The sequence below is a fragment of the Mesoplodon mirus genome (genome assembly GCF_964341445.2).
Source record: "Mesoplodon mirus genome assembly, chromosome: 19".
Lineage (NCBI taxonomy): Eukaryota > Metazoa > Chordata > Mammalia > Artiodactyla > Ziphiidae > Mesoplodon > Mesoplodon mirus.
In genome coordinates, this window is record NC_138995.1 from 39,311,189 (window position 1) to 39,382,537 (window position 71,349).

Here is a 71,349-nt window from a genome sequence, read left to right on the forward strand (position 1 = left end):
CATTTACCCAAGAAGTACATAAACATGGAAAATTCAGATATACAGGAAAAGGAAAATTAAGTTGATCCATGATGCTACCAATGAATCCCATTCTGTTTGTTTGTATTCAAATTTATTTGTCCCTTCTAAAGACTAGATCATTCCGTTTTTCAGCAATCCTCTTGTTAGTGGCACAGCACTTAGTGGTATGGCATGAACATCCTTTCACGTCATCAGATATTTTCCTACAGTTGTATCTTAAATGCCTGAGCCATAGACCATTGAGACCAGAATACAGTCACCCACCTGCCCTCGTGTCAGTTATTAGGTGGTTTCTCACATTTCACCAGGAAAAACAATGCTGCAGTTAACTCGCTTGCAGTTCACTGCAAGATCTCCGTTAATTTGTACAGATCTGCCTTAATTTCCTTAATTAAAAACCCAGAGTGGAATTGGCTGGGAGAAAGGACTTAAACTTTTCTAAGATTTTGCATTGTGCATTTCTGGATTGCACTTGCAAGTGTGCTGTTGATGTTACTGTCATGAAGTCCTGCCTGTCCAGTCACTCTGTCCTGGAAGCACTCAGACTGTTGCTGTCCCCTCCCTTACGCCCCAAGTGTGGCTTGAAGCTTGGGTGCTGCCCTGGAGGAGTGGCCTGACCAGGGTCCCTTCTCCCCCTCACCTGGTGCTAAGCCTGGTCTTCTCTGCGAGTGAAGCTGCTGAAGTTGGGGTTCTTGGCCAACTCCCTGAGTTGGACTCGGCTGCTGAAGTTGGTGCGAGGGTGGTAGAGTGCTTCCGCCTGGGCTCCGATGTCCCCGGATGTCATAACCTGTGCTTTCTCCCTCTGTCTAGACCTGGGGCTAGGCGTGGCCAAGGTGCCCAAAGAGGCTAACGAAGGAGTCAGGGCCACGTCTGGGAGCACAAGGAAAGGAAAGCGGCAGCACAGGTCCCCTCAGAACCCACTCCTGGACTGCAGCCTCTGCGGGAAGGTGTTCAGCAGCGCCAGTCCTCTCAGCAAGCACTACCTGACCCACAGCCAGGAGAGGAGACACGTGTGCAAAATGTTCAGCAAGGCCTTTAAGCGTCAGGACCACCTGTATGTAGGAGTCTGGTCGGGACGTCTATTCAGGGGGTTGCTGGGGGCTGGGCGTGTTCCTGGTTCTTTTGCATCCCCTCCCATCCACCTGCACCGCCCCCCACCGTCAGGTGTCCCAGGTGTGTGCAACCTGTTCTCCTCCCACGGCCAGTGTTTGTGGGGGGCAGGGCCTACACTGCCCTGGACAGCCCGCCCTCCCCAGCCTCCAGATTCACTCCAGTGAGGAGAATGCTGCTGCGATTTGCAGACAGGACCCTTGTGCTTTAAAAACACACTCCAGAGGCTATTTTGTCATGGAGGGAGTTTGGCTAACTCTGTAGAGAACTTTTCAGAGTCCCTGGTAGGTGTCTGAGCAGAACAGATATGCACTCCATGAGGAATATATGTTGGGATAACACCAGGGCATAAGGGGTTCTGAGATGCCTGTTTCTAGAACATGGCAATGGAGTGTTCACTCTTTTTTTTTCCGTTTTTAATTCCCCCTTTTATTAACTCAGTTTTTGTTTAAACTTGACTTTACAAAGCAGGATCAGTGCAAGAGGAGCAGAATTCCATTTGTTCTTCATGTCTTAGAAATGATAAGCTTTTCTTGCTGCCGAGGGAGGAGAGACAGACTTTCAAACTGAGAGACTGGTACGTGGGAGAGGTCGATCCCTTGCATGTTTACAGCTCGCCCAGCCTTTACTGACGCTTCGATGGATCCCGCTTTCATTGTATCCTCTCCCCTCTCGCCATTAAGGATGGGAAATGATTTACTCCTGTCACAAGCTGGTAACAGGGCTAGAAAGTGGGTCTCCAGATGCCCTCTCTGCTGCTTCCTTCAGATGGAGGCCAAGGGTCCACGTTTGGGAAAGGGTTTCATTATTTACTGGGTCCCATTGATTAGAACCATCCGGAGTAGGATTGTTGGGAACCCAGAGGGTGATTTACCCATTTGTTTATATTTATAATATATTAATGCAGATATAAGTATGATGTAAATATAATACATACTTGCATTCGTTTATGTTTGCAGAAATTATAGGCAAATTTGGCTTTTTCTTTTTCTTTTTTTTTTTTTTTGCTGTGGGGCTCCCAGGTCACTGTCTAGAGGACTCCTGTGGGAAGGCAAAGACTCTTTGTTCAAGGAAGGATCATCCCCAAGTTAGCATTTCCTCAAGTGCGTTCTCAGAACTCTGGTTCTCTGGTTCTCAGGGATGCTAAACGGGTCTATTTAAAAAAATGGTTTTGTGGGCAAATAAGTTTGAGAGACATGGAAAGTTCAACAGATCTCTCCTTATCTGCTCTGTGGCTTTTCAGTTTGCTCCTAGGAACCTCCAAGAAGTAAAGAGTGTTTTTCCCAAACTTATTTGCCAGCTGAGCCCAAGTCCTCAGGGAGCAACTCTGGAGACTGGTGTTCCTTAGGAACCCACTTTGGGGAACTCTGACTTGGCTCCCACTGATTTTTTTAATCTCAGATTAGGGGTTTGCTTAGGGGTGAGGGCAAGAGCTCCCCCTTCCAGAGGGCTTTGGCCGTAGCAGGGGTCTTTCCTCATAGGGTCTGAGCACAGTTTCTGAGTTGCGATGCTACTGCCCCCTGGGGACACACCTGGGTTCCTGCAGTTAGTGACCCTCGCCAAGACACCCACTAACTTTCTCCTCATGTGATTCCAGGACTGGGCACACGCTCACTCACCAGAAGACCAAGCCCTTTGTGTGCATTGAGCAGGGCTGCAGCAAGAGCTACTGCGACTACCGCTCCCTGCACTGGCACTACGAGGTCCAGCACGGCCTGTGCATCCTCAAGGAGCCCCCCCCCCCCGGAGGAGGAGACCTGCGGGAACTCACCCCATACGCACGAGGTGGCAAGCCAGCCCGCACCCGCGAGCCTGTGGTCCCTGGTGTCCCCGGAAACCCCATTCCCCAGCTCCCTCTTGCCCAACCGAGACCTCCTGTCCTGTATCATGAGCAGCATCGTCTGCCAGAAGATCCCTTCTCCCGGGCCAGCCCCGGGAGGGCCTTCAGACAGCGGCGAAGGGAGGAACACGGCCTGTTCCTCCCTGCCCTCGTCAGGGTCCTCCTTCTGGGGCCCAGCCAGCACCCCGGCGGCCCCAGGAGCCCTGGGCACTGAGGTTCCCTAGGAGCCCCGTCCCCCACGGAAGGAGCCGGGCACGGACGTGTTCACAGCCATCCACTCGTGGGCAGCGGAGAACAGCGGCCCAACCCAGCTGAGCCGGAGCTGCCCCTGCTCCAGCCCCCATCATCCCTGGAGAGCTGGCCCGAGGGCGCTCCCCTGCCCGCCTGCCTGCCTCTGTTCCATAGCCAGACTGTCCCCGCCAGTTCCCAGCCATCAAGCCACAGTTTCCAGTGGCTCTGAAACCTGTCGGGCTGCCCTAAGAGCAAAGGAAACAGTATGTTTGTCGTCCACAAGCCCTCGGCAGTGTCGTCCTGGGAGGCCTCCGAGCCTGGCCCCGGGCTCAGCAGCGACTCCCCTGCGGGGGAGCCCTCACCCAGCCGGGGCACCTGTCTGGAGGCCATGCCGCCCTTCCCTCTCACGCTCCTGAAGGCACCAGGGGAGGCCGCCCTTCCCTCTCACGCTCCTGAAGGCACCAGGGGAGGCCTGGGCTTCCAAGAGGCGCAAGTTCGACTGCGACTCCTCGCGGCAGAACCCTGGTGAGCCTGTCCCCCAGGGCAGCCCAAAGTCCAGCGGCCTCCCGTCCGATGCCACTCCGCTCTTCCGGCAGCTGTTCCTGAGGTCTCAGGAGTCTCTGGTGAGCCACGAGCAGATGCAGGTGTTCCAGATGATCACCAAATCCCAGCGGATCTCCTCCCACACCCAGGTGCCGCCGCCTCCTCCCAGCTTCCCACACCCGACGGCAAGCAAATTGCCCTGAAGTCACTGCAGGGGCCGTGGCCACATTAGCCCCCGCCTATGGCGCCCACTGTTGACTTTCTCCATGCTGGCCCCGTGAACCCTGAGCCAGAGGGATCCCTAACCCGCAGTAGAAAATCCAAACCTGCTTTCCCCACAGAAGCCTCCCCCAGCAGCGTGAGCCAGGACACAAAGGGAAGACCAAAAGTGGCTGCTGCTCCACCTGCCCTCACAGTGTCGTCCCTGGACCCTCCTGGGAAGCCAGACATCTCTCTGGCCAAGCAGTTGAGATCCTCGAAAGGGACCTTGGGCCCGTGGGACATCTTCTCCCCCGGGGCCCTGCGTCAGACCCAGTTAGGAGGAGAGGAGCCATCCAGAGCCCACCTCGCAGGGAAGCAGGCCCAGGCTGAGAATTGCATGGCTTCCAGGGCCACAAAAGGTGAAGAGGGCCCGGCCTGCTCCAAGGGCCGAGGATACAGGCTCATCTCTGGCAACTCCAGGGCCCAGCACTTTTCAGGCTTCCGGAAGGAGAAGGTGAAAATGGATATGTGCTGTGCGGCTTCTCCAAGCCAGGTAGCCATGGCCTCATTCTCATCGTCGGCCGGGCCTCCAGCGGATCCTCCCTGGGACTCCAAGTCCAAGCTGACGATATTCAACAGGATCCAGGTACCAGGGCCCTCTCACGGGAGCTGACCATGCGGGAGGCAGAGTCTCGTCCTTACCTGTGTCCGTGTTTCTGACTTGTCCAGGCACTGTATTTAACCTCAGCAAATCCTCAGATGCAGTTTGTTTACAGAGGGGGGAATGAAGGTCCAGAGAAGTGATGGTTCCTCCCATCACCCTCCACCCTGCAACACACACACACAAAACAGAACAAGGCTTTAGAGTTGTCAGAGACACTTTGCATCATGTTTCTTCACTAACCTTTTTCTATTTGCTTTCTTTCTGCCTTTCGCTTCCTTTTGGATTTGCCTCCTTCACTTCTTCAGAGAATGTAAAGGCAGAGCTCCTTTGCCCTTGATATTTGTACGTGAAATGCTGTGTCTATTCTGGTTGTGAATCACAGGTCCATAAGTCCGACTTGGCCCTTGCTGCAGGCCTGGCGCCGGTCCGCCCTTGTGGAGCAGCTTGGGTCCTCCCACATCGTGCCCATGAGGTCCTGGTCGCAGAGAGCTCGGCCACGTCTCTTCGTGATGTTCCGAGGTCCAGCATCCTTCCTGTCGCACCACAGCTACCTCCTCCTCTTTTTTTTTTCACAGCTTTAATATTCACGTGCCATCTAATTCGCCATCTTGAAGTGCACCATCCAGTTTGTTTACGAGGTTGTGCACCCATTGCCACTCTTTGCCAAAACACTTTCATCACCGCAGAAAGAAACCCGACACCCTTGGTTGTCACCCACAATCTCTCCATCCCTCCCAGCCCCTGGTAACCATGCATCTACCTTCTGTCTCCATGGATTTGCCTATTCTGGACACTTCATGTGATTGGAATCATAATGCTGCGTGGCCTTTTGTGTCTTTTGCTTCTTTCACTTCACGTGATGTTCTCAGAGTTCCTCTGTGCTGTAGCATGGGTCAGAACTTCAGTCCTTTTTATCGCTGGTAAGTTGTTCATTGTATGGATACACCGTATTTTATTTATCCATTCATCAGCTGATAGATATGTGGGTTGTTTTCACTTCTTGGCCATTGTGATAACGCTGCTATGAACATTTGTGTACAGATTATTGTTTACACATATGTTTTCATTTCTCTTTGGAAATACCTAGGAGCGGAATTGCTGGGCTCTAGGGTAATTCTATTGGAGGAAGTGCCAGACTTTTCCAAAAAGCTGTGCTGTTTTATATCCCTACCCAGAGTGTATGAGGCCTGCAGTTTCTCTGCATCCTCACCAACACTTGTTATTGTCCAGTTGGTTCTTTTGATTACAGCCACCTTAGTGGGTGGGAAATGATAATCTTATTATGGTTTAATTTGCATTTCCCCGATGGCAAATAATCCTGAGCATCTTTTAATGTGTTTATTGGCCATTTGTATATCCTCTTTGGATAAGTGTCTCTTCAGAGTCTTTGCCCATTTTTAAATTGGGTTGTGATTTTATTTTTGAGCTGTGAGAGTTCATTATGTATCACAGATACAGAAATATACAGTCCCTTATCAGATACATGATTTGCAACTTCTTTCTCTTATTCTGTTCTTTCACTTCTTGATGATGTCCTTTGAAGCACAGAAGTTGTAAGTTTTGATGAACTCCAATACGTTTGTCTTTTGTTTGGTTTTGGAGTCATCCGAGAAACCACTGCTTACTCCAGGGTCACCAAGAATTATACCTGTGTTTTCTTCCAAGTCTTATAGTTTTCACTCTTGCATCTCATTTCTTTTATGTTGGCTCAGATGTATTTTCGTCTTCAGGGCGGAAATATCTACCGGCTCCCGCACCGGATGAAGGAGGAGAACGTGGAGGGTGGCTGGTAAGTTCCGAAGCCCCTCGGGAATCCTCTGGTGGCTTTGTTGTGCTAGCCCTGGGTGAGCGAGCTCTGGATGCTTCACTGCTGAAGGGGCGAGCACCAGGTCACAGAGAATCGGGGGCATCATCTCCATTTCTTTAGGGTTCGTCCAAATCTGTCAGAGGATCAGTGTTTGGGGACAGAGTCCCATTCTCCCTTTCTTCCCCACAGTAACCAGCACAATGGTGTTCCCACAGACTGGGCAGAGCCAAGGAGCATTTACGTCTGCAAGAATTGTAGCCAGATATTTTATACCGAGAAAGGGCTGAGCAGCCACATGTGTTTTCACAGCGACCAGTGGCCGTCACCTCGAGGGAAGCAGGAGCCGCAGGTGAAGGGGCTCGAAGCTGCCATTCATCTCAGGATGGAGCCGTCCTCCTGCGGGGAGCCTGGCTGGGGGCCGGGAGTCAGGGCTGTGCTGCTCTGGAGAGGCCCCTTTCTCCCTACGTACTGTGTCTCTTAAAGGGCTGGCTCTTCTCTGTGTGTAGGTGTGTGGCATGGAGTTTTGCAAGCCACGAAGACAGGTGCTGAGGCCGGAGGGGGACAGGCAGAGTTCCCCGAGAGCCAGGAAGTCCTTGGACAACATGACCGCCGCCCCTTTGGTGGTCCCTGTGTCGGTGCCTGTGGCTCCAGCGAACCATCCCCCGGGGAGCAAGGTGGGTGCACTTCCTTCCAGCTGCTTTCCAGCTGCCAGTGGGAGCTGTGAGAAAAGCCCCCAAATCCTGACTCCATAAGAGCTTGATTTGCGTGTTCATTCATCCATTCAACCTCCAGTGAACTTCTTTTGTGCCTGGCCCTGTGCTGGGCAGGGCTGGGGACACTGCAGCGACCACAACAGGCCTGCCCCCGTCTCCTGGGGCTCCCAGCCCAGCGGGGTAGATAGACCCATCCCCGGACACTGACGACCCAGAACGGGCCGGGCTGGGAGAGGGAGCTGTAGGAGCCCCGAGGGCACCAGAGACCCTGCCTGAGGAAGGGGGTGTTGCAGCTGAGAGCTGGAGGGTGAGGAGGGGTAAGATGGGCAGAGAGGAGGGGAGATTGCGTGGAGGTAAGAGCGAGTGTAGCAAGCTCAAGCCGTCGTCTCTTCAGCCTGTGCTGGAAGACCCCACCTGGAGAAGTCCATGCTGGACTCGGGTACGGGGTGCATGGAGCCCACTGTTTGTCTCCCAGGAGCTGCTGTCATTTTGAGGGCAACAGGTTTTCCTTTTGTCATGCTGTTGCATCCGTCTGGCCCCCACACTTTAAGTGCCAGTCACTTTAACAACGGACATGAGTTTCCAAAATGGTCTGAGTGAGGGCCTCTCCTTGCGGGGTGTGGGTGCCTGAGAAGGCCCCAGCCTCAAACATCGCCCGGCTTAGGGTCTGGAGTCTGGCTCAGGCGTGGTGGCCCTGCCCGGCTTCCTGTGCTGAGGACTCTTTGCACGGCCATGCTGGGTGTGCGTCTGGCTGGTCAGTACCCTTTCCCACTCTCAGGCCATCTTGAGGACTGAGCTGTGGGGCCGGTGGCCTCAGGTGACCCCTGTGGTTCTGAAGTCTCTTCTTCTCCAGGGACAGGAGAAGGACGGGGAAGAGAGAGACAGGAGAGCAGCCAACACAGGAAGCGGAAGAAGCTCCCACGGCCCAAGGCACTGCTCATCCCTCCTCCGCCCTCCATGTCTGGGGAGCCGGGCCCGGGAGGATGCCGCCAGAGCTGCCTGTGCTCACCCGTGTTCCTGGTGGACCGTCTCCTGAAGGGAGTGTCCCAGTGCCCTGCCTACACGCCGCCCCCGATGCTCAGCCCCATCCGGGAGGGCTCTGGGCTGTATTTCAACACTCTGTGTTCCACATCTGCCCGGGCCCGTCCCGACAGGCTCATCAGCGCCATGCTTGGTGAGTGAGCTTGATCACCCCATGATAGGCCTGTGGGGGGCCAGACCCCCGCCCCCTGTAGAATTCGGTCCAGCCATTCCCTCTGGCCTACGCTTGGGTCTGGTCTGGGTGTCCTGTTGCTGTTCAGAACTATCCCAGGACCATCTGGGACCAGCAGCCTTCTAGGTGCTTATAATTTTGTAGCCAGAAAGAAAATAGACGCAATTTAGCCTAACCACCATTCTGCCTGCCCTTTCGAGTAATTGTTTAAACAGCTTTATTGAGGTATAATTCACATGCCATATGAATCACCCATTTAAAGTGTACAGTGATTTTTTAGTGTATTCTTAGGATTGTACACCCATCCCACAATCTAGTTCTAGAGCATTTTCATCACCCCAGAAGATTATATCCACGAGCGGTGACACACAGGCCCTGTAGCCCCCAGCTCCTCTGCCCTGGGCAACCACCAGTCTACCAACCTACTTTTTCTATGGGTCTCCCTATTCTGGACATTTCATATACTTGGGATCATACAATATGTGCCATTCTGTGTCTAGTTTGTTCACTTAGAATAATGTTGTCAAGGTTCATCCATGTTGTACCATGCATCAGTGCTTCATTTCTTTTTATGGATGAATGATATTCCATTCTCTGGAGAGACAACATTTTATTTATCCATTCATCAGTTGAGGGGCATTTGGGTTGTTTTCGTCCTTTGGCTATTGCAAATAGTGCTGTTAAGAACATTTATGTATAAGTTGTTTTTGGACATAAGTCCTCATTTCTCTTGGGTATACAGCTCAGAGTGGAATTGCTGGGTCAAAGGGTAACTATGTCTAACCGTTTAAGGAACTGCCGGACTGTTTTCCAAAATGGCCGGGTCATTTTAAATTTCCACCAGCATTGTATGAAAGTTCCAGTTTCTCCACATCCTTGCTAAACACTTCTTATCTGTCTTTTTCATTATAACCATCCTAGTGGGTGTAAAGTGGTAGCTCGTTGTGGGGTGTTTGTTTATTTGTTTGTTTGTTTGTTTTGCGGTACGTGGGCCTCTCAGTGTTTGTGGCCTCGCCCGTTGTGGAGCACAGGCTCCGGATGCGCAGGCTCAGCGACCATGGCTCTCGGGCCCAGCCGCACCGCAGCAAGCGGGATCCTCCCGGACCGGGGCACGAACCTGCGTCCCCTGCATCGGCAGGCGGACTCTCAACCACTGCGCCACCAGGGAAGCCCCCTCATTGTGGTTTTGATTTACATTTCCCTGATGGCTAACGATGTTGAGCATCTTTCCATGTGCTTATTATCCATTTGTATATCTTCTCGGGAGAAATGTCTGCTCAGATCCTTTGCCCATTTTTTAAATTGAATTCTTATCTTTTTATCATTGAGTTGTCTCAGTTCCTTATATAGTCTGGATGCAAGCCCCTTATCAGATATATGATTTGCAAATTCTCTCCAATTTTGTGGGTTGTCCTTTCATTTTATTTATGATATGGTTTGCAGTACACAAGTTTTTAATTTTGATGAAGTCCAACTTATTCTTAGGCCTGCGATCAATCTTTAGTGAACTTTTATATACTGTATGAGGTAGGAGTCCAAATTTATTCTTTTGCATGTATGTATCAGTTCTTCCAGCACTTGAAAATACTGTTCTTTTCTCATTGAATAGTCTTGGTACTTTGTTTTGTTTTGTTTTCTTTTGCGGTACACGGGCCTCTCACTGTTGTGGCACTCCCGTTGCGGGGCACAGGCTCCGGACGCGCAGGCTCAGTGGCCATGGCTCACGGACCCAGCTGCTCCACGGCACGTGGGATCTTCCCAGACCGGGGCACAAACCCATGTCCCCTGCATCGCCAGGCAGACTCTCAACCACTGCGCCACCAGGGAAGCCCTGTCTTGGTACCTTTGTGGAAAATCAGTTGACCATAAATGATTTGAGATTTTTCTTCTTTTTTAATACAGGCATTTTACAGCTCTAGATTTCCTTCTGAACATTGCTTTAGCTACATTTTGTAAGTTTTAGTATGTTGTGTTTTTATATTCATTCAGCTAAAGTATTTTCTAATTTATCATTCCACTTCTTGTTTAACACACTGACTATTAAAGAGTGTGTTGCTTAATTTTCACATATTTGTGAATTTTCCAAATTGCTGCCTTTTATTGATTTGTAATCTAGTTCTCTTGTGGTCAGAGAACATACTTTGTTTCTTTTTCAATTGAATTTATTAAATTTTTTTTTATTTGTTTGGCTGTGCTGTGTGGTTTGCAGGATCTTAGTTGCCCCACCAGGGATCGAACCCATGCCCCCTGCAGCGGAAGCGTGGAGTCCTAATGACTGGACCGCCAGGGAATTCCCTTAAATTTATTTTAAAATTTAAAATTTATTGAGGGATGTTATATGGGCTAGAATCCGGTCTGTCTTGAAGAATGTTCCATGTGAATTTGAGAAGAATGTATTCTACTGATGTTTGGTGGAATGCTGTATTTTGTCTGTTTTGTCTAGTTAGTTTCAATTTCCTTGTTGATCTTCTGCCTAGCTGCCCTATCCACTGTTGAAAGTATTGAAATCTCCAACTATTATTTTGTAATGGTTTATTTCATCCTTCAGTTCTGTCGTTTGTTGCTTGGTGTATTTTTGGGTTCTGTTTTTAGGTGTGTATATGTTTGTAATTGTCACATCTTCCTCACGGCTTGACCTTTTACCATTATGATGTGATTGTGACTTCATTTGTCATTACTACAATAATTTTATCATTATCTCTGGTAATATTTTTTTGTTTTAAAGTCTAATGTGCCTGACATCAGTATAGTCATTCCATTCTCTTTTTTGGTTGTTGTTTTCTTGGTATATATTTTTCTCTTCTTTTACTTTCAGCCTATTTGTGTCTTTGAAAATAAAGCATGTTACCTCTAGACACCATTAGTTGGATCATGTGTTTTTTTATCCAGTCTTAGAAACTCTGCCTTTTGGCTTGGTTTGTTTAATCCATTCTTGTTTACTGTTATATTGATATGGTTGCATTTACATCTGCCATTTTGCTTTCTATTTTCTATATGTTACATGTCTTTTTCTCCCTCTGTTCCTCCTTTCCTGCTTTCTTTTGTATTAAGAGAGTATTTTCTAGTGTAACATTTTAATTCTGTTAATTTTTCACTTTTTCTTAGTCATTTCTTAGTGGTTGCTCTAGGACTTAAAATATATGTCTTATCAGAATCTGTTAGGATGTGTAATAACTCACTAACAATGAAATATAGAAACACTGCTCCTATCTAGCTCTCTTCCTTCTAACTCTTTTGCTATTATATGTGAGAGACCCAGTAATACCTTACTGGTCATGTTTCTTGCTTTATATACTTTTATTTCGTGTAAAAACACTGAGAGAATAAAGGAAAACAAGCATGATTTATAGAGGTTGTTATATTAACCTTCTTATTGACCATTTCTGATCTCTTCATTTATTCTTGTGGATTTGAGTTACTGTCTGAGGTGATATTCCTTTACTCCAATGCAGCTGTGCTCCTTGTGCAGTTACTGTCACATATATTATATTTCTATATGTTAGAGGCCCACAATACATATTGTTTTATGCAGTTATTTTTTAAGGCACTTAAGAAAAGAAAAGAAATATGTAATCATACTGATTTTTATAGTTACCCATATTTACTAGCGCTTCGCTTTTTTTTTTTTTTTTTGGTTTGGATTCAAGTTACCATCTGATGTCATTTGCTTTCAATCTGAAGGACTTTCTTTACTATTTATTTTTATTAGGCATGTATAATTCACATACCATACAATTCATCCCTTTAAAGTATAGAATTCAATGGTTTTTAGTATATTCACAGAGCTGTGCAACCATCACTACCATCAGTTTTCAGAAATTTTCATCATCCCCAAAAGAAGCCCTGTACTTATTAGCAGTCCCTCCTTTCCATCCTCCCCATCCCCAGCCATGGGTAACGACTAATCTACTTTGTCTCTATCGATGTGGCTATCCTGCATATTTCATATGAGTGGAATCATACAGTATGTGGTCCTTTATGAATGCCTTCTTTTAGTTAGCATGATGTTTTTACGTTTCATCCACGTTGCACTATGTATCAGTACTTTGTTCCATTTTGCGGGCTGAATAATATTTCACCTTTAATATTTCTTGTAAGAGAGGTCTGCCAGCAACAGGTATTCTCAGTTTTTATTTATCTGGGAATGTCTTTATTTTACCTTCATTTTTGCAAGATAATTTGCTGAATATAAGATACTTGGTTGACACTCTTTTACTTTCAGTAATTTGAATATATTATGCCATTGCCTTGTAACCTACATCGTTTCTGTTAAGAAGTTAGCTGTTAATTTTACTGTAGTGCCCTTGTATGTAACAAATTGTTTTTCCCTTTTTGCTTTCAAGATCTTATCTTTATTTTTGCTTTCCAGATTTTGCCTATGTTATGTCTGGATGTAGATCTCTTTGTGTTCATCTTTCTTGGAGTTTATAGAGTTTGCTGGATATACATATTGTTTTTCATCAACTTTGGGAAATTTTCAGCCATTAATACTTTAAATATTCTGTCCCTTTCTCCCCTCTTTCTGGTACTCCCACTACATATATATTGTTGCATGTAATGACATCTCACATTTCTCTGAGGCTCTCTTCACTTTCCTACATTGTTTTTCTCTCTGTTCTTCAGATTTCATAGTCTCCATTGTTCTATCTTCAGGTTTGCTGATCGTTTCTTCTGCCAGCTCAGATGTACTGTTGAGCCTTATTTTGGTTATTGTACTTTTTTAACCCCTGAATTATTTCCATTTGGTTCTTCTTTTTTTTTCTTTTTTGACTACATCACACAGCATGCAGGATCTTAGTTCCTCGACTAGGGATCAAACCCATGCCCCCTGCAGTGGAGGCGCGGAGTCTTAACCACTGGACCCCCAGGGAAGTCCACATTTGTTTCTTTTTAAAAAAATAATTTCCATCTCTTGATAGCATTTTCTCTTTGATGAGAAATTTTTATTTTATCTTACTTTAATTCTTTAAGCATGGGAGCCAGGGGAAGAAGAAGCCCCCATCTCCTTGGCTGCACCTACCTGGGTAGAGCTTCCATTACAAAGAGCTGGGGGCTAGGTGGGTAAGGGAGTGGGCCATGGCTCCAGTGCCACAGACTCTCACTGTTCTTCCCAAGATTTAGTGGATTTTCTTGAATGAGTATTTCTTAAAATGCTGTATGCCTTTAGGACAACTTGCAGAGACTTTGGCTTACTGTTCTTTTATTTTTTTTTAATGATTTTTATCCGTAAATGTGTTGTTTTGCCGAGTTCCTTACTCTACTTTTTCAGAAGTCTTATCCCCCTTCCATGCAATCTCTTTTTTATGCAGATATTTTAACAGCTTTATTGAGATATAACTAGCATACAAGAAACTGTACATCTATAAAGTATAGTATTTTTTTTCTTTATAACAGATTTAATCAGCTATACATATACATATGTTCCCATATCCCCTCCCTTTTGCGTCTCCCTCCCACCCTCCCTATCCCACCCCTCCAGGCGGTCACAAAGCACCGAGCTGATCTCCCTGTGCTATGCGGCTGCTTCCCACTAGCTATCTACCTTACGTTTGGTAGTGTATATATGTCCATGCCGCTCTTTCACTTTGTCACAGCTTACCCTTCCCCCTCCCCATATCCTCAAGTCCATTCTCTGGTAGGTCTGTGTCTTTATTCCTGTCTTACCCCTATGTTCTTCATGACATTTTTTTTCTTAAATTCCATATATATGTGTCAGCATACAGTATTTGTCTTTCTCTTTCTGACTTACTTCACTCTGTATGACAGACTCTAGGTCCATCCACCTCATTACAAATAGCTCAATTTCATTTCTTTTTATGGCTGAGTAATATTCCATTGTATATATGTGCCACATCTTCTTTACCCATTCATCCGATGATGGACACTTAGGTTGTTTCCATCTCCGGGCTATTGTAAATAGGGCTGCTATGAACATTTTGGTACATGTCTCTTTTTGAATTATGGTTTTCTCAGGGTATATGCCCAGTAGTGGGATTGCTGGGTCATATGGTAGTTCTATTTGTAGTTTTTTAAGGAACCTCCATACCGTTCTCCATAGTGGCTGTACCAATTCACATTCCCACCAGCAGTGCAAGAGTGTTCCCTTTTTTCCACACCCTCTCCAGCATTTATTGTTTCTAGATGTTTTGATGATGGCCATTCTGACTGGTGTGAGATGATATCTCATTGTAGTTTTGATTTGCATTTCTCTAATGAGTAAAGATGTTGAGCATCCTTTCATGTGTTTGTTGGCAGTCTGTATATCTTCTGTGGAGAAATGTCTATTTAGGTCTTCTGCCCATTTTTGGATTGGGTTGTTTGTTTTTTTGTTATTGAGCTGCATGAGCTGCTTATAAATTGTGGAGATTAATCCTTTGTCAGTTGCTTCATTTGCAAATATTTTCTCCCATTCTGAGGGTTGTCTGTTGGTCTTGTTTATGGTTTCCTTTGCTGTGCCAAAGCTTTGAAGTTTCATTAGGTCCCATGTGTTTATTTTTGTCTTTATTTCCATTTCTCTAGGAGGTGGGTCAAAAAGGATCTTGCTGTGATTTATGTCATAGAGTGTTCTGCCTATGTTTTCCTCTAAGAGTTTGATAGTGTCTGGCCTTACATTTAGGTCTTTAATCCATTTTGAGCTTATTTTTGTGTATGGTGTTAGGGAGTGATCTAATCTCATACTTTTACATGTCCCTGTCCAGTTTTCCCAGCACCACTTATTGAAGAGACTGTCCTTTCTCCACTGTACATTCCTGGCTCCTTTATCAAAGATAAGGTGACCATATGTCCGTGGGTTTATCTCTGGGCTTTCTATCCTGTCCCATTGATCTATCCTTCTGTTTTTGTGCCAGTACCATACTGTCTTGATTACTGTAGCTTTGTAGTATAGTCTGAAGTCAGGGAGCCTGAGTCCTCCAGCTCCATTTTTCGTTCTCAAGATTGCTTTGGCTATTCGGGGTCTTTTGTGTTTCCATACAAATTGTGAAATTTTTTGTTCTAGTTCTGTGAAAAATGCCAGTGGTAGTTTGATAGGGATTGCATTGAATCTGTAGATTGCTTTGGGTAGTAGAGTCATTTTCACAATGTCGATTCTTCCAATCCAAGAACATGGTACATCTCTCCATCTATTTGTATCATCTTTAATTTCTTTCATCAGTGTCTTATAATTTTCTGCATACAGGTCTTTTGTCTCCTTAGGTAGGTTTATTCCTAGATATTTTATTCTTTTTGTTGCGATGGTAAATGGGAGTGTTTCCTTGATTTCACTTTCAGATTTTTCATCATTAGTATATAGGAATGCCAGAGATTTCTGTGCATTAATTTTGTATCCTGCAACTTTACCAACTTCATTGATGAGCTCTAGTAGTTTTCTGGTAGCATCTTTAGGATTCTCTATGTATAGTATCATGTCATCTGCAAACAGTGACAGCTTTACTTCTTCTTTTCCGATTTGGATTCCTTTTATTTCCTTTTCTTCTCTGATTGCTGTGGCTAAACCTTCCAAAACTATGTTGACTAAGAGTGGTGAGAGTGGGCAACCTTGTCTTGTTCCTGATCTTAGTGGAAATGGTTTCAGTTTTTCACCATTGAGGACGATGCTGGCTGTGGGTTTGTCATATATGGCCTTTATTATGTTGAGGAAAGTTCCCTCTATGCCTACTTTCTGCAGGGTTTTTATCCTAAATGGGTGTTGAATTTTGTCGAAAGCTTTCTCTGCACCTATTGAGATGATCGTATGGTTTTTCTCCTTCAATTTGTTAATATGGTGTATCACGTTGATTGATTTGCGTATATTGAAGAATCCTTGCATTCCTGGAATAAACCCCACTTGATCATGGTGTATGATCCTTTTAATGTGCTGTTGGATTCTGTTTGCTAGTATTTTGTTGAGGATTTTTGCATCTATGTTCATCAGTGATATTGGCCTGTAGTTTTCTTTCTTTGTGACATCCTTGTCTGGTTTTGGTATCAAGGTGATGGTGGCCTCGTAGAATGAGTTTGGGAGTGTTCCTCCCTCTGCTCTATTTTGGAAGAGTTTGAGAAGGATAGGTGTTAGCTCTTCTCTAAATGCTTGATAGAATTCGCCTGTGAAGCCATCTGGTCCTGGGCTTTTTTGTTTGTTGGAAGATTTTTTATCACAGTTTCAATTTCAGTGCTTGTGATTGGTCTGTTCATATTTTCTATTTCTTCCTGATTCAGTCTTGGCAGGTTGTGCATTTCTAAGAGTTTGTCCATTTCTTCCAGGTTGTCCATTTTATTGGCATAGAGTTGCTTATAGTCATCTCTCATGATCTTTTGTATTTCTGCAGTGTCAGTTGTTACTTCTCCTTTTTCATTTCTAATTCTATTGATTTGAGTCTTCTCCCTTTTTTTCTTGATGAGTCTGGCTAATGGTTTATCAATTTTGTTTACCTTCTCAAAGAACCAGCTTTTAGTTTTATTGATCTTTGCTATCGTTTCCTTCATTTCTTTTTCAGTTATTTCTGATCTGATTTCTATGATTTCTCTCCTTCTGCTAACTTTGGGATGTTTTTGTTCTTCTTTCTCTAATTGCTTTAGGTGCAAGGTTAGGTTGTTTATTCGAGATGTTTCCTGTTTCTTAAGGTGGGATTGTATTGCTATAAACTTCCCTCTTAGAACTGCTTTTGCTGCATCCCATAGGTTTTGGGTCGTCGTGTCTCCATTGTCATTTGTTTCTAGGTATTTTTAAATTTCCTCTTTGATTTCTTCAGTGATCACTTCGTTATTAAGTAGTGTATTGTTTAGCCTCCATGTGTTTGTATTTTTTACAGCTCTTTTCCTGTGATTGACATCTAGTCTCATAGCATTGTGGTCGGAAAAGATACTTGATACAATTTCAATTTTCTTAAATGTACCAAGGCTTGATTTGTGACCCAAGATATGATCTATCCTGGAGAATGTTCCATGAGCACTTGAGGAAAATGTGTATTCTGTTGTTTTTGGATGGAATGTGCTATAAATATCAATTAAGTCCATCTTGTTTAATGTATCATTTAAAGCTTGTGTTTCCTTATTTATTTTCATTTTGGATGATCTGTCCATTGGTGAAAGTGGGGTGTTAAAGTCCCCTACTATGAGTGTGTTACTGTCGATGTCTCCTTTTATGGCTGTTAGTATTTGCCTTATGTATTGAAGTGCTCCTATGTTGGGTGCATAAATATTTACAATTGTTATATCTTCTTCTTGGATCGATCCCTTGATCATTATGTAGTGTCCTTCTTTGTCTCTTGTAGTAGTCTTTATTTTAAAGTCTATTTTGTCTGATATGAGAATTGCTACTCCAGCTTTCCTTTGGTTTCCATTTGCATGGAATATCTTTTTCCATCCCCTTACTTTCAGTCTGTATGTGTCTCTAGGTCTGAAGTGGGTCTCTTGTAGACAGCATATATATGGGTCTTGTTTTTGTATCCATTCAGCCAATCTGTGTCTTTTGGTGGGAGCATTTAGTCCATTTACATTTAAGGTAATTATCGATATGTATGTTCCTATTCCCATTTTCTTAATTGTTTTGGGTTCGTTATTGTAGGTCTTTTCCTTCTGTTGTGTTTCTTGCCTAGAGAAGTTCCTTTAGCATTTGTTGTAAAGCTGGTTTGGTGGTGCTGAACTCTCTCAGCTTTTGCTTGTCTGTAACCGTTTTAATTTCTCCATCCAATCTGAATGAGATCCTTGCTGGGTAGGGTAATCTTGGTTGCAGGTTTTTCTCCTTCATCACTTTAATTATGTCCTGCCACTCCCTTCTGGCTTGTAGAGTTTCTGCTGAGAGATCAGCTGTTATCCTGATGGGGATTCCCTTGTGTGTTATTTGTTGTTTTTGCCTTGCTGCTTTTCATATGATTTCTTTGTGTTTAATTTTTGACAGTTTGATTAATATGTGTCTTGGCGTATTTCTCCTTGGATTTATTCTGTATGGGACTCTCTGTGCCTCCTGGACTTGATTAACTATTTCCTTTCCCGTATTAGGGAAGTTTTCAACTAGAATCTCTTCAAATATTTTCTCAGTCCCTTTCTTTTTCTCTTCTTCTTCTGGAACCCCTATAATTCGAATGTTGGTGCGTTTAATGTTGTCCCAGAGGTCTCTGAGACTGTCCTCTGTTCTTTTCATTCTTTTTTCTGTATTTTGCTCTGCAGCAGTTATTTCTACTATTTTATCTTCCACCTCACTTATCCGTTCTTCTGCCTCAGTTATTCTGCTATTGATCCCATCTAGAGTATTTTTCATTTCACTTATTGTGTTTTTAATCGATGCTTGATTCATCTTTAGTTCTTCTAGGTCCTTGTTAACTGTTTCTTGCATTTTGTCTATTCTATTTCCAAGATTTTGGATCTTGGAAATAGAATCTTGGATCATCTTTACCATCATTATTGTGAATTCTTTTTCAGGTAGACTGCCTATTACCTCTTCATTTGTTAGGTCTGGTGGGTTTTTATGTTGCTCCTTCTCCTGCTGTGTGTTTTTCTGTCTTCTCATTTTGCTTATGTTACTGTGTTTGGGGTCTCCTTTTTGCAGGCTGCAGGTTTGTAGTTCCCGTTGTTTTTGGTGTCTGTCCCCAGTGGCTAAGGTTGGTTTAATGGGTTGTGTAGGCTTCCTGGTGGAGGGGACTAGTGCCTGTGTTCTGGTGGATGAGGCTGGATCTTGTCTTTCTGGTGGGCAGGTCCAGGTCTGGTGGTGTGTTTTGGGGTGTCTGCGGACGTTTTATGATTTTAGGCCACCTCTCTGCTAATGGGTGGCGTTGTGTTCCTGTGTTGCTAGTTGTTTGGCATAGGGTGTCCAGCACTGTAGCTTGCTGGTCGTTGAGTGAAGCTGGGTGCTGGTGTTGAGATGGAGAGAGATCTCTGGAAGATTTTCGCCGTTTGATATTATGTGGAGCTGGGAGGTCTCTTGTGGACCAGTGTCCTGAAGTTGGCTCTCCCACCTCAGAGGCACAGCAGTGACTCCTGGCTCCTCAATCTGGGATGATTTGTTGTCTATTCATGTATTCCACAGATGCAGGGTACATCAAGTTGATTGTGGAGCTTTAATCTGCTGCTTCTGAGGCTGCTGGGAGAGGTTTCCCTTTCTCTTCTTTGTTCTCACAGCTCCTGGGTCTCAGCTTTGGATTTGGCCCCGCCTCTGCGTGTAGGTCGCCGGAGGGCGTCTGTTCTTCGCTCAGACAGGACAGGGTTAAAGGAGCAGCCTCCTCGGGGACTGTGGCTCACTCAGGCCGGGCGGGAGGGAGGGGCACGGAGTGCGGGGCGAGCCTGCAGCGGCAGAGGCCGGCGTGACGTTGCACCAGCCCGAGGCGTGCCGTGCGGTCTCCCAGGGAAGCCGCCCCTGGATCCCGGGACCCCGGTAGTGGCGGGCTGCACAGGCTCCCGGAAGGGCGGTGTGGACAGTGACCTGCGCTCGCACACAGGCCTCTTGGCGGCGGCAGCAGCGGCCCCAGCGTCCCACGCCCGTCACTGGGCTCCGCGCTTTCAGCCGTCTGTGGAGCTCCTTTAAGCAGCGCTCTTAATCCCCTCCCCTCGCGCACCAGGAAACCAAGAGGGAAGAAAAAGTCTCTTGCCTCTTCGGCAGCTCCAGAGTTTTCCCGGACTCCCTCTCGGCTAGCTGTGGCACATTAGCCCCCTTCAGGCTGAGTTCTCGCCGCCAGCCCCAGTCCTCTCCCTGCGCTCTGCCCGAAGCCCGAGCCTCAGCTTCCAGCGCCGCCCGCCCCAGCGGGCGAGCAGACAAGCCTCTCGGGCTGGAGAGTGCCGCTCGGCACCGATCCTCTGTGCGGGAATCTCTCCGCTTTGCCCTACCCAGGTATGTGGGGAGTTTCTTGCCTTTTGGGAGGTCTGGGATCTTCTGCCAGCGTTCAGTAGGTGTTCTGTAGGAGTTGTTCCACGTGTAGCTGTATTTCTGGTGTATCCGTCAGAAGTTGTAAGTTTTGATGAAGTCCAACATGTCTGTCTTTTGTTTGGTTTTGGAGTCATCCAAGAAACCACTGCTTACTCCCGGGTCACCAAGAATTATACCTGTGTTTTCTTCCAAGTCTTATAGTTTTCACTCTTGCATCTCATTTCTGATATGTTGGCTCAGATGTATTTTCGTCTTCAGGGTGGAAATATCTACCGGGTCCCCCACCCGATGAAGGAGGAGAACATGGCGTGTGGCTGGTAAGTTCCGAAGCCCCTCGGGAATCCTCTGGTGGCTTTGATGTGCTGGGCCTGGGTGAGCGAGCTCTGGATGCTTCACTCCTGAAGGGGTGAGCACCAGGCCACGGGGAATCGGGGGCATCATCTCCATTTCTTTAGGGTTCGTCCAAAGCTGTCAGAGGATCAGTGTTTGGGGACAGAGTCCCATTCTCCCTTTCTTCCCCACAGTAACCAGCACAATGGTGGTCCCACAGACTGGGCAGAGCCAAGGAGCACTTACGTCTGCAAGAATTGCAGCCAGATGTTATATACAGAGAGAGGGCTGAGCAGCCACGTGTGTTTTCACAGCGACCAGTGGCCGTCACCTCGAGGGAAGCAGGAGCCGCAGGTGAAGGGGCTCGAAGCTGCCATTCATCTCAGGATGGAGCCGTCCTCCTGCGGGGAGCCTGGCTGGGGGCCGGGAGTCAGGGCTGTGCTGCTCTGGAGAGGCCCCTTTCTCCCTACGTACTGTGTCTCTTAAAGGGCTGGCTCTTCTCTGTGTGTAGGTGTGTGGCATGGAGTTTTGCAAGCCACAAAGACAGGTGCTGAGGCCGGAGGGGGACAGGCAGAGTTCCCCGAGAGCCAGGAAGTCCTTGGACAACATGACCGCCGCCCCTTTGGTGGTCCCTGTGTCAGTGCCTGTGGCTCCAGCGAACCATCCCCCGGGGAGCAAGGTGGGTGCACTTCCTTCCAGCTGCTTTCCAGCTGACAGTGGGAGCTGTGAGAAAAGCCCCCAAATCCTGACTCCATAAGAGCTTGATTTGCGTGTTCATTCATCCATTCAACCTCCAGTGAACTTCTTTTGTGTCTGGGCAGGGCTGGGGACACTGCAGCGACCACAACAGGCCTGCCCCCGTCTCCTGGGGCTCCCAGCCCAGCGGAGTAGATAGACCCATCCCCGGACACTGACGACCCAGAACGGGCTGGGCTGGGAGAGGGAGCTGTAGGAGCCCCGAGGGCACCAGAGACCCTGCCTGAGGAAGGGGGTGTTGCAGCTGAGAGCTGGAGGGTGAGGAGGGGTAAGATGGGCAGAGAGGAGGGGAGATTGCGTGGAGGTAAGAGCGAGTGTAGCAAGGTCAAGCCGTCGTCTCTTCAGCCTGTGCTGGAAGACCCCACCTGGAGACGTTCATGCTGGACTCGGGTACGGGGTGCATGGAGCCCACTGTTTGTCTCCCAGGAGCTGCTGTCATTTTGAGGGCAACAGGTTTTCCTTTTGTCATGCTGTTGCATCCGTATGGCCCCCACTCTTTAAGTGCCAGTCACTTTAACAACGGACATGAGTTTCCAAAATGGTCTGAGTGAGGGCCTCTCCTTGGGGGGTGTGGGTGCCTGAGAAGGCCCCAGCCTCAAACATCGCCCGGCTTAGGGTCTGGAGTCTGGCTCAGGCGTGGTGGCCCTGCCCGGCTTCCTGTGCTGAGGACTCTTTGCACGGCCATGCTGGGTGTGCGTCTGGCTGGTCAGTACCCTTTCCCACTCTCAGGCCATCTTGAGGACTGAGCTGTGGGGCCGGTGGCCTCAGGTGACCCCTATGGTTCTGAAGTCTCTTCTTCTCCAGGGACAGGAGAAGGACGGGGAAGAGAGAGACAGCAAGGAGAGCAGCCAACACAGGAAGCGGAAGAAGCTCCCACGGCCCAAGGCACTGCTCATCCCTCCTCCGCCCTCCATGTCTGGGGAGCCGGGCCCGGGAGGATGCCGCCAGAGCTGCCTGTGCTCGCCCGTGTTCCTGGTGGACCGTCTCCTGAAGGGACTGTCCCAGTGCCCTGCCTACACGCCGCCCCCGATGCTCAGCCCCATCCGGGAGGGCTCTGGGCTGTATTTCAACACTCTGTGTTCCACATCTGCCCGGGCCCGTCCCGACAGGCTCATCAGCGCCATGCTTGGTGAGTGAGCTTGATCACCCCATGATAGGCCTGTGGGGGGCCAGACCCCCGCCCCCTGTAGAATTCGGTCCAGCCATTCCCTCTGGCCTACGCTTGGGTCTGGTCTGGGGGTCCTGTTGCTGTTCAGAACTATCCCAGGACCATCTGGGACCAGCAGCCTTCTAGGTGCTTATAACTTTGTAGCCAGAAAGAAAATAGACGCAATTTAGCCTAACCACCATTCTGCCTGCCCTTTCGAGTAATTGTTTAAACAGCTTTATTGAGGTATAATTCACATGCCATATGAATCACCCATTTAAAGTGTACAGTGATTTTTTAGTGTATTCTTAGGATTGTACACCCATCCCACAATCTAATTCTAGAGCATTTTCATCACCCCAGAAGATTATATCCACGAGCGGTGACACACAGGCCCTGTAGCCCCCAGCTCCTCTGCCCTGGGCAACCACCAGTCTACCAACCTACTTTTTCTATGGGTCTCCCTATTCTGGACATTTCATATACTTGGGGTCATACAATATGTGACATTCTGTGTCTAGTTTGTTCACTTAGAATAATGTTGTCAAGGTTCATCCATGTTGTACTATGCCTCAGTGCTTCATTTCTTTTTATGGGTGAATGATATTCCATTCTCTGGAGAGACAACATTTTATTTATCCATTCATCAGTTGAGGGGCATTTGGGTTGTTTTCGTCCTTTGGCTATTGCAAATAGTGGTGTTAAGAACATTTATGTATAAGTTGTTTTTGGACATAAGTCCTCATTTCTCTTGGGTATACAGCTCAGAGTGGAATTGCTGGGTCAAAGGGTAACTATGTCTAACCGTTTAAGGAACTGCCGGACTGTTTTCCAAAATGGCCGGGTCATTTTAAATTTCCACCAGCATTGTATGAAAGTTCCAGTTTCTCCACATCCTTGCTAAACACTTCTTATCTGTCTTTTTCATTATAACCATCCTAGTGGGTGTAAAGTGGTAGCTCGTTGTGGGGTGTTTGTTTATTTGTTTGTTTGTTTGTTTTGCGGTACGTGGGCCTCTCAGTGTTTGTGGCCTCGCCCGTTGTGGAGCACAGGCTCCGGATGCGCAGGCTCAGCGACCATGGCTCTCGGGCCCAGCCGCACCGCAGCAAGCGGGATCCTCCCGGACCGGGGCACGAACCTGCGTCCCCTGCATCGGCAGGCGGACTCTCAACCACTGCGCCACCAGGGAAGCCCCCTCATTGTGGTTTTGATTTACATTTCCCTGATGACTAACGATGTTGAGCATCTTTCCACGTGCTTATTATCCATTTGTATATCTTCTCGGGAGAAATGTCTGTTCAGATCCTTTGCCCATTTTTTAAATTGAATTCTTATCTTTTTATCATTGAGTTGTCTCAGTTCCTTATATAGTCTGGATGCAAGCCCCTTATCAGATATATGATTTGCAAATTCTCTCCAATTTTGTGGGTTGTCCTTTCATTTTATTTATGATATGGTTTGCGGTACACAAGTTTTTAATTTTGATGAAGTCCAACTTATTCTTAGGCCTGCGATCAATCTTTAGTGAACTTTTATATACTGTATGAGGTAGGAGTCCAAATTTATTCTTTTGCATGTATGTATCAGTTCTTCCAGCACTTGAAAATACCGTTCTTTTCTCATTGAATAGTCTTGGTACTTTGTTTTGTTTTGTTTTCTTTTGCGGTACACGGGCCTCTCACTGTTGTGGCCTCTCCCTTTGTGGGGCACAGGCTCCGGACGCGCAGGCTCAGTGGCCATGGCTCACGGACCCAGCTGCTCCGCGGCACGTGGGATCTTCCCAGACCGGGGCACAAACCCATGTCCCCTGCATCGCCAGGCAGACTCTCAACCACTGCGCCACCAGGGAAGCCCTGCCTTGGTACCTTTGTGGAAAATCAGTTGACCATAAATGATTTGAGATTTTTCTTCTTTTTTAATACAGGCATTTTACAGCTCTAGATTTCCTTCTGAACATTGCTTTAGCTACATTTTGTAAGTTTTAGTATGTTGTGTTTTTATATTCATTCAGCTAAAGTGTTTTGTAATTTATCATTCCACTTCTTGTTTAATACACTGAGTATTAAAGAGTGTGTTGCTTGATTTTCACATATTTGTGAATTTTCCAAATTGCTGCCTTTTATTGATTTGTAATCTAATTCTCTTGTGGTCAGAGAACATACTTTGTTTCTTTTTCAATTGAATTTATTTAATTTTTTTTTATTTGTTTGGCTGTGCTGTGTGGTTTGCAGGATCTTAGTTGCCCCACCAGGGATCGAACCCATGCCCCCTGCAGCGGAAGCGTGGAGTCCTAATGACTGGACCGCCAGGGAATTCCCTTAAATTTATTTTAAAATTTAAAATTTATTGAGGCATGTTATATGGGCTAGAATCCGGTCTGTCTTGAAGAATGTTCCATGTGAATTTGAGAAGAATGTATTCTACTGATGTTTGGTGGAATGCTGTATTTTGTCTGTTTTGTCTAGTTAGTTTCAATTTCCTTGTTGATCTTCTGCCTAGCTGCCCTATCCACTGTTGAAAGTATTGAAATCTCCAACTATTATTTTGTAATGGTTTATTTCATCCTTCAGTTCTGTCGTTTGTTGCTTGGTGTATTTTTGGGTTCTGTTTTTAGGTGTGTATATGTTTGTAATTGTCACATCTTCCTCACGGCTTGACCTTTTACCATTATGATGTGATTGTGACTTCATTTGTCATTACTACAATAATTTTATCATTATCTCTGGTAATATTTTTTTGTTTTAAAGTCTAATGTGCCTGACATCAGTATAGTCATTCCATTCTCTTTTTTGGTTGTTGTTTTCTTGGTATATATTTTTCTCTTCTTTTACTTTCAGCCTATTTGTGTCTTTGAAAATAAAGCATGTTACCTCTAGACACCATTAGTTGGATCATGTGTTTTTTTATCCAGTCTTAGAAACTCTGCCTTTTGGCTTGGTTTGTTTAATCCATTCTTGTTTACTGTTATATTGATATGGTTGCATTTACATCTGCCATTTTGCTTTCTATTTTCTATATGTTACATGTCTTTTTCTCCCTCTGTTCCTCCTTTCCTGCTTTCTTTTGTATTGTGTAACATTTTAATTCTGTTAATTTTTCACTTTTTCTTAGTCATTTCTTAGTGGTTGCTCTAGGACTTAAAATATATGTCTTATCAGAATCTGTTAGGATGTGTAATAACTCACTAACAATGAAATATAGAAACACTGCTCCTATCTAGCTCTCTTCCTTCTAACTCTTTTGCTATTATATGTGAGAGACCCAGTAATACCTTACTGGTCATGTTTCTTGCTTTATGTACTTTTATTTCGTGTAAAAACACTGAGAGAATAAAGGAAAACAAGGATGATTTATAGAGGTTGTTATATTAACCTTCTTATTGACCATTTCTGATCTCTTCATTTATTCTTGTGGATTTGAGTTACTGTCTGAGGTGATATTCCTTTACTCCAATGCAGCTGTGCTCCTTGTGCAGTTACTGTCACATATATTATATTTCTATATGTTAGAGGCCCACAATACATATTGTTTTATGCAGTTATTTTTTAAGGCACTTAAGAAAAGAAAAGAAATATGTAATCATACTGATTTTTATAGTTACCCATATTTACTAGCGCTTCACTTTTTTTTTTTTTTTTTTTTGGTTTGGATTCAAGTTACCATCTGATGTCATTTGCTTTCAATCTGAAGGACTTTCTTTACTATTTATTTTTATTAGGCATGTATAATTCACATACCATACAATTCATCCCTTTAAAGTATAGAATTCAATGGTTTTTAGTATATTCACAGAGCTGTGCAACCATCACTACCATCAGTTTTCAGAAATTTTCATCATCCCCAAAAGAAGCCCTGTACTTATTAGCAGTCCCTCCTTTCCATCCTCCCCATCCCCAGCCATGGGTAACGACTAATCTACTTTGTCTCTATCGATGTGGCTATCCTGCATATTTCATATGAGTGGAATCATACAGTATGTGGTCCTTTATGAATGCCTTCTTTTAGTTAGCATGATGTTTTTACGTTTCATCCACGTTGCACTATGTATCAGTACTTTGTTCCATTTTGCGGGCTGAATAATATTTCACCTTTAATATTTCTTGTAAGAGAGGTCTGCCAGCAACAGGTATTCTCAGTTTTTATTTATCTGGGAATGTCTTTATTTTACCTTCATTTTTGCAAGATAATTTGCTGAATATAAGATACTTGGTTGACACTCTTTTACTTTCAGTAATTTGAATATATTATGCCATTGCCTTGTAACCTACATCGTTTCTGTTAAGAAGTTAGCTGTTAATTTTACTGTAGTGCCCTTGTATGTAACAAATTGTTTTTCCCTTTTTGCTTTCAAGATCTTATCTTTATTTTTGCTTTCCAGATTTTGCCTATGTTATGTCTGGATGTAGATCTCTTTGTGTTCATCTTTCTTGGAGTTTATAGAGTTTGCTGGATATACATATTGTTTTTCATCAACCTTGGGAAATTTTCAGCCATTAATACTTTAAATATTCTGTCCCTTTCTCCCCTCTTTCTGGTACTCCCACTACATATATATTGTTGCATGTAATGACATCTCACATTTCTCTGAGGCTCTCTTCACTTTCCTACATTGTTTTTCTCTCTGTTCTTCAGATTTCATAGTCTCCATTGTTCTATCTTCAGGTTTGCTGATCGTTTCTTCTGCCAGCTCAGATGTACTGTTGAGCCTTATTTTGGTTATTGTACTTTTTTAACCCCTGAATTATTTCCATTTGGTTCTTCTTTTTTTTTCTTTTTTGACTACATCACACAGCATGCAGGATCTTAGTTCCTCGACTAGGGATCAAACCCATGCCCCCTGCAGTGGAGGCGCGGAGTCTTAACCACTGGACCCCCAGGGAAGTCCACATTTGTTTCTTTTTAAAAAAATAATTTCCATCTCTTGATGGCATTTTCTCTTTGATGAGAAAATTTTATTTTATCTTACTTTAATTCTTTAAGCATGGGAGCCATGGGAAGAAGAAGCCCCCATCTCCTTGGCTGCACCTACCTGGGTAGAGCTTCCATTACAAAGAGCTGGGGGCTAGGTGGGTAAGGGAGTGGGCCATGGCTCCAGTGCCACAGACTCTCACTGTTCTTCCCAAGATTTAGTGGATTTTCTTGAATGAGTATTTCTTAAAATGCTGTATGCCTTTAGGACAACTTGCAGAGACTTTGGCTTACTGTCCTTTTTTTTTTTTAATGATTTTTATCAGTAAATGTGTTGTTTTGCCGAGTTCCTTACTGTACTTTTTCAGAAGTCTTATCCCCCTTCCATGCAATCTCTTTTTTATGCAGATATTTTAACAGCTTTATTGAGATATAACTAGCGTACAAGAAACTGCACATCTATAAAGTATAGTATTTTTTTTCTTTACAACAAATTTAATCAGCTATACATATACATATGTTCCCATATCCCCTCCCTTTTGCGTCTCCCTCCCACCCTCCCTATCCCACCCCTCCAGGCGGTCACAAAGCACCGAGCTGATCTCCCTGTGCTATGCGGCTGCTTCCCACTAGCTATCTACCTTACGTTTGGTAGTGTATATATGTCCATGCCGCTCTTTCACTTTGTCACAGCTTACCCTTCCCCCTCCCCATATCCTCAAGTCCATTCTCTAGTAGGTCTGTGTCTTTATTCCTGTCTTACCCCTATGTTCTTCATGACATTTTTTTTTCTTAAACTCCATATATATGTGTCAGCATACAGTATTTGTCTTTCTCTTTCTGACTTACTTCACTCTGTATGACAGACTCTAGGTCCATCCACCTCATTACAAATAGCTCAATTTCATTTCTTTTTATGGCTGAGTAATATTCCATTGTATATATGTGCCACATCTTCTTTACCCATTCATCCGATGATGGACACTTAGGTTGTTTCCATCTCCGGGCTATTGTAAATAGGGCTGCTATGAACATTTTGGTACATGTCTCTTTTTGAATTATGGTTTTCTCAGGGTATATGCCCAGTAGTGGGATTGCTGGGTCGTATGGTAGTTCTATTTGTAGTTTTTTAAGGAACCTCCATACCGTTCTCCATAGTGGCTGTACCAATTCACATTCCCACCAGCAGTGCAAGAGTGTTCCCTTTTTTCCACACCCTCTCCAGCATTTATTGTTTCTAGATGTTTTGATGATGGCCATTCTGACTGGTGTGAGATGATATCTCATTGTAGTTTTGATTTGCATTTCTCTAATGAGTAAAGATGTTGAGCATCCTTTCATGTGTTTGTTGGCAGTCTGTATATCTTCTGTGGAGAAATGTCTATTTAGGTCTTCTGCCCATTTTTGGATTGGGTTGTTTGTTTTTTTGTTATTGAGCTGCATGAGCTGCTTATAAATTGTGGAGATTAATCCTTTGTCAGTTGCTTCATTTGCAAATATTTTCTCCCATTCTGAGGGTTGTCTTTTGGTCTTGTTTATGGTTTCCTTTGCTGTGCCAAAGCTTTGAAGTTTCATTAGGTCCCATGTGTTTATTTTTGTCTTTATTTCCATTTCTCTAGGAGGTGGGTCAAAAAGGATCTTGCTGTGATTTATGTCATAGAGTGTTCTGCCTATGTTTTCCTCTAAGAGTTTGATAGTGTCTGGCCTTACATTTAGGTCTTTAATCCATTCTGAGCTTATTTTTGTGTATGGTGTTAGGGAGTGATCTAATCTCATACTTTTACATGTCCCTGTCCAGTTTTCCCAGCACCACTTATTGAAGAGACTGTCCTTTCTCCACTGTACATTCCTGGCTCCTTTATCAAAGATAAGGTGACCATATGTCCGTGGGTTTATCTCTGGGCTTTCTATCCTGTCCCATTGATCTATCCTTCTGTTTTTGTGCCAGTACCATACTGTCTTGATTACTGTAGCTTTGTAGTATAGTCTGAAGTCAGGGAGCCTGAGTCCTCCAGCTCCATTTTTCGTTCTCAAGATTGCTTTGGCTATTCGGGGTCTTTTGTGTTTCCATACAAATTGTGAAATTTTTTGTTCTAGTTCTGTGAAAAATGCCAGTGGTAGTTTGATAGGGATTGCATTGAATCTGTAGATTGCTTTGGGTAGTAGAGTCATTTTCACAATGTCGATTCTTCCAATCCAAGAACATGGTACATCTCTCCATCTATTTGTATCATCTTTAATTTCTTTCATCAGTGTCTTATAATTTTCTGCATACAGGTCTTTTGTCTCCTTAGGTAGGTTTATTCCTAGATATTTTATTCTTTTTGTTGCGATGGTAAATGGGAGTGTTTCCTTGATTTCACTTTCAGATTTTTCATCATTAGTATATAGGAATGCCAGAGATTTCTGTGCATTAATTTTGTATCCTGCAACTTTACCAACTTCATTGATGAGCTCTAGTAGTTTTCTGGTAGCATCTTTAGGATTCTCTATGTATAGTATCATGTCATCTGCAAACAGTGACAGCTTTACTTCTTCTTTTCCGATTTGGATTCCTTTTATTTCCTTTTCTTCTCTGATTGCTGTGGCTAAACCTTCCAAAACTATGTTGACTAAGAGTGGTGAGAGTGGGCAAGCTTGTCTTGTTCCTGATCTTAGTGGAAATGGTTTCAGTTTTTCACCATTGAGGACGATGCTGGCTGTGGGTTTGTCATATATGGCCTTTATTATGTTGAGGAAAGTTCCCTCTATGCCTACTTTCTGCAGGGTTTTTATCCTAAATGGGTGTTGAATTTTGTCGAAAGCTTTCTCTGCACCTATTGAGATGATCGTATGGTTTTTCTCCTTCAATTTGTTAATATGGTGTATCACGTTGATTGATTTGCGTATATTGAAGAATCCTTGCATTCCTGGAATAAACCCCACTTGATCATGGTGTATGATCCTTTTAATGTGCTGTTGGATTCTGTTTGCTAGTATTTTGTTGAGGATTTTTGCATCTATGTTCATCAGTGATATTGGCCTGTAGTTTTCTTTCTTTGTGACATCCTTGTCTGGTTTTGGTATCAAGGTGATGGTGGCCTCGTAGAATGAGTTTGGGAGTGTTCCTCCCTCTGCTCTATTTTGGAAGAGTTTGAGAAGGATAGGTGTTAGCTCTTCTCTAAATGCTTGATAGAATTCGCCTGTGAAGCCATCTGGTCCTGGGCTTTTTTGTTTGTTGGAAGATTTTTTATCACAGTTTCAATTTCAGTGCTTGTGATTGGTCTGTTCATATTTTCTATTTCTTCCTGATTCAGTCTTGGCAGGTTGTGCATTTCTAAGAGTTTGTCCATTTCTTCCAGGTTGTCCATTTTATTGGCATAGAGTTGCTTATAGTCATCTCTCATGATCTTTTTTGTATTTCTGCAGTGTCAGTTGTTACTTCTCCTTTTTCATTTCTAATTCTATTGATTTGAGTCTTCTCCCTTTTTTTCTTGATGAGTCTGGCTAATGGTTTATCAATTTTGTTTACCTTCTCAAAGAACCAGCTTTTAGTTTTATTGATCTTTGCTATCGTTTCCTTCATTTCTTTTTCAGTTATTTCTGATCTGATTTCTATGATTTCTCTCCTTCTGCTAACTTTGGGATGTTTTTGTTCTTCTTTCTCTAATTGCTTTAGGTGCAAGGTTAGGTTGTTTATTCGAGATGTTTCCTGTTTCTTAAGGTGGGATTGTATTGCTATAAACTTCCCTCTTAGAACTGCTTTTGCTGCATCCCATAGGTTTTGGGTCGTCGTGTCTCCATTGTCATTTGTTTCTAGGTATTTTTAAATTTCCTCTTTGATTTCTTCAGTGATCACTTCGTTATTAAGTAGTGTATTGTTTAGCCTCCATGTGTTTGTATTTTTTACAGCTCTTTTCCTGTGATTGACATCTAGTCTCATAGCATTGTGGTCGGAAAAGATACTTGATACAATTTCAATTTTCTTAAATGTACCAAGGCTTGATTTGTGACCCAAGATATGATCTATCCTGGAGAATGTTCCATGAGCACTTGAGGAAAATGTGTATTCTGTTGTTTTTGGATGGAATGTGCTATAAATATCAATTAAGTCCATCTTGTTTAATGTATCATTTAAAGCTTGTGTTTCCTTATTTATTTTCATTTTGGATGATCTGTCCATTGGTGAAAGTGGGGTGTTAAAGTCCTCTACTATGAGTGTGTTACTGTCGATGTCTCCTTTTATGGCTGTTAGTATTTGCCTTATGTATTGAGGTGCTCCTATGTTGGGTGCATAAATATTTACAATTGTTATATCTTCTTCTTGGATCGATCCCTTGATCATTATGTAGTGTCCTTCTTTGTCTCTTGTAGTAGTCTTTATTTTAAAGTCTATTTTGTCTGATATGAGAATTGCTACTCCAGCTTTCCTTTGGTTTCCATTTGCATGGAATATCTTTTTCCATCCCCTTACTTTCAGTCTGTATGTGTCTCTAGGTCTGAAGTGGGTCTCTCGTAGACAGCATATATATGGGTCTTGTTTTTGTATGAATTCAGCCAATCTGTGTCTTTTGGTGGGAGCATTTAGTCCATTTACATTTAAGGTAATTATCGATATGTATGTTCCTATTCCCATTTTCTTAATTGTTTTGGGTTCGTTATTGTAGGTCTTTTCCTTCTGTTGTGTTTCTTGCCTAGAGAAGTTCCTTTAGCATTTGTTGTAAAGCTGGTTTGGTGGTGCTGAACTCTCTCAGCTTTTGCTTGTCTGTAACCGTTTTAATTTCTCCATCCAATCTGAATGAGATCCTTGCTGGGTAGGGTAATCTTGGTTGCAGGTTTTTCTCCTTCATCACTTTAATTATGTCCTGCCACTCCCTTCTGGCTTGTAGAGTTTCTGCTGAGAGATCAGCTGTTATCCTGATGGGGATTCCCTTGTGTGTTATTTGTTGTTTTTGCCTTGCTGCTTTTCATATGATTTCTTTGTGTTTAATTTTTGACAGTTTGATTAATATGTGTCTTGGCGTATTTCTCCTTGGATTTATTCTGTATGGGACTCTCTGTGCCTCCTGGACTTGATTAACTATTTCCTTTCCCGTATTAGGGAAGTTTTCAACTAGAATCTCTTCAAATATTTTCTCAGTCCCTTTCTTTTTCTCTTCTTCTTCTGGAACCCCTATAATTCGAATGTTGGTGCGTTTAATGTTGTCCCAGAGGTCTCTGAGACTGTCCTCTGTTCTTTTCATTCTTTTTTCTGTATTTTGCTCTGCAGCAGTTATTTCTACTATTTTATCTTCCACCTCACTTATCCGTTCTTCTGCCTCAGTTATTCTGCTATTGATCCCATCTAGAGTATTTTTCATTTCACTTATTGTGTTTTTAATCGATGCTTGATTCATCTTTAGTTCTTCTAGGTCCTTGTTAACTGTTTCTTGCATTTTGTCTATTCTATTTCCAAGATTTTGGATCTTGGAAATAGAATCTTGGATCATCTTTACCATCATTATTGTGAATTCTTTTTCAGGTAGACTGCCTATTACCTCTTCATTTGTTAGGTCTGGTGGGTTTTTATGTTGCTCCTTCTCCTGCTGTGTGTTTTTCTGTCTTCTCATTTTGCTTATGTTACTGTGTTTGGGGTCTCCTTTTTGCAGGCTGCAGGTTTGTAGTTCCCGTTGTTTTTGGTGTCTGTCCCCAGTGGCTAAGGTTGGTTTAATGGGTTGTGTAGGCTTCCTGGTGGAGGGGACTAGTGCCTGTGTTCTGGTGGATGAGGCTGGATCTTGTCTTTCTGGTGGGCAGGTCCAGGTCTGGTGGTGTGTTTTGGGGTGTCTGCGGACGTTTTATGATTTTAGGCCACCTCTCTGCTAATGGGTGGCGTTGTGTTCCTGTGTTGCTAGTTGTTTGGCATAGGGTGTCCAGCACTGTAGCTTGCTGGTCGTTGAGTGAAGCTGGGTGCTGGTGTTGAGATGGAGAGAGATCTCTGGAAGATTTTCGCCGTTTGATATTATGTGGAGCTGGGAGGTCTCTTGTGGACCAGTGTCCTGAAGTTGGCTCTCCCACCTCAGAGGCACAGCAGTGACTCCTGGCTCCTCAATCTGGGATGATTTGTTGTCTATTCATGTATTCCACAGATGCAGGGTACATCAAGTTGATTGTGGAGCTTTAATCTGCTGCTTCTGAGGCTGCTGGGAGAGGTTTCCCTTTCTCTTCTTTGTTCTCACAGCTCCTGGGTCTCAGCTTTGGATTTGGCCCCGCCTCTGCGTGTAGGTCGCCGGAGGGCGTCTGTTCTTCGCTCAGACAGGACAGGGTTAAAGGAGCAGCCTCCTCGGGGACTGTGGCTCACTCAGGCCGGGCGGGAGGGAGGGGCACGGAGTGCGGGGCGAGCCTGCAGCGGCAGAGGCCGGCGTGACGTTGCACCAGCCCGAGGCGCGCCGTGCGGTCTCCCAGGGAAGCCGCCCCTGGATCCCGGGACCCCGGTAGTGGCGGGCTGCACAGGCTCCCGGAAGGGCGGTGTGGACAGTGACCTGCGCTCGCACACAGGCCTCTTGGCGGCGGCAGCAGCGGCCCCAGCGTCCCACGCCCGTCACTGGGCTCCGCGCTTTCAGCCGTCTGTGGAGCTCCTTTAAGCAGCGCTCTTAATCCCCTCCCCTCGCGCACCAGGAAACCAAGAGGGAAGAAAAAGTCTCTTGCCTCTTCGGCAGCTCCAGAGTTTTCCCGGACTCCCTCTCGGCTAGCTGTGGCACATTAGCCCCCTTCAGGCTGAGTTCTCGCCGCCAGCCCCAGTCCTCTCCCTGCGCTCTGCCCGAAGCCCGAGCCTCAGCTTCCAGCGCCGCCCGCCCCAGCGGGCGAGCAGACAAGCCTCTCGGGCTGGAGAGTGCCGCTCGGCACCGATCCTCTGTGCGGGAATCTCTCCGCTTTGCCCTACCCAGGTATGTGGGGAGTTTCTTGCCTTTTGGGAGGTCTGGGATCTTCTGCCAGCGTTCAGTAGGTGTTCTGTAGGAGGTGTTCCACGTGTAGCTGTATTTCTGGTGTATCCGTCAGAAGTTGTAAGTTTTGATGAAGTCCAACATGTCTGTCTTTTGTTTGGTTTTGGAGTCATCCAAGAAACCACTGCTTACTCCCGGGTCACCAAGAATTATACCTGTGTTTTCTTCCAAGTCTTATAGTTTTCACTCTTGCATCTCATTTCTGATATGTTGGCTCAGATGTATTTTCGTCTTCAGGGTGGAAATATCTACCGGGTCCCCCACCCGATGAAGGAGGAGAACATGGCGTGTGGCTGGTAAGTTCCGAAGCCCCTCGGGAATCCTCTGGTGGCTTTGATGTGCTGGGCCTGGGTGAGCGAGCTCTGGATGCTTCACTCCTGAAGGGGTGAGCACCAGGCCACGGGGAATCGGGGGCATCATCTCCATTTCTATAGGGTTCGTCCAAAGCTGTCAGAGGATCAGTGTTTGGGGACAGAGTCCCATTCTCCCTTTCTTCCCCACAGTAACCAGCACAATGGTGGTCCCACAGACTGGGCAGAGCCAAGGAGCACTTACGTCTGCAAGAATTGCAGCCAGATGTTTTATACAGAGAGAGGGCTGAGCAGCCACATGTGTTTTCACAGCGACCAGTGGCCGTCACCTCGAGGGAAGCAGGAGCCGCAGGTGAAGGGGCTCGAAGCTGCCATTCATCTCAGGATGGAGCCGTCCTCCTGCGGGGAGCCTGGCTGGGGGCCGGGAGTCAGGGCTGTGCTGCTCTGGAGAGGCCCCTTTCTCCCTACGTACTGTGTCTCTTAAAGGGCTGGCTCTTCTCTGTGTGTAGGTGTGTGGCATGGAGTTTTGCAAGCCACGAAGACAGGTGCTGAGGCCGGAGGGGGACAGGCAGAGTTCCCCGAGAGCCAGGAAGTCCTTGGACAACATGACCGCCGCCCCTTTGGTGGTCCCTGTGTCGGTGCCTGTGGCTCCAGCGAACCATCCCCCGGGGAGCAAGGTGGGTGCACTTCCTTCCAGCTGCTTTCCAGCTGCCAGTGGGAGCTGTGAGAAAAGCCCCCAAATCCTGACTCCATAAGAGCTTGATTTGCGTGTTCATTCATCCATTCAACCTCCAGTGAACTTCTTTTGTGCCTGGCCCTGTGCTGGGCAGGGCTGGGGACACTGCAGCGACCACAACAGGCCTGCCCCCGTCTCCTGGGGCTCCCAGCCCAGCGGGGTAGATAGACCCATCCCCGGACACTGACGACCCAGAACGGGCCGGGCTGGGAGAGGGAGCTGTAGGAGCCCCGAGGGCACCAGAGACCCTGCCTGAGGAAGGGGGTGTTGCAGCTGAGAGCTGGAGGGTGAGGAGGGGTAAGATGGGCAGAGAGGAGGGGAGATTGCGTGGAGGTAAGAGCGAGTGTAGCAAGCTCAAGCCGTCGTCTCTTCAGCCTGTGCTGGAAGACCCCACCTGGAGAAGTCCATGCTGGACTTGGGTACGGGGTGCATGGAGCCCACTGTTTGTCTCCCAGGAGCTGCTGTCATTTTGAGGGCAACAGGTTTTCCTTTTGTCATGCTGTTGCATCCGTCTGGCCCCCACACTTTAAGTGCCAGTCACTTTAACAACGGACATGAGTTTCCAAAATGGTCTGAGTGAGGGCCTCTCCTTGCGGGGTGTGGGTGCCTGAGAAGGCCCCAGCCTCAAACATCGCCCGGCTTAGGGTCTGGAGTCTGGCTCAGGCGTGGTGGCCCTGCCCGGCTTCCTGTGCTGAGGACTCTTTGCACGGCCATGCTGGGTGTGCGTCTGGCTGGTCAGTACCCTTTCCCAGTCTCAGGCCATCTTGAGGACTGAGCTGTGGGGCCGGTGGCCTCAGGTGACCCCTGTGGTTCTGAAGTCTCTTCTTCTCCAGGGACAGGAGAAGGACGGGGAAGAGAGAGACAGGAGAGCAGCCAACACAGGAAGCGGAAGAAGCTCCCACGGCCCAAGGCACTGCTCATCCCTCCTCCGCCCTCCATGTCTGGGGAGCTGGGCCCGGGAGGATGCCGCCAGAGCTGCCTGTGCTCGCCCGTGTTCCTGGTGGACCGTCTCCTGAAGGGAGTGTCCCAGTGCCCTGCCTACACGCCGCCCCCGATGCTCAGCCCCATCCGGGAGGGCTCTGGGCTGTATTTCAACACTCTGTGTTCCACATCTGCCCGGGCCCGTCCCGACAGGCTCATCAGCGCCATGCTTGGTGAGTGAGCTTGATCACCCCATGATAGGCCTGTGGGGGGCCAGACCCCCGCCCCCTGTAGAATTCGGTCCAGCCATTCCCTCTGGCCTACGCTTGGGTCTGGTCTGGGTGTCCTGTTGCTGTTCAGAACTATCCCAGGACCATCTGGGACCAGCAGCCTTCTAGGTGCTTATAATTTTGTAGCCAGAAAGAAAATAGACGCAATTTAGCCTAACCACCATTCTGCCTGCCCTTTCGAGTAATTGTTTAAACAGCTTTATTGAGGTATAATTCACATGCCATATGAATCACCCATTTAAAGTGTACAGTGATTTTTTAGTGTATTCTTAGGATTGTACACCCATCCCACAATCTAGTTCTAGAGCATTTTCATCACCCCAGAAGATTATATCCACGAGCGGTGACACACAGGCCCTGTAGCCCCCAGCTCCTCTGCCCTGGGCAACCACCAGTCTACCAACCTACTTTTTCTATGGGTCTCCCTATTCTGGACATTTCATATACTTGGGATCATACAATATGTGACATTCTGTGTCTAGTTTGTTCACTTAGAATAATGTTGTCAAGGTTCATCCATGTTGTACCATGCATCAGTGCTTCATTTCTTTTTATGGATGAATGATATTCCATTCTCTGGAGAGACAACATTTTATTTATCCATTCATCAGTTGAGGGGCATTTGGGTTGTTTTCGTCCTTTGGCTATTGCAAATAGTGCTGTTAAGAACATTTATGTATAAGTTGTTTTTGGACATAAGTCCTCATTTCTCTTGGGTATACAGCTCAGAGTGGAATTGCTGGGTCAAAGGGTAACTATGTCTAACCGTTTAAGGAACTGCCGGACTGTTTTCCAAAATGGCCGGGTCATTTTAAATTTCCACCAGCATTGTATGAAAGTTCCAGTTTCTCCACATCCTTGCTAAACACTTCTTATCTGTCTTTTTCATTATAACCATCCTAGTGGGTGTAAAGTGGTAGCTCGTTGTGGGGTGTTTGTTTATTTGTTTGTTTGTTTGTTTTGCGGTACGTGGGCCTCTCAGTGTTTGTGGCCTCGCCCGTTGTGGAGCACAGGCTCCGGATGCGCAGGCTCAGCGACCATGGCTCTCGGGCCCAGCCGCACCGCAGCAAGCGGGATCCTCCCGGACCGGGGCACGAACCTGCGTCCCCTGCATCGGCAGGCGGACTCTCAACCACTGCGCCACCAGGGAAGCCCCCTCATTGTGGTTTTGATTTACATTTCCCTGATGGCTAACGATGTTGAGCATCTTTCCATGTGCTTATTATCCATTTGTATATCTTCTCGGGAGAAATGTCTGCTCAGATCCTTTGCCCATTTTTTAAATTGAATTCTTATCTTTTTATCATTGAGTTGTCTCAGTTCCTTATATAGTCTGGATGCAAGCCCCTTATCAGATATATGATTTGCAAATTCTCTCCAATTTTGTGGGTTGTCCTTTCATTTTATTTATGATATGGTTTGCAGTACACAAGTTTTTAATTTTGATGAAGTCCAACTTATTCTTAGGCCTGCGATCAATCTTTAGTGAACTTTTATATACTGTATGAGGTAGGAGTCCAAATTTATTCTTTTGCATGTATGTATCAGTTCTTCCAGCACTTGAAAATACTGTTCTTTTCTCATTGAATAGTCTTGGTACTTTGTTTTGTTTTGTTTTCTTTTGCGGTACACGGGCCTCTCACTGTTGTGGCACTCCCGTTGCGGGGCACAGGCTCCGGACGCGCAGGCTCAGTGGCCATGGCTCACGGACCCAGCTGCTCCGCGGCACGTGGGATCTTCCCAGACCGGGGCACAAACCCATGTCCCCTGCATCGCCAGGCAGACTCTCAACCACTGCGCCACCAGGGAAGCCCTGTCTTGGTACCTTTGTGGAAAATCAGTTGACCATAAATGATTTGAGATTTTTCTTCTTTTTTAATACAGGCATTTTACAGCTCTAGATTTCCTTCTGAACATTGCTTTAGCTACATTTTGTAAGTTTTAGTATGTTGTGTTTTTATATTCATTCAGCTAAAGTATTTTCTAATTTATCATTCCACTTCTTGTTTAACACACTGACTATTAAAGAGTGTGTTGCTTAATTTTCACATATTTGTGAATTTTCCAAATTGCTGCCTTTTATTGATTTGTAATCTAATTCTCTTGTGGTCAGAGAACATACTTTGTTTCTTTTTCAATTGAATTTATTAAATTTTTTTTTATTTGTTTGGCTGTGCTGTGTGGTTTGCAGGATCTTAGTTGCCCCACCAGGGATCGAACCCATGCCCCCTGCAGCGGAAGCGTGGAGTCCTAATGACTGGACCGCCAGGGAATTCCCTTAAATTTATTTTAAAATTTAAAATTTATTGAGGCATGTTATATGGGCTAGAATCCGGTCTGTCTTGAAGAATGTTCCATGTGAATTTGAGAAGAATGTATTCTACTGATGTTTGGTGGAATGCTGTATTTTGTCTGTTTTGTCTAGTTAGTTTCAATTTCCTTGTTGATCTTCTGCCTAGCTGCCCTATCCACTGTTGAAAGTATTGAAATCTCCAACTATTATTTTGTAATGGTTTATTTCATCCTTCAGTTCTGTCGTTTGTTGCTTGGTGTATTTTTGGGTTCTGTTTTTAGGTGTGTATATGTTTGTAATTGTCACATCTTCCTCACGGCTTGACCTTTTACCATTATGATGTGATTGTGACTTCATTTGTCATTACTACAATAATTTTATCATTATCTCTGGTAATATTTTTTTGTTTTAAAGTCTAATGTGGGGCCTCCCTGGTGGCGCAGTGGTTGAGAGTCCGCCTGCCGATGCAGGGGATACGGGTTCGTGCCCCGGTCTGGGAGGATCCCATATGCCGCGGAGCGGCTGGGCCCGTGAGCCATGGCCGCTGAGCCTGTGCGTCCGGAGCCTGTGCGTCCGGAGCCTGTGCGTCCGGAGCCTGTGCGTCCGGAGCCTGTGCTCCGCAACGGGAGAGGCCACAACAGTGAGAGGCCCGCGTACAGCAAAAAAAAAAAAAAAAAAAAAAAAAAGTCTAATGTGCCTGACATCAGTATAGTCATTCCATTCTCTTTTTTGGTTGTTGTTTTCTTGGTATATATTTTTCTCTTCTTTTACTTTCAGCCTATTTGTGTCTTTGAAAATAAAGCATGTTACCTCTAGACACCATTAGTTGGATCATGTGTTTTTTTATCCAGTCTTAGAAACTCTGCCTTTTGGCTTGGTTTGTTTAATCCATTCTTGTTTACTGTTATATTGATATGGTTGCATTTACATCTGCCATTTTGCTTTCTATTTTCTATATGTTACATGTCTTTTTCTCCCTCTGTTCCTCCTTTCCTGCTTTCTTTTGTATTGTGTAACATTTTAATTCTGTTAATTTTTCACTTTTTCTTAGTCATTTCTTAGTGGTTGCTCTAGGACTTAAAATATATGTCTTATCAGAATCTGTTAGGATGTGTAATAACTCACTAACAATGAAATATAGAAACACTGCTCCTATCTAGCTCTCTTCCTTCTAACTCTTTTGCTATTATATGTGAGAGACCCAGTAATACCTTACTGGTCATGTTTCTTGCTTTATATACTTTTATTTCGTGTAAAAACACTGAGAGAATAAAGGAAAACAAGCATGATTTATAGAGGTTGTTATATTAACCTTCTTATTGACCATTTCTGATCTCTTCATTTATTCTTGTGGATTTGAGTTACTGTCTGAGGCGAGATTCCTTTACTCCAATGCAGCTGTGCTCCTTGTGCAGTTACTGTCACATATATTATATTTCTATATGTTAGAGGCCCACAATACATATTGTTTTATGCAGTTATTTTTTAAGGCACTTAAGAAAAGAAAAGAAATATGTAATCATACTGATTTTTATAGTTACCCATATTTACTAGCGCTTCGCTTTTTTTTTTTTTTTTTGGTTTGGATTCAAGTTACCATCTGATGTCATTTGCTTTCAATCTGAAGGACTTTCTTTACTATTTATTTTTATTAGGCATGTATAATTCACATACCATACAATTCATCCCTTTAAAGTATAGAATTCAATGGTTTTTAGTATATTCACAGAGCTGTGCAACCATCACTACCATCAGTTTTCAGAAATTTTCATCATCCCCAAAAGAAGCCCTGTACTTATTAGCAGTCCCTCCTTTCCATCCTCCCCATCCCCAGCCATGGGTAACGACTAATCTACTTTGTCTCTATCGATGTGGCTATCCTGCATATTTCATATGAGTGGAATCATACAGTATGTGGTCCTTTATGAATGCCTTCTTTTAGTTAGCATGATGTTTTTACGTTTCATCCACGTTGCACTATGTATCAGTACTTTGTTCCATTTTGCGGGCTGAATAATATTTCACCTTTAATATTTCTTGTAAGAGAGGTCTGCCAGCAACAGGTATTCTCAGTTTTTATTTATCTGGGAATGTCTTTATTTTACCTTCATTTTTGCAAGATAATTTGCTGAATATAAGATACTTGGTTGACACTCTTTTACTTTCAGGAATTTGAATATACTATGCCATTGCCTTGTAACCTACATCGTTTCTGTTAAGAAGTTAGCTGTTAATTTTACTGTAGTGCCCTTGTATGTAACAAATTGTTTTTCCCTTTTTGCTTTCAAGATCTTATCTTTATTTTTGCTTTCCAGATTTTGCCTATGTTATGTCTGGATGTAGATCTCTTTGTGTTCATCTTTCTTGGAGTTTATAGAGTTTGCTGGATATACATATTGTTTTTCATCAACTTTGGGAAATTTTCAGCCATTAATACTTTAAATATTCTGTCCCTTTCTCCCCTCTTTCTGGTACTCCCACTACATATATATTGTTGCATGTAATGACATCTCACATTTCTCTGAGGCTCTCTTCACTTTCCTACATTGTTTTTCTCTCTGTTCTTCAGATTTCATAGTCTCCATTGTTCTATCTTCAGGTTTGCTGATCGTTTCTTCTGCCAGCTCAGATGTACTGTTGAGCCTTATTTTGGTTATTGTACTTTTTTAACCCCTGAATTATTTCCATTTGGTTCTTCTTTTTTTTTCTTTTTTGACTACATCACACAGCATGCAGGATCTTAGTTCCTCGACTAGGGATCAAACCCATGCCCCCTGCAGTGGAGGCGCGGAGTCTTAACCACTGGACCCCCAGGGAAGTCCACATTTGTTTCTTTTTAAAAAAATAATTTCCATCTCTTGATGGCATTTTCTCTTTGATGAGAAAATTTTATTTTATCTTACTTTAATTCTTTAAGCATGGGAGCCATGGGAAGAAGAAGCCCCCATCTCCTTGGCTGCACCTACCTGGGTAGAGCTTCCATTACAAAGAGCTGGGGGCTAGGTGGGTAAGGGAGTGGGCCATGGCTCCAGTGCCACAGACTCTCACTGTTCTTCCCAAGATTTAGTGGATTTTCTTGAATGAGTATTTCTTAAAATGCTGTATGCCTTTAGGACAACTTGCAGAGACTTTGGCTTACTGTTCTTTTATTTTTTTTTAATGATTTTTATCCGTAAATGTGTTGTTTTGCCGAGTTCCTTACTCTACTTTTTCAGAAGTCTTATCCCCCTTCCATGCAATCTCTTTTTTATGCAGATATTTTAACAGCTTTATTGAGATATAACTAGCATACAAGAAACTGCACATCTATAAAGTATAGTATTTTTTTTCTTTATAACAGATTTAATCAGCTATACATATACATATGTTCCCATATCCCCTCCCTTTTGCGTCTCCCTCCCACCCTCCCTATCCCACCCCTCCAGGCGGTCACAAAGCACCGAGCTGATCTCCCTGTGCTATGCGGCTGCTTCCCACTAGCTATCTACCTTACGTTTGGTAGTGTATATATGTCCATGCCGCTCTTTCACTTTGTCACAGCTTACCCTTCCCCCTCCCCATATCCTCAAGTCCATTCTCTGGTAGGTCTGTGTCTTTATTCCTGTCTTACCCCTATGTTCTTCATGACATTTTTTTTCTTAAATTCCATATATATGTGTCAGCATACAGTATTTGTCTTTCTCTTTCTGACTTACTTCACTCTGTATGACAGACTCTAGGTCCATCCACCTCATTACAAATAGCTCAATTTCATTTCTTTTTATGGCTGAGTAATATTCCATTGTATATATGTGCCACATCTTCTTTACCCATTCATCCGATGATGGACACTTAGGTTGTTTCCATCTCTGGGCTATTGTAAATAGGGCTGCTATGAACATTTTGGTACATGTCTCCTTTTGAATTATGGTTTTCTCAGGGTATATGCCCAGTAGTGGGATTGCTGGGTCATATGGTAGTTCTATTTGTAGTTTTTTAAGGAACCTCCATACCGTTCTCCATAGTGGCTGTACCAATTCACATTCCCACCAGCAGTGCAAGAGTGTTCCCTTTTTTCCACACCCTCTCCAGCATTTATTGTTTCTAGATGTTTTGATGATGGCCATTCTGACTGGTGTGAGATGATATCTCATTGTAGTTTTGATTTGCATTTCTCTAATGAGTAAAGATGTTGAGCATCCTTTCATGTGTTTGTTGGCAGTCTGTATATCTTCTGTGGAGAAATGTCTATTTAGGTCTTCTGCCCATTTTTGGATTGGGTTGTTTGTTTTTTTGTTATTGAGCTGCATGAGCTGCTTATAAATTGTGGAGATTAATCCTTTGTCAGTTGCTTCATTTGCAAATATTTTCTCCCATTCTGAGGGTTGTCTTTTGGTCTTGTTTATGGTTTCCTTTGCTGTGCCAAAGCTTTGAAGTGTCATTAGGTCCCATGTGTTTATTTTTGTCTTTATTTCCATTTCTCTAGGAGGTGGGTCAAAAAGGATCTTGCTGTGATTTATGTCATAGAGTGTTCTGCCTATGTTTTCCTCTAAGAGTTTGATAGTGTCTGGCCTTACATTTAGGTCTTTAATCCATTCTGAGCTTATTTTTGTGTATGGTGTTAGGGAGTGATCTAATCTCATACTTTTACATGTCCCTGTCCAGTTTTCCCAGCACCACTTATTGAAGAGACTGTCCTTTCTCCACTGTACATTCCTGGCTCCTTTATCAAAGATAAGGTGACCATATGTCCGTGGGTTTATCTCTGGGCTTTCTATCCTGTCCCATTGATCTATCCTTCTGTTTTTGTGCCAGTACCATACTGTCTTGATTACTGTAGCTTTGTAGTATAGTCTGAAGTCAGGGAGCCTGAGTCCTCCAGCTCCATTTTTCGTTCTCAAGATTGCTTTGGCTATTCGGGGTCTTTTGTGTTTCCATACAAATTGTGAAATTTTTTGTTCTAGTTCTGTGAAAAATGCCAGTGGTAGTTTGATAGGGATTGCATTGAATCTGTAGATTGCTTTGGGTAGTAGAGTCATTTTCACAATGTCGATTCTCCCAATCCAAGAACATGGTACATCTCTCCATCTATTTGTATCATCTTTAATTTCTTTCATCAGTGTCTTATAATTTTCTGCATACAGGTCTTTTGTCTCCTTAGGTAGGTTTATTCCTAGATATTTTATTCTTTTTGTTGCGATGGTAAATGGGAGTGTTTCCTTGATTTCACTTTCAGATTTTTCATCATTAGTATATAGGAATGCCAGAGATTTCTGTGCATTAATTTTGTATCCTGCAACTTTACCAACTTCATTGATGAGCTCTAGTAGTTTTCTGGTAGCATCTTTAGGATTCTCTATGTATAGTATCATGTCATCTGCAAACAGTGACAGCTTTACTTCTTCTTTTCCGATTTGGATTCCTTTTATTTCCTTTTCTTCTCTGATTGCTGTGGCTAAACCTTCCAAAACTATGTTGACTAAGAGTGGTGAGAGTGGGCAAGCTTGTCTTGTTCCTGATCTTAGTGGAAATGGTTTCAGTTTTTCACCATTGAGGACGATGCTGGCTGTGGGTTTGTCATATATGGCCTTTATTATGTTGAGGAAAGTTCCCTCTATGCCTACTTTCTGCAGGGTTTTTATCCTAAATGGGTGTTGAATTTTGTCGAAAGCTTTCTCTGCACCTATTGAGATGATCGTATGGTTTTTCTCCTTCAATTTGTTAATATGGTGTATCACGTTGATTGATTTGCGTATATTGAAGAATCCTTGCATTCCTGGAATAAACCCCACTTGATCATGGTGTATGATCCTTTTAATGTGCTGTTGGATTCTGTTTGCTAGTATTTTGTTGAGGATTTTTGCATCTATGTTCATCAGTGATATTGGCCTGTAGTTTTCTTTCTTTGTGACATCCTTGTCTGGTTTTGGTATCAAGGTGATGGTGGCCTCGTAGAATGAGTTTGGGAGTGTTCCTCCCTCTGCTCTATTTTGGAAGAGTTTGAGAAGGATAGGTGTTAGCTCTTCTCTAAATGCTTGATAGAATTCGCCTGTGAAGCCATCTGGTCCTGGGCTTTTTTGTTTGTTGGAAGATTTTTTTATCACAGTTTCAATTTCAGTGCTTGTGATTGGTCTGTTCATATTTTCTATTTCTTCCTGATTCAGTCTTGGCAGGTTGTGCATTTCTAAGAGTTTGTCCATTTCTTCCAGGTTGTCCATTTTATTGGCATAGAGTTGCTTATAGTCATCTCTCATGATCTTTTTTGTATTTCTGCAGTGTCAGTTGTTACTTCTCCTTTTTCATTTCTAATTCTATTGATTTGAGTCTTCTCCCTTTTTTTCTTGATGAGTCTGGCTAATGGTTTATCAATTTTGTTTACCTTCTCAAAGAACCAGCTTTTAGTTTTATTGATCTTTGCTATCGTTTCCTTCATTTCTTTTTCAGTTATTTCTGATCTGATTTCTATGATTTCTCTCCTTCTGCTAACTTTGGGATGTTTTTGTTCTTCTTTCTCTAATTGCTTTAGGTGCAAGGTTAGGTTGTTTATTCGAGATGTTTCCTGTTTCTTAAGGTGGGATTGTATTGCTATAAACTTCCCTCTTAGAACTGCTTTTGCTGCATCCCATAGGTTTTGGGTCGTCGTGTCTCCATTGTCATTTGTTTCTAGGTATTTTTAAATTTCCTCTTTGATTTCTTCAGTGATCACTTCGTTATTAAGTAGTGTATTGTTTAGCCTCCATGTGTTTGTATTTTTTACAGCTCTTTTCCTGTGATTGACATCTAGTCTCATAGCATTGTGGTCGGAAAAGATACTTGATACAATTTCAATTTTCTTAAATGTACCAAGGCTTGATTTGTGACCCAAGATATGATCTATCCTGGAGAATGTTCCATGAGCACTTGAGGAAAATGTGTATTCTGTTGTTTTTGGATGGAATGTGCTATAAATATCAATTAAGTCCATCTTGTTTAATGTATCATTTAAAGCTTGTGTTTCCTTATTTATTTTCATTTTGGATGATCTGTCCATTGGTGAAAGTGGGGTGTTAAAGTCCCCTACTATGAGTGTGTTACTGTCGATGTCTCCTTTTATGGCTGTTAGTATTTGCCTTATGTATTGAGGTGCTCCTATGTTGGGTGCATAAATATTTACAATTGTTATATCTTCTTCTTGGATCGATCCCTTGATCATTATGTAGTGTCCTTCTTTGTCTCTTGTAGTAGTCTTTATTTTAAAGTCTATTTTGTCTGATATGAGAATTGCTACTCCAGCTTTCCTTTGGTTTCCATTTGCATGGAATATCTTTTTCCATCCCCTTACTTTCAGTCTGTATGTGTCTCTAGGTCTGAAGTGGGTCTCTTGTAGACAGCATATATATGGGTCTTGTTTTTGTATCCATTCAGCCAATCTGTGTCTTTTGGTGGGAGCATTTAGTCCATTTACATTTAAGGTAATTATCGATATGTATGTTCCTATTCCCATTTTCTTAATTGTTTTGGGTTCGTTATTGTAGGTCTTTTCCTTCTGTTGTGTTTCTTGCCTAGAGAAGTTCCTTTAGCATTTGTTGTAAAGCTGGTTTGGTGGTGCTGAACTCTCTCAGCTTTTGCTTGTCTGTAACCGTTTTAATTTCTCCATCCAATCTGAATGAGATCCTTGCTGGGTAGGGTAATCTTGGTTGCAGGTTTTTCTCCTTCATCACTTTAATTATGTCCTGCCACTCCCTTCTGGCTTGTAGAGTTTCTGCTGAGAGATCAGCTGTTATCCTGATGGGGATTCCCTTGTGTGTTATTTGTTGTTTTTGCCTTGCTGCTTTTCATATGATTTCTTTGTGTTTAATTTTTGACAGTTTGATTAATATGTGTCTTGGCGTATTTCTCCTTGGATTTATTCTGTATGGGACTCTCTGTGCCTCCTGGACTTGATTAACTATTTCCTTTCCCGTATTAGGGAAGTTTTCAACTAGAATCTCTTCAAATATTTTCTCAGTCCCTTTCTTTTTCTCTTCTTCTTCTGGAACCCCTATAATTCGAATGTTGGTGCGTTTAATGTTGTCCCAGAGGTCTCTGAGACTGTCCTCTGTTCTTTTCATTCTTTTTTCTGTATTTTGCTCTGCAGCAGTTATTTCTACTATTTTATCTTCCACCTCACTTATCCGTTCTTCTGCCTCAGTTATTCTGCTATTGATCCCATCTAGAGTATTTTTCATTTCACTTATTGTGTTTTTAATCGATGCTTGATTCATCTTTAGTTCTTCTAGGTCCTTGTTAACTGTTTCTTGCATTTTGTCTATTCTATTTCCAAGATTTTGGATCTTGGAAATAGAATCTTGGATCATCTTTACCATCATTATTGTGAATTCTTTTTCAGGTAGACTGCCTATTACCTCTTCATTTGTTAGGTCTGGTGGGTTTTTATGTTGCTCCTTCTCCTGCTGTGTGTTTTTCTGTCTTCTCATTTTGCTTATGTTACTGTGTTTGGGGTCTCCTTTTTGCAGGCTGCAGGTTTGTAGTTCCCGTTGTTTTTGGTGTCTGTCCCCAGTGGCTAAGGTTGGTTTAATGGGTTGTGTAGGCTTCCTGGTGGAGGGGACTAGTGCCTGTGTTCTGGTGGATGAGGCTGGATCTTGTCTTTCTGGTGGGCAGGTCCAGGTCTGGTGGTGTGTTTTGGGGTGTCTGCGGACTTTTTATGATTTTAGGCCACCTCTCTGCTAATGGGTGGCGTTGTGTTCCTGTCTTGCTAGTTGTTTGGCATAGGGTGTCCAGCACTGTAGCTTGCTGGTCGTTGAGTGAAGCTGGGTGCTGGTGTTGAGATGGAGAGAGATCTCTGGAAGATTTTCGCCGTTTGATATTATGTGGAGCTGGGAGGTCTCTTGTGGACCAGTGTCCTGAAGTTGGCTCTCCCACCTCAGAGGCACAGCAGTGACTCCTGGCTCCTCAATCTGGGATGATTTGTTGTCTATTCATGTATTCCACAGATGCAGGGTACATCAAGTTGATTGTGGAGCTTTAATCTGCTGCTTCTGAGGCTGCTGGGAGAGGTTTCCCTTTCTCTTCTTTGTTCTCACAGCTCCTGGGTCTCAGCTTTGGATTTGGCCCCGCCTCTGCGTGTAGGTCGCCGGAGGGCGTCTGTTCTTCGCTCAGACAGGACAGGGTTAAAGGAGCAGCCTCTTCGGGGACTGTGGCTCACTCAGGCCGGGCGGGAGGGAGGGGCACGGAGTGCGGGGCGAGCCTGCAGCGGCAGAGGCCGGCGTGACGTTGCACCAGCCCGAGGCGCGCCGTGCGGTCTCCCAGGGAAGCCGCCCCTGGATCCCGGGACCCCGGTAGTGGCGGGCTGCACAGGCTCCCGGAAGGGCGGTGTGGACAGTGACCTGCGCTCGCACACAGGCCTCTTGGCGGCGGCAGCAGCGGCCCCAGCGTCCCACGCCCGTCACTGGGCTCCGCGCTTTCAGCCGTCTGTGGAGCTCCTTTAAGCAGCGCTCTTAATCCCCTCTCCTCGCGCACCAGGAAACCAAGAGGGAAGAAAAAGTCTCTTGCCTCTTCGGCAGCTCCAGAGTTTTCCCGGACTCCCTCTCGGCTAGCTGTGGCACATTAGCCCCGTTCAGGCTGAGTTCTCGCCGCCAGCCCCAGTCCTCTCCCTGCGCTCTGCCCGAAGCCCGAGCCTCAGCTTCCAGCGCCGCCCGCCCCAGCGGGCGAGCAGACAAGCCTCTCGGGCTGGAGAGTGCCGCTCGGCACCGATCCTCTGTGCGGGAATCTCTCCGCTTTGCCCTACCCAGGTATGTGGGGAGTTTCTTGCCTTTTGGGAGGTCTGGGATCTTCTGCCAGCGTTCAGTAGGTGTTCTGTAGGAGGTGTTCCACGTGTAGCTGTATTTCTGGTGTATCCGTCAGAAGTTGTAAGTTTTGATGAAGTCCAACATGTCTGTCTTTTGTTTGGTTTTGGAGTCATCCAAGAAACCACTGCTTACTCCCGGGTCACCAAGAATTATACCTGTGTTTTCTTCCAAGTCTTATAGTTTTCACTCTTGCATCTCATTTCTGATATGTTGGCTCAGATGTATTTTCGTCTTCAGGGTGGAAATATCTACCGGGTCCCCCACCCGATGAAGGAGGAGAACATGGCGTGTGGCTGGTAAGTTCCGAAGCCCCTCGGGAATCCTCTGGTGGCTTTGATGTGCTGGGCCTGGGTGAGCGAGCTCTGGATGCTTCACTCCTGAAGGGGTGAGCACCAGGCCACGGGGAATCGGGGGCATCATCTCCATTTCTTTAGGGTTCGTCCAAAGCTGTCAGAGGATCAGTGTTTGGGGACAGAGTCCCATTCTCCCTTTCTTCCCCACAGTAACCAGCACAATGGTGGTCCCACAGACTGGGCAGAGCCAAGGAGCACTTACGTCTGCAAGAATTGCAGCCAGATGTTTTATACAGAGAGAGGGCTGAGCAGCCACATGTGTTTTCACAGCGACCAGTGGCCATCACCTCGAGGGAAGCAGGAGCCGCAGGTGAAGGGGCTCGAAGCTGCCATTCATCTCAGGATGGAGCCGTCCTCCTGCGGGGAGCCTGGCTGGGGGCCGGGAGTCAGGGCTGTGCTGCTCTGGAGAGGCCCCTTTCTCCCTACGTACTGTGTCTCTTAAAGGGCTGGCTCTTCTCTGTGTGTAGGTGTGTGGCATGGAGTTTTGCAAGCCACGAAGACAGGTGCTGAGGCCGGAGGGGGACAGGCAGAGTTCCCCGAGAGCCAGGAAGTCCTTGGACAACATGACCGCCGCCCCTTTGGTGGTCCCTGTGTCGGTGCCTGTGGCTCCAGCGAACCATCCCCCGGGGAGCAAGGTGGGTGCACTTCCTTCCAGCTGCTTTCCAGCTGCCAGTGGGAGCTGTGAGAAAAGCCCCCAAATCCTGACTCCATAAGAGCTTGATTTGCGTGTTCATTCATCCATTCAACCTCCAGTGAACTTCTTTTGTGCCTGGCCCTGTGCTGGGCAGGGCTGGGGACACTGCAGCGACCACAACAGGCCTGCCCCCGTCTCCTGGGGCTCCCAGCCCAGCGGGGTAGATAGACCCATCCCCGGACACTGACGACCCAGAACGGGCCGGGCTGGGAGAGGGAGCTGTAGGAGCCCCGAGGGCACCAGAGACCCTGCCTGAGGAAGGGGGTGTTGCAGCTGAGAGCTGGAGGGTGAGGAGGGGTAAGATGGGCAGAGAGGAGGGGAGATTGCGTGGAGGTAAGAGCGAGTGTAGCAAGCTCAAGCCGTCGTCTCTTCAGCCTGTGCTGGAAGACCCCACCTGGAGAAGTCCATGCTGGACTCGGGTACGGGGTGCATGGAGCCCACTGTTTGTCTCCCAGGAGCTGCTGTCATTTTGAGGGCAACAGGTTTTCCTTTTGTCATGCTGTTGCATCCGTCTGGCCCCCACACTTTAAGTGCCAGTCACTTTAACAACGGACATGAGTTTCCAAAATGGTCTGAGTGAGGGCCTCTCCTTGCGGGGTGTGGGTGCCTGAGAAGGCCCCAGCCTCAAACATCGCCCGGCTTAGGGTCTGGAGTCTGGCTCAGGCGTGGTGGCCCTGCCCGGCTTCCTGTGCTGAGGACTCTTTGCACGGCCATGCTGGGTGTGCGTCTGGCTGGTCAGTACCCTTTCCCAGTCTCAGGCCATCTTGAGGACTGAGCTGTGGGGCCGGTGGCCTCAGGTGACCCCTGTGGTTCTGAAGTCTCTTCTTCTCCAGGGACAGGTGAAGGACGGGGAAGAGAGAGACAGGAGAGCAGCCAACACAGGAAGCGGAAGAAGCTCCCACGGCCCAAGGCACTGCTCATCCCTCCTCCGCCCTCCATGTCTGGGGAGCTGGGCCCGGGAGGATGCCGCCAGAGCTGCCTGTGCTCGCCCGTGTTCCTGGTGGACCGTCTCCTGAAGGGAGTGTCCCAGTGCCCTGCCTACACGCCGCCCCCGATGCTCAGCCCCATCCGGGAGGGCTCTGGGCTGTATTTCAACACTCTGTGTTCCACATCTGCCCGGGCCCGTCCCGACAGGCTCATCAGCGCCATGCTTGGTGAGTGAGCTTGATCACCCCATGATAGGCCTGTGGGGGGCCAGACCCCCGCCCCCTGTAGAATTCGGTCCAGCCATTCCCTCTGGCCTACGCTTGGGTCTGGTCTGGGTGTTCTGTTGCTGTTCAGAACTATCCCAGGACCATCTGGGACCAGCAGCCTTCTAGGTGCTTATAATTTTGTAGCCAGAAAGAAAATAGACGCAATTTAGCCTAACCACCATTCTGCCTGCCCTTTCGAGTAATTGTTTAAACAGCTTTATTGAGGTATAATTCACATGCCATATGAATCACCCATTTAAAGTGTACAGTGATTTTTTAGTGTATTCTTAGGATTGTACACCCATCCCACAATCTAGTTCTAGAGCATTTTCATCACCCCAGAAGATTATATCCACGAGCGGTGACACACAGGCCCTGTAGCCCCCAGCTCCTCTGCCCTGGGCAACCACCAGTCTACCAACCTACTTTTTCTATGGGTCTCCCTATTCTGGACATTTCATATACTTGGGATCATACAATATGTGCCATTCTGTGTCTAGTTTGTTCACTTAGAATAATGTTGTCAAGGTTCATCCATGTTGTACCATGCATCAGTGCTTCATTTCTTTTTATGGATGAATGATATTCCATTCTCTGGAGAGACAACATTTTATTTATCCATTCATCAGTTGAGGGGCATTTGGGTTGTTTTCGTCCTTTGGCTATTGCAAATAGTGCTGTTAAGAACATTTATGTATAAGTTGTTTTTGGACATAAGTCCTCATTTCTCTTGGGTATACAGCTCAGAGTGGAATTGCTGGGTCAAAGGGTAACTATGTCTAACCGTTTAAGGAACTGCCGGACTGTTTTCCAAAATGGCCGGGTCATTTTAAATTTCCACCAGCATTGTATGAAAGTTCCAGTTTCTCCACATCCTTGCTAAACACTTCTTATCTGTCTTTTTCATTATAACCATCCTAGTGGGTGTAAAGTGGTAGCTCGTTGTGGGGTGTTTGTTTATTTGTTTGTTTGTTTGTTTTGCGGTACGTGGGCCTCTCAGTGTTTGTGGCCTCGCCCGTTGTGGAGCACAGGCTCCGGATGCGCAGGCTCAGCGACCATGGCTCTCGGGCCCAGCCGCACCGCAGCAAGCGGGATCCTCCCGGACCGGGGCACGAACCTGCGTCCCCTGCATCGGCAGGCGGACTCTCAACCACTGCGCCACCAGGGAAGCCCCCTCATTGTGGTTTTGATTTACATTTCCCTGATGGCTAACGATGTTGAGCATCTTTCCATGTGCTTATTATCCATTTGTATATCTTCTCGGGAGAAATGTCTGCTCAGATCCTTTGCCCATTTTTTAAATTGAATTCTTATCTTTTTATCATTGAGTTGTCTCAGTTCCTTATATAGTCTGGATGCAAGCCCCTTATCAGATATATGATTTGCAAATTCTCTCCAATTTTGTGGGTTGTCCTTTCATTTTATTTATGATATGGTTTGCAGTACACAAGTTTTTAATTTTGATGAAGTCCAACTTATTCTTAGGCCTGCGATCAATCTTTAGTGAACTTTTATATACTGTATGAGGTAGGAGTCCAAATTTATTCTTTTGCATGTATGTATCAGTTCTTCCAGCACTTGAAAATACTGTTCTTTTCTCATTGAATAGTCTTGGTACTTTGTTTTGTTTTGTTTTCTTTTGCGGTACACGGGCCTCTCACTGTTGTGGCACTCCCGTTGCGGGGCACAGGCTCCGGACGCGCAGGCTCAGTGGCCATGGCTCACGGACCCAGCTGCTCCGCGGCACGTGGGATCTTCCCAGACCGGAGCACAAACCCATGTCCCCTGCATCGCCAGGCAGACTCTCAACCACTGCGCCACCAGGGAAGCCCTGTCTTGGTACCTTTGTGGAAAATCAGTTGACCATAAATGATTTGAGATTTTTCTTCTTTTTTAATACAGGCATTTTACAGCTCTAGATTTCCTTCTGAACATTGCTTTAGCTACATTTTGTAAGTTTTAGTATGTTGTGTTTTTATATTCATTCAGCTAAAGTATTTTCTAATTTATCATTCCACTTCTTGTTTAACACACTGACTATTAAAGAGTGTGTTGCTTAATTTTCACATATTTGTGAATTTTCCAAATTGCTGCCTTTTATTGATTTGTAATCTAATTCTCTTGTGGTCAGAGAACATACTTTGTTTCTTTTTCAATTGAATTTATTAAATTTTTTTTTATTTGTTTGGCTGTGCTGTGTGGTTTGCAGGATCTTAGTTGCCCCACCAGGGATCGAACCCATGCCCCCTGCAGCGGAAGCGTGGAGTCCTAATGACTGGACCGCCAGGGAATTCCCTTAAATTTATTTTAAAATTTAAAATTTATTGAGGCATGTTATATGGGCTAGAATCCGGTCTGTCTTGAAGAATGTTCCATGTGAATTTGAGAAGAATGTATTCTACTGATGTTTGGTGGAATGCTGTATTTTGTCTGTTTTGTCTAGTTAGTTTCAATTTCCTTGTTGATCTTCTGCCTAGCTGCCCTATCCACTGTTGAAAGTATTGAAATCTCCAACTATTATTTTGTAATGGTTTATTTCATCCTTCAGTTCTGTCGTTTGTTGCTTGGTGTATTTTTGGGTTCTGTTTTTAGGTGTGTATATGTTTGTAATTGTCACATCTTCCTCACGGCTTGACCTTTTACCATTATGATGTGATTGTGACTTCATTTGTCATTACTACAATAATTTTATCATTATCTCTGGTAATATTTTTTTGTTTTAAAGTCTAATGTGCCTGACATCAGTATAGTCATTCCATTCTCTTTTTTGGTTGTTGTTTTCTTGGTATATATTTTTCTCTTCTTTTACTTTCAGCCTATTTGTGTCTTTGAAAATAAAGCATGTTACCTCTAGACACCATTAGTTGGATCATGTGTTTTTTTTATCCAGTCTTAGAAACTCTGCCTTTTGGCTTGGTTTGTTTAATCCATTCTTGTTTACTGTTATATTGATATGGTTGCATTTACATCTGCCATTTTGCTTTCTATTTTCTATATGTTACATGTCTTTTTCTCCCTCTGTTCCTCCTTTCCTGCTTTCTTTTGTATTGTGTAACATTTTAATTCTGTTAATTTTTCACTTTTTCTTAGTCATTTCTTAGTGGTTGCTCTAGGACTTAAAATATATGTCTTATCAGAATCTGTTAGGATGTGTAATAACTCACTAACAATGAAATATAGAAACACTGCTCCTATCTAGCTCTCTTCCTTCTAACTCTTTTGCTATTATATGTGAGAGACCCAGTAATACCTTACTGGTCATGTTTCTTGCTTTATATACTTTTATTTCGTGTAAAAACACTGAGAGAATAAAGGAAAACAAGCATGATTTATAGAGGTTGTTATATTAACCTTCTTATTGACCATTTCTGATCTCTTCATTTATTCTTGTGGATTTGAGTTACTGTCTGAGGTGATATTCCTTTACTCCAATGCAGCTGTGCTCCTTGTGCAGTTACTGTCACATATATTATATTTCTATATGTTAGAGGCCCACAATACATATTGTTTTATGCAGTTATTTTTTAAGGCACTTAAGAAAAGAAAAGAAATATGTAATCATACTGATTTTTATAGTTACCCATATTTACTAGCGCTTCGCTTTTTTTTTTTTTTTTTTTGGTTTGGATTCAAGTTACCATCTGATGTCATTTGCTTTCAATCTGAAGGACTTTCTTTACTATTTATTTTTATTAGGCATGTATAATTCACATACCATACAATTCATCCCTTTAAAGTATAGAATTCAATGGTTTTTAGTATATTCACAGAGCTGTGCAACCATCACTACCATCAGTTTTCAGAAATTTTCATCATCCCCAAAAGAAGCCCTGTACTTATTAGCAGTCCCTCCTTTCCATCCTCCCCATCCCCAGCCATGGGTAACGACTAATCTACTTTGTCTCTATCGATGTGGCTATCCTGCATATTTCATATGAGTGGAATCATACAGTATGTGGTCCTTTATGAATGCCTTCTTTTAGTTAGCATGATGTTTTTACGTTTCATCCACGTTGCACTATGTATCAGTACTTTGTTCCATTTTGCGGGCTGAATAATATTTCACCTTTAATATTTCTTGTAAGAGAGGTCTGCCAGCAACAGGTATTCTCAGTTTTTATTTATCTGGGAATGTCTTTATTTTACCTTCATTTTTGCAAGATAATTTGCTGAATATAAGATACTTGGTTGACACTCTTTTACTTTCAGTAATTTGAATATATTATGCCATTGCCTTGTAACCTACATCGTTTCTGTTAAGAAGTTAGCTGTTAATTTTACTGTAGTGCCCTTGTATGTAACAAATTGTTTTTCCCTTTTTGCTTTCAAGATCTTATCTTTATTTTTGCTTTCCAGATTTTGCCTATGTTATGTCTGGATGTAGATCTCTTTGTGTTCATCTTTCTTGGAGTTTATAGAGTTTGCTGGATATACATATTGTTTTTCATCAACTTTGGGAAATTTTCAGCCATTAATACTTTAAATATTCTGTCCCTTTCTCCCCTCTTTCTGGTACTCCCACTACATATATATTGTTGCATGTAATGACATCTCACATTTCTCTGAGGCTCTCTTCACTTTCCTACATTGTTTTTCTCTCTGTTCTTCAGATTTCATAGTCTCCATTGTTCTATCTTCAGGTTTGCTGATCGTTTCTTCTGCCAGCTCAGATGTACTGTTGAGCCTTATTTTGGTTATTGTACTTTTTTAACCCCTGAATTATTTCCATTTGGTTCTTCTTTTTTTTTCTTTTTTGACTACATCACACAGCATGCAGGATCTTAGTTCCTCGACTAGGGATCAAACCCATGCCCCCTGCAGTGGAGGCGTGGAGTCTTAACCACTGGACCCCCAGGGAAGTCCACATTTGTTTCTTTTTAAAAAAATAATTTCCATCTCTTGATGGCATTTTCTCTTTGATGAGAAAATTTTATTTTATCTTACTTTAATTCTTTAAGCATGGGAGCCAGGGGAAGAAGAAGCCCCCATCTCCTTGGCTGCACCTACCTGGGTAGAGCTTCCATTACAAAGAGCTGGGGGCTAGGTGGGTAAGGGAGTGGGCCATGGCTCCAGTGCCACAGACTCTCACTGTTCTTCCCAAGATTTAGTGGATTTTCTTGAATGAGTATTTCTTAAAATGCTGTATGCCTTTAGGACAACTTGCAGAGACTTTGGCTTACTGTCCTTTTTTTTTTTTTTAATGATTTTTATCAGTAAATGTGTTGTTTTGCCGAGTTCCTTACTCTACTTTTTCAGAAGTCTTATCCCCCTTCCATGCAATCTCTTTTTTATGCAGATATTTTAACAGCTTTATTGAGATATAACTAGCATACAAGAAACTGCACATCTATAAAGTATAGTATTTTTTTTCTTTATAACAGATTTAATCAGCTATACATATACATATGTTCCCATATCCCCTCCCTTTTGCGTCTCCCTCCCACCCTCCCTATCCCACCCCTCCAGGCGGTCACAAAGCACCGAGCTGATCTCCCTGTGCTATGCGGCTGCTTCCCACTAGCTATCTACCTTACGTTTGGTAGTGTATATATGTCCATGCCGCTCTTTCACTTTGTCACAGCTTACCCTTCCCCCTCCCCATATCCTCAAGTCCATTCTCTGGTAGGTCTGTGTCTTTATTCCTGTCTTACCCCTATGTTCTTCATGACATTTTTTTTCTTAAATTCCATATATATGTGTCAGCATACAGTATTTGTCTTTCTCTTTCTGACTTACTTCACTCTGTATGACAGACTCTAGGTCCATCCACCTCATTACAAATAGCTCAATTTCATTTCTTTTTATGGCTGAGTAATATTCCATTGTATATATGTGCCACATCTTCTTTACCCATTCATCCGATGATGGACACTTAGGTTGTTTCCATCTCTGGGCTATTGTAAATAGGGCTGCTATGAACATTTTGGTACATGTCTCTTTTTGAATTATGGTTTTCTCAGGGTATATGCCCAGTAGTGGGATTGCTGGGTCATATGGTAGTTCTATTTGTAGTTTTTTAAGGAACCTCCATACCGTTCTCCATAGTGGCTGTACCAATTCACATTCCCACCAGCAGTGCAAGAGTGTTCCCTTTTTTCCACACCCTCTCCAGCATTTATTGTTTCTAGATGTTTTGATGATGGCCATTCTGACTGGTGTGAGATGATATCTCATTGTAGTTTTGATTTGCATTTCTCTAATGAGTAAAGATGTTGAGCATCCTTTCATGTGTTTGTTGGCAGTCTGTATATCTTCTGTGGAGAAATGTCTATTTAGGTCTTCTGCCCATTTTTGGATTGGGTTGTTTGTTTTTTTGTTATTGAGCTGCATGAGCTGCTTATAAATTGTGGAGATTAATCCTTTGTCAGTTGCTTCATTTGCAAATATTTTCTCCCATTCTGAGGGTTGTCTTTTGGTCTTGTTTATGGTTTCCTTTGCTGTGCCAAAGCTTTGAAGTTTCATTAGGTCCCATGTGTTTATTTTTGTCTTTATTTCCATTTCTCTAGGAGGTGGGTCAAAAAGGATCTTGCTGTGATTTATGTCATAGAGTGTTCTGCCTATGTTTTCCTCTAAGAGTTTGATAGTGTCTGGCCTTACATTTAGGTCTTTAATCCATTCTGAGCTTATTTTTGTGTATGGTGTTAGGGAGTGATCTAATCTCATACTTTTACATGTCCCTGTCCAGTTTTCCCAGCACCACTTATTGAAGAGACTGTCCTTTCTCCACTGTACATTCCTGGCTCCTTTATCAAAGATAAGGTGACCATATGTCCGTGGGTTTATCTCTGGGCTTTCTATCCTGTCCCATTGATCTATCCTTCTGTTTTTGTGCCAGTACCATACTGTCTTGATTACTGTAGCTTTGTAGTATAGTCTGAAGTCAGGGAGCCTGAGTCCTCCAGCTCCATTTTTCGTTCTCAAGATTGCTTTGGCTATTCGGGGTCTTTTGTGTTTCCATACAAATTGTGAAATTTTTTGTTCTAGTTCTGTGAAAAATGCCAGTGGTAGTTTGATAGGGATTGCATTGAATCTGTAGATTGCTTTGGGTAGTAGAGTCATTTTCACAATGTCGATTCTCCCAATCCAAGAACATGGTACATCTCTCCATCTATTTGTATCATCTTTAATTTCTTTCATCAGTGTCTTATAATTTTCTGCATACAGGTCTTTTGTCTCCTTAGGTAGGTTTATTCCTAGATATTTTATTCTTTTTGTTGCGATGGTAAATGGGAGTGTTTCCTTGATTTCACTTTCAGATTTTTCATCATTAGTATATAGGAATGCCAGAGATTTCTGTGCATTAATTTTGTATCCTGCAACTTTACCAACTTCATTGATGAGCTCTAGTAGTTTTCTGGTAGCATCTTTAGGATTCTCTATGTATAGTATCATGTCATCTGCAAACAGTGACAGCTTTACTTCTTCTTTTCCGATTTGGATTCCTTTTATTTCCTTTTCTTCTCTGATTGCTGTGGCTAAACCTTCCAAAACTATGTTGACTAAGAGTGGTGAGAGTGGGCAAGCTTGTCTTGTTCCTGATCTTAGTGGAAATGGTTTCAGTTTTTCACCATTGAGGACGATGCTGGCTGTGGGTTTGTCATATATGGCCTTTATTATGTTGAGGAAAGTTCCCTCTATGCCTACTTTCTGCAGGGTTTTTATCCTAAATGGGTGTTGAATTTTGTCGAAAGCTTTCTCTGCACCTATTGAGATGATCGTATGGTTTTTCTCCTTCAATTTGTTAATATGGTGTATCACGTTGATTGATTTGCGTATATTGAAGAATCCTTGCATTCCTGGAATAAACCCCACTTGATCATGGTGTATGATCCTTTTAATGTGCTGTTGGATTCTGTTTGCTAGTATTTTGTTGAGGATTTTTGCATCTATGTTCATCAGTGATATTGGCCTGTAGTTTTCTTTCTTTGTGACATCCTTGTCTGGTTTTGGTATCAAGGTGATGGTGGCCTCGTAGAATGAGTTTGGGAGTGTTCCTCCCTCTGCTCTATTTTGGAAGAGTTTGAGAAGGATAGGTGTTAGCTCTTCTCTAAATGCTTGATAGAATTCGCCTGTGAAGCCATCTGGTCCTGGGCTTTTTTGTTTGTTGGAAGATTTTTTTATCACAGTTTCAATTTCAGTGCTTGTGATTGGTCTGTTCATATTTTCTATTTCTTCCTGATTCAGTCTTGGCAGGTTGTGCATTTCTAAGAGTTTGTCCATTTCTTCCAGGTTGTCCATTTTATTGGCATAGAGTTGCTTATAGTCATCTCTCATGATCTTTTTTGTATTTCTGCAGTGTCAGTTGTTACTTCTCCTTTTTCATTTCTAATTCTATTGATTTGAGTCTTCTCCCTTTTTTTCTTGATGAGTCTGGCTAATGGTTTATCAATTTTGTTTACCTTCTCAAAGAACCAGCTTTTAGTTTTATTGATCTTTGCTATCGTTTCCTTCATTTCTTTTTCAGTTATTTCTGATCTGATTTCTATGATTTCTCTCCTTCTGCTAACTTTGGGATGTTTTTGTTCTTCTTTCTCTAATTGCTTTAGGTGCAAGGTTAGGTTGTTTATTCGAGATGTTTCCTGTTTCTTAAGGTGGGATTGTATTGCTATAAACTTCCCTCTTAGAACTGCTTTTGCTGCATCCCATAGGTTTTGGGTCGTCGTGTCTCCATTGTCATTTGTTTCTAGGTATTTTTAAATTTCCTCTTTGATTTCTTCAGTGATCACTTCGTTATTAAGTAGTGTATTGTTTAGCCTCCATGTGTTTGTATTTTTTACAGCTCTTTTCCTGTGATTGACATCTAGTCTCATAGCATTGTGGTCGGAAAAGATACTTGATACAATTTCAATTTTCTTAAATGTACCAAGGCTTGATTTGTGACCCAAGATATGATCTATCCTGGAGAATGTTCCATGAGCACTTGAGGAAAATGTGTATTCTGTTGTTTTTGGATGGAATGTGCTATAAATATCAATTAAGTCCATCTTGTTTAATGTATCATTTAAAGCTTGTGTTTCCTTATTTATTTTCATTTTGGATGATCTGTCCATTGGTGAAAGTGGGGTGTTAAAGTCCCCTACTATGAGTGTGTTACTGTCGATGTCTCCTTTTATGGCTGTTAGTATTTGCCTTATGTATTGAGGTGCTCCTATGTTGGGTGCATAAATATTTACAATTGTTATATCTTCTTCTTGGATCGATCCCTTGATCATTATGTAGTGTCCTTCTTTGTCTCTTGTAGTAGTCTTTATTTTAAAGTCTATTTTGTCTGATATGAGAATTGCTACTCCAGCTTTCCTTTGGTTTCCATTTGCATGGAATATCTTTTTCCATCCCCTTACTTTCAGTCTGTATGTGTCTCTAGGTCTGAAGTGGGTCTCTCGTAGACAGCATATATATGGGTCTTGTTTTTGTATGAATTCAGCCAATCTGTGTCTTTTGGTGGGAGCATTTAGTCCATTTACATTTAAGGTAATTATCGATATGTATGTTCCGATTCCCATTTTCTTAATTGTTTTGGGTTCGTTATTGTAGGTCTTTTCCTTCTGTTGTGTTTCTTGCCTAGAGAAGTTCCTTTAGCATTTGTTGTAAAGCTGGTTTGGTGGTGCTGAACTCTCTCAGCTTTTGCTTGTCTGTAACCGTTTTAATTTCTCCATCCAATCTGAATGAGATCCTTGCTGGGTAGGGTAATCTTGGTTGCAGGTTTTTCTCCTTCATCACTTTAATTATGTCCTGCCACTCCCTTCTGGCTTGTAGAGTTTCTGCTGAGAGATCAGCTGTTATCCTGATGGGGATTCCCTTGTGTGTTATTTGTTGTTTTTGCCTTGCTGCTTTTCATATGATTTCTTTGTGTTTAATTTTTGACAGTTTGATTAATATGTGTCTTGGCGTATTTCTCCTTGGATTTATTCTGTATGGGACTCTCTGTGCCTCCTGGACTTGATTAACTATTTCCTTTCCCATATTAGGGAAGTTTTCAACTAGAATCTCTTCAAATATTTTCTCAGTCCCTTTCTTTTTCTCTTCTTCTTCTGGAACCCCTATAATTCGAATGTTGGTGCGTTTAATGTTGTCCCAGAGGTCTCTGAGACTGTCCTCTGTTCTTTTCATTCTTTTTTCTTTATTTTGCTCTGCAGCAGTTATTTCCACTATTTTATCTTCCACCTCACTTATCCGTTCTTCTGCCTCAGTTATTCTGCTATTGATCCCATCTAGAGTATTTTTCATTTCACTTATTGTGTTTTTAATCGATGCTTGATTCATCTTTAGTTCTTCCAGGTCCTTGTTAACTGTTTCTTGCATTTTGTCTATTCTATTTCCAAGATTTTGGATCTTGGAAATAGAATCTTGGATCATCTTTACCATCATTATTGTGAATTCTTTTTCAGGTAGACTGCCTATTACCTCTTCATTTGTTAGGTCTGGTGGGTTTTTATGTTGCTCCTTCTCCTGCTGTGTGTTTTTCTGTCTTCTCATTTTGCTTATGTTACTGTGTTTGGGGTCTCCTTTTTGCAGGCTGCAGGTTCGTAGTTCCCGTTGTTTTTGGTGTCTGTCCCCAGTGGCTAAGGTTGGTTTAGTGGGTTGTGTAGGCTTCCTGGTGGAGGGGACTAGTGCCTGTGTTCTGGTGGATGAGGCTGGATCTTGTCTTTCTGGTGGGCAGGTCCAGGTCTGGTGGTGTGTTTTGGGGTGTCTGTGGACGTTTTATGATTTTAGGCCACCTCTCTGCTAATGGGTGGCGTTGTGTTCCTGTGTTGCTAGTTGTTTGGCATAGGGTGTCCAGCACTGTAGCTTGCTGGTCGTTGAGTGAAGCTGGGTGCTGGTGTTGAGATGGAGAGAGATCTCTGGAAGATTTTCGCCGTTTGATATTATGTGGAGCTGGGAGGTCTCTTGTGGACCAGTGTCCTGAAGTTGGCTCTCCCACCTCAGAGGCACAGCAGTGACTCCTGGCTCCTCAATCTGGGATGATTTGTTGTCTATTCATGTATTCCACAGATGCAGGGTACATCAAGTTGATTGTGGAGCTTTAATCCGCTGCTTCTGAGGCTGCTGGGAGAGGTTTCCCTTTCTCTTCTTTGTTCTCACAGCTCCTGGGTCTCAGCTTTGGATTTGGCCCCGCCTCTGCGTGTAGGTCGCCGGAGGGCGTCTGTTCTTCGCTCAGACAGGACAGGGTTAAAGGAGCAGCCTCTTCGGGGACTCTGGCTCACTCAGGCCGGGCGGGAGGGAGGGGCACGGAGTGCGGGGCGAGCCTGCAGCGGCAGAGGCCGGCGTGACGTTGCACCAGCCCGAGGCGCGCCGTGCGTTCTCCCAGGGAAGCCGCCCCTGGATCCCGGGACCCCGGTAGTGGCGGGCTGCACAGGCTCCCGGAAGGGCGGTGTGGACAGTGACCTGCGCTCGCACACAGGCCTCTTGGCGGCGGCAGCAGCGGCCCCAGCGTCCCACGCCCGTCACTGGGCTCCGCGCTTTCAGCCGTCTGTGGAGCTCCTTTAAGCAGCGCTCTTAATCCCCTCTCCTCGCGCACCAGGAAACCAAGAGGGAAGAAAAAGTCTCTTGCCTCTTCGGCAGCTCCAGAGTTTTCCCGGACTCCCTCTCGGCTAGCTGTGGCACATTAGCCCCGTTCAGGCTGAGTTCTCGCCGCCAGCCCCAGTCCTCTCCCTGCGCTCTGCCCGAAGCCCGAGCCTCAGCTTCCAGCGCCGCCCGCCCCAGCGGGCGAGCAGACAAGCCTCTCGGGCTGGAGAGTGCCGCTCGGCACCGATCCTCTGTGCGGGAATCTCTCCGCTTTGCCCTACCCAGGTATGTGGGGAGTTTCTTGCCTTTTGGGAGGTCTGGGATCTTCTGCCAGCGTTCAGTAGGTGTTCTGTAGGAGGTGTTCCACGTGTAGCTGTATTTCTGGTGTATCCGTCAGAAGTTGTAAGTTTTGATGAAGTCCAACATGTCTGTCTTTTGTTTGGTTTTGGAGTCATCCAAGAAACCACTGCTTACTCCCGGGTCACCAAGAATTATACCTGTGTTTTCTTCCAAGTCTTATAGTTTTCACTCTTGCATCTCATTTCTGATATGTTGGCTCAGATGTATTTTCGTCTTCAGGGTGGAAATATCTACCGGGTCCCCCACCCGATGAAGGAGGAGAACATGGCGTGTGGCTGGTAAGTTCCGAAGCCCCTCGGGAATCCTCTGGTGGCTTTGATGTGCTGGGCCTGGGTGAGCGAGCTCTGGATGCTTCACTCCTGAAGGGGTGAGCACCAGGCCACGGGGAATCGGGGGCATCATCTCCATTTCTTTAGGGTTCGTCCAAAGCTGTCAGAGGATCAGTGTTTGGGGACAGAGTCCCATTCTCCCTTTCTTCCCCACAGTAACCAGCACAATGGTGGTCCCACAGACTGGGCAGAGCCAAGGAGCACTTACGTCTGCAAGAATTGCAGCCAGATGTTTTATACAGAGAGAGGGCTGAGCAGCCACATGTGTTTTCACAGCGACCAGTGGCCGTCACCTCGAGGGAAGCAGGAGCCGCAGGTGAAGGGGCTCGAAGCTGCCATTCATCTCAGGATGGAGCCGTCCTCCTGCGGGGAGCCTGGCTGGGGGCCGGGAGTCAGGGCTGTGCTGCTCTGGAGAGGCCCCTTTCTCCCTACGTACTGTGTCTCTTAAAGGGCTGGCTCTTCTCTGTGTGTAGGTGTGTGGCATGGAGTTTTGCAAGCCACGAAGACAGGTGCTGAGGCCGGAGGGGGACAGGCAGAGTTCCCCGAGAGCCAGGAAGTCCTTGGACAACATGACCGCCGCCCCTTTGGTGGTCCCTGTGTCGGTGCCTGTGGCTCCAGCGAACCATCCCCCGGGGAGCAAGGTGGGTGCACTTCCTTCCAGCTGCTTTCCAGCTGCCAGTGGGAGCTGTGAGAAAAGCCCCCAAATCCTGACTCCATAAGAGCTTGATTTGCGTGTTCATTCATCCATTCAACCTCCAGTGAACTTCTTTTGTGCCTGGCCCTGTGCTGGGCAGGGCTGGGGACACTGCAGCGACCACAACAGGCCTGCCTCCGTCTCCTGGGGCTCCCAGCCCAGCGGGGTAGATAGACCCATCCCCGGACACTGACGACCCAGAACGGGCCGGGCTGGGAGAGGGAGCTGTAGGAGCCCCGAGGGCACCAGAGACCCTGCCTGAGGAAGGGGGTGTTGCAGCTGAGAGCTGGAGGGTGAGGAGGGGTAAGATGGGCAGAGAGGAGGGGAGATTGCGTGGAGGTAAGAGCGAGTGTAGCAAGCTCAAGCCGTCGTCTCTTCAGCCTGTGCTGGAAGACCCCACCTGGAGAAGTCCATGCTGGACTCGGGTACGGGGTGCATGGAGCCCACTGTTTGTCTCCCAGGAGCTGCTGTCATTTTGAGGGCAACAGGTTTTCCTTTTGTCATGCTGTTGCATCCGTCTGGCCCCCACACTTTAAGTGCCAGTCACTTTAACAACGGACATGAGTTTCCAAAATGGTCTGAGTGAGGGCCTCTCCTTGCGGGGTGTGGGTGCCTGAGAAGGCCCCAGCCTCAAACATCGCCCGGCTTAGGGTCTGGAGTCTGGCTCAGGCGTGGTGGCCCTGCCCGGCTTCCTGTGCTGAGGACTCTTTGCACGGCCATGCTGGGTGTGCGTCTGGCTGGTCAGTACCCTTTCCCAGTCTCAGGCCATCTTGAGGACTGAGCTGTGGGGCCGGTGGCCTCAGGTGACCCCTGTGGTTCTGAAGTCTCTTCTTCTCCAGGGACAGGAGAAGGACGGGGAAGAGAGAGACAGGAGAGCAGCCAACACAGGAAGCGGAAGAAGCTCCCACGGCCCAAGGCACTGCTCATCCCTCCTCCGCCCTCCATGTCTGGGGAGCCGGGCCCGGGAGGATGCCGCCAGAGCTGCCTGTGCTCGCCCGTGTTCCTGGTGGACCGTCTCCTGAAGGGAGTGTCCCAGTGCCCTGCCTACACGCCGCCCCCGATGCTCAGCCCCATCCGGGAGGGCTCTGGGCTGTATTTCAACACTCTGTGTTCCACATCTGCCCGGGCCCGTCCCGACAGGCTCATCAGCGCCATGCTTGGTGAGTGAGCTTGATCACCCCATGATAGGCCTGTGGGGGGCCAGACCCCCGCCTCCTGTAGAATTCGGTCCAGCCATTCCCTCTGGCCTACGCTTGGGTCTGGTCTGGGTGTCCTGTTGCTGTTCAGAACTATCCCAGGACCATCTGGGACCAGCAGCCTTCTAGGTGCTTATAATTTTGTAGCCAGAAAGAAAATAGACGCAATTTAGCCTAACCACCATTCTGCCTGCCCTTTCGAGTAATTGTTTAAACAGCTTTATTGAGGTATAATTCACATGCCATATGAATCCCCCATTTAAAGTGTACAGTGATTTTTTAGTGTATTCTTAGGATTGTACACCCATCCCACAATCTAGTTCTAGAGCATTTTCATCACCCCAGAAGATTATATCCACGAGCGGTGACACACAGGCCCTGTAGCCCCCAGCTCCTCTGCCCTGGGCAACCACCAGTCTACCAACCTACTTTTTCTATGGGTCTCCCTATTCTGGACATTTCATATACTTGGGATCATACAATATGTGCCATTCTGTGTCTAGTTTGTTCACTTAGAATAATGTTGTCAAGGTTCATCCATGTTGTACCATGCATCAGTGCTTCATTTCTTTTTATGGATGAATGATATTCCATTCTCTGGAGAGACAACATTTTATTTATCCATTCATCAGTTGAGGGGCATTTGGGTTGTTTTCGTCCTTTGGCTATTGCAAATAGTGCTGTTAAGAACATTTATGTATAAGTTGTTTTTGGACATAAGTCCTCATTTCTCTTGGGTATACAGCTCAGAGTGGAATTGCTGGGTCAAAGGGTAACTATGTCTAACCGTTTAAGGAACTGCCGGACTGTTTTCCAAAATGGCCGGGTCATTTTAAATTTCCACCAGCATTGTATGAAAGTTCCAGTTTCTCCACATCCTTGCTAAACACTTCTTATCTGTCTTTTTCATTATAACCATCCTAGTGGGTGTAAAGTGGTAGCTCGTTGTGGGGTGTTTGTTTATTTGTTTGTTTGTTTGTTTTGTGGTACGTGGGCCTCTCAGTGTTTGTGGCCTCGCCCGTTGTGGAGCACAGGCTCCGGATGCGCAGGCTCAGCGACCATGGCTCTCGGGCCCAGCCGCACCGCAGCAAGCGGGATCCTCCCGGACCGGGGCACGAACCTGCGTCCCCTGCATCGGCAGGCGGACTCTCAACCACTGCGCCACCAGGGAAGCCCCCTCATTGTGGTTTTGATTTACATTTCCCTGATGGCTAACGATGTTGAGCATCTTTCCATGTGCTTATTATCCATTTGTATATCTTCTCGGGAGAAATGTCTGCTCAGATCCTTTGCCCATTTTTTAAATTGAATTCTTATCTTTTTATCATTGAGTTGTCTCAGTTCCTTATATAGTCTGGATGCAAGCCCCTTATCAGATATATGATTTGCAAATTCTCTCCAATTTTGTGGGTTGTCCTTTCATTTTATTTATGATATGGTTTGCAGTACACAAGTTTTTAATTTTGATGAAGTCCAACTTATTCTTAGGCCTGCGATCAATCTTTAGTGAACTTTTATATACTGTATGAGGTAGGAGTCCAAATTTATTCTTTTGCATGTATGTATCAGTTCTTCCAGCACTTGAAAATACTGTTCTTTTCTCATTGAATAGTCTTGGTACTTTGTTTTGTTTTGTTTTCTTTTGCGGTACACGGGCCTCTCACTGTTGTGGCACTCCCGTTGCGGGGCACAGGCTCCGGACGCGCAGGCTCAGTGGCCATGGCTCACGGACCCAGCTGCTCCGCGGCACGTGGGATCTTCCCAGACCGGGGCACAAACCCATGTCCCCTGCATCGCCAGGCAGACTCTCAACCACTGCGCCACCAGGGAAGCCCTGCCTTGGTACCTTTGTGGAAAATCAGTTGACCATAAATGATTTGAGATTTTTCTTCTTTTTTAATACAGGCATTTTACAGCTCTAGATTTCCTTCTGAACATTGCTTTAGCTACATTTTGTAAGTTTTAGTATGTTGTGTTTTTATATTCATTCAGCTAAAGTATTTTCTAATTTATCATTCCACTTCTTGTTTAACACACTGACTATTAAAGAGTGTGTTGCTTAATTTTCACATATTTGTGAATTTTCCAAATTGCTGCCTTTTATTGATTTGTAATCTAATTCTCTTGTGGTCAGAGAACATACTTTGTTTCTTTTTCAATTGAATTTATTAAATTTTTTTTTATTTGTTTGGCTGTGCTGTGTGGTTTGCAGGATCTTAGTTGCCCCACCAGGGATCGAACCCATGCCCCCTGCAGCGGAAGCGTGGAGTCCTAATGACTGGACCGCCAGGGAATTCCCTTAAATTTATTTTAAAATTTAAAATTTATTGAGGCATGTTATATGGGCTAGAATCCGGTCTGTCTTGAAGAATGTTCCATGTGAATTTGAGAAGAATGTATTCTACTGATGTTTGGTGGAATGCTGTATTTTGTCTGTTTTGTCTAGTTAGTTTCAATTTCCTTGTTGATCTTCTGCCTAGCTGCCCTATCCACTGTTGAAAGTATTGAAATCTCCAACTATTATTTTGTAATGGTTTATTTCATCCTTCAGTTCTGTCGTTTGTTGCTTGGTGTATTTTGGGGTTCTGTTTTTAGGTGTGTATATGTTTGTAATTGTCACATCTTCCTCACGGCTTGACCTTTTACCATTATGATGTGATTGTGACTTCATTTGTCATTACTACAATAATTTTATCATTATCTCTGGTAATATTTTTTTGTTTTAAAGTCTAATGTGCCTGACATCAGTATAGTCATTCCATTCTCTTTTTTGGTTGTTGTTTTCTTGGTATATATTTTTCTCTTCTTTTACTTTCAGCCTATTTGTGTCTTTGAAAATAAAGCATGTTACCTCTAGACACCATTAGTTGGATCATGTGTTTTTTTATCCAGTCTTAGAAACTCTGCCTTTTGGCTTGGTTTGTTTAATCCATTCTTGTTTACTGTTATATTGATATGGTTGCATTTACATCTGCCATTTTGCTTTCTATTTTCTATATGTTACATGTCTTTTTCTCCCTCTGTTCCTCCTTTCCTGCTTTCTTTTGTATTGTGTAACATTTTAATTCTGTTAATTTTTCACTTTTTCTTAGTCATTTCTTAGTGGTTGCTCTAGGACTTAAAATATATGTCTTATCAGAATCTGTTAGGATGTGTAATAACTCACTAACAATGAAATATAGAAACACTGCTCCTATCTAGCTCTCTTCCTTCTAACTCTTTTGCTATTATATGTGAGAGACCCAGTAATACCTTACTGGTCATGTTTCTTGCTTTATATACTTTTATTTCGTGTAAAAACACTGAGAGAATAAAGGAAAACAAGCATGATTTATAGAGGTTGTTATATTAACCTTCTTATTGACCATTTCTGATCTCTTCATTTATTCTTGTGGATTTGAGTTACTGTCTGAGGTGATATTCCTTTACTCCAATGCAGCTGTGCTCCTTGTGCAGTTACTGTCACATATATTATATTTCTATATGTTAGAGGCCCACAATACATATTGTTTTATGCAGTTATTTTTTAAGGCACTTAAGAAAAGAAAAGAAATATGTAATCATACTGATTTTTATAGTTACCCATATTTACTAGCGCTTCGCTTTTTTTTTTGGTTTGGATTCAAGTTACCATCTGATGTCATTTGCTTTCAATCTGAAGGACTTTCTTTACTATTTATCTTTATTAGGGATATATAATTCACATACCATACAATTCATCCCTTTAAAGTATAGAATTCAATGGTTTTTAGTATATTCACAGAGCTGTGCAACCATCACTACCATCAGCTTTCAGAAATTTTCATCATCCCCAAAAGAAGCCCTGTACTTATTAGCAGTCCCTCCTTTCCATCCTCCCCATCCCCAGCCATGGGTAACGACTAATCTACTTTGTCTCTATCGATGTGGCTATCCTGCATATTTCATATGAGTGGAATCATACAGTATGTGGTCCTTTATGAATGCCTTCTTTTAGTTAGCATGATGTTTTTACGTTTCATCCACGTTGCACTATGTATCAGTACTTTGTTCCATTTTGCGGGCTGAATACTATTTCACCTTTAATATTTCTTGTAAGAGAGGTCTGCCAGCAACAGGTATTCTCAGTTTTTATTTATCTGGGAATGTCTTTATTTTACCTTCATTTTTGCAAGATAATTTGCTGAATATAAGATACTTGGTTGACACTCTTTTACTTTCAGTAATTTGAATATATTATGCCATTGCCTTGTAACCTACATCGTTTCTGTTAAGAAGTTAGCTGTTAATTTTACTGTAGTGCCCTTGTATGTAACAAATTGTTTTTCCCTTTTTGCTTTCAAGATCTAATCTTTATTTTTGCTTTCCAGATTTTGCCTATGTTATGTCTGGATGTAGATCTCTTTGTGTTCATCTTTCTTGGAGTTTATAGAGTTTGCTGGATATACATATTGTTTTTCATCAACTTTGGGAAATTTTCAGCCATTAATACTTTAAATATTCTGTCCCTTTCTCCCCTCTTTCTGGTACTCCCACTACATATATATTGTTGCATGTAATGACATCTCACATTTGTCTGAGGCTCTCTTCACTTTCCTACATTGTTTTTCTCTCTGTTCTTCAGATTTCATAGTCTCCATTGTTCTATCTTCAGGTTTGCTGATCGTTTCTTCTGCCAGCTCAGATGTACTGTTGAGCCTTATTTTGGTTATTGTACTTTTTTAACCCCTGAATTATTTCCATTTGGTTCTTCTTTTTTTTTCTTTTTTGACTACATCACACAGCATGCAGGATCTTAGTTCCTCGACTAGGGATCAAACCCATGCCCCCTGCAGTGGAGGCGCGGAGCCTTAACCACTGGACCCCCAGGGAAGTCCACATTTGTTTCTTTTTAAAAAAATAATTTCCATCTCTTGATGGCATTTTCTCTTTGATGAGAAAATTTTATTTTATCTTACTTTAATTCTTTAAGCATGGGAGCCAGGGGAAGAAGAAGCCCCCATCTCCTTGGCTGCACCTACCTGGGTAGAGCTTCCATTACAAAGAGCTGGGGGCTAGGTGGGTAAGGGAGTGGGCCATGGCTCCAGTGCCACAGACTCTCACTGTTCTTCCCAAGATTTAGTGGATTTTCTTGAATGAGTATTTCTTAAAATGCTGTATGCCTTTAGGACAACTTGCAGAGACTTTGGCTTACTGTCCTTTTTTTTTTTTTAATGATTTTTATCAGTAAATGTGTTGTTTTGCCGAGTTCCTTACTCTACTTTTTCAGAAGTCTTATCCCCCTTCCATGCAATCTCTTTTTTATGCAGATATTTTAACAGCTTTATTGAGATATAACTAGCATACAAGAAACTGCACATCTATAAAGTATAGTATTTTTTTTCTTTATAACAGATTTAATCAGCTATACATATACATATGTTCCCATATCCCCTCCCTTTTGCGTCTCCCTCCCACCCTCCCTATCCCACCCCTCCAGGCGGTCACAAAGCACCGAGCTGATCTCCCTGTGCTATGCGGCTGCTTCCCACTAGCTATCTACCTTACGTTTGGTAGTGTATATATGTCCATGCCGCTCTTTCACTTTGTCACAGCTTACCCTTCCCCCTCCCCATATCCTCAAGTCCATTCTCTGGTAGGTCTGTGTCTTTATTCCTGTCTTACCCCTATGTTCTTCATGACATTTTTTTTCTTAAATTCCATATATATGTGTCAGCATACAGTATTTGTCTTTCTCTTTCTGACTTACTTCACTCTGTATGACAGACTCTAGGTCCATCCACCTCATTACAAATAGCTCAATTTCATTTCTTTTTATGGCTGAGTAATATTCCATTGTATATATGTGCCACATCTTCTTTACCCATTCATCCGATGATGGACACTTAGGTTGTTTCCATCTCTGGGCTATTGTTAATAGGGCTGCTATGAACATTTTGGTACATGTCTCTTTTTGAATTATGGTTTTCTCAGGGTATATGCCCAGTAGTGGGATTGCTGGGTCATATGGTAGTTCTATTTGTAGTTTTTTAAGGAACCTCCATACCGTTCTCCATAGTGGCTGTACCAATTCACATTCCCACCAGCAGTGCAAGAGTGTTCCCTTTTTTCCACACCCTCTCCAGCATTTATTGTTTCTAGATGTTTTGATGATGGCCATTCTGACTGGTGTGAGATGATATCTCATTGTAGTTTTGATTTGCATTTCTCTAATGAGTAAAGATGTTGAGCATCCTTTCATGTGTTTGTTGGCAGTCTGTATATCTTCTGTGGAGAAATGTCTATTTAGGTCTTCTGCCCATTTTTGGATTGGGTTGTTTGTTTTTTTGTTATTGAGCTGCATGAGCTGCTTATAAATTGTGGAGATTAATCCTTTGTCAGTTGCTTCATTTGCAAATATTTTCTCCCAT

At 44.2% G+C, this 71,349-nt stretch overlaps 1 protein-coding gene across 1 annotated transcript; it reads left to right on the top strand.

Annotated features, from left to right (window-relative positions):
• The first annotated feature begins 3,943 nt into the window (after nt 1–3,943).
• Nucleotides 3,944–22,839, top strand: LOC309794760 (zinc finger protein 541-like). Its single transcript, XM_082606650.1, has 5 exons — nt 3,944–4,592; nt 20,438–20,496; nt 20,704–20,809; nt 21,084–21,188; nt 22,070–22,839. The coding sequence occupies exons 1-5, from the start codon at nt 3,987–3,989 to the stop codon at nt 22,400–22,402; spliced, it is 1,209 nt and encodes a 402-aa protein (XP_082462776.1). The 5' UTR covers nt 3,944–3,986; the 3' UTR covers nt 22,403–22,839.
• Nucleotides 22,840–71,349: the final 48,510 nt, after the last annotated feature.

Bases quoted from the DNA above. Each gene is read 5' to 3' on its own strand.
- LOC309794760 (XM_082606650.1), top strand. From the start codon at position 3,987: ATGGCGCCCACTGTTGACTTTCTCCATGCTGGCCCCGTGAACCCTGAG. The intron at 20,497-20,703 runs GTAAGTTCCGAA...TCTTCCCCACAG, and splicing joins GAGAACATGGCGTGTGGCTG to TAACCAGCACAATGGTGGTC. The intron at 20,810-21,083 runs GTGTGTTTTCAC...GGGGACAGGCAG, and splicing joins AGAGAGGGCTGAGCAGCCAC to AGTTCCCCGAGAGCCAGGAA.